Source organism: Leuresthes tenuis, unplaced genomic scaffold, assembly GCF_036924035.1.
Source record: "Leuresthes tenuis unplaced genomic scaffold, fLeuTen1.0.hap1 SCAF_12, whole genome shotgun sequence".
In the NCBI taxonomy this organism is placed as follows: domain Eukaryota; kingdom Metazoa; phylum Chordata; class Actinopteri; order Atheriniformes; family Atherinopsidae; genus Leuresthes; species Leuresthes tenuis.
The window spans coordinates 13,623,739-13,695,827 of record NW_027325366.1 but is presented as its reverse complement, the minus strand read 5'-3'; the positions used below and the strand labels follow the sequence as shown (position 1 = coordinate 13,695,827).

Here is a 72,089-nt window from a genome sequence, read left to right as displayed (position 1 = left end):
TTTTTCAGGCTTCAGACCATCCTGAAGTGGTAAAAATTTTCACACAGTACAGACATCACAGAAATATGAGTGTCATGATGTTGACTCAAAATGTATTTCATCAAGGGAAATACAGCCGCACCATCAGCCTGAACAGTAACTACCTGGTGCTGTTTAAGAATCCCAGAGACAGATTGCAGGTGAATATACTAGCCCGTCAAATCTTCCCCTCAGAGAAAGCTATTTTCCTGGAGAGCTTTGAGGACGCCACCAGAGAGCCGCACGGGTATTTAATCGTCGACCTGACCCACTCATGCCCAGAACAATACAGACTGAGAACGGGTTTACTTCCTAGTCAGTGGCCAGTTGTCTATGTTCCGAAAGCGTAGTAATTTATCATGTCAGCCCGTATAAAAAGGAATTCTCCGTTACTCAGAGGTCTGTACCACGCCACACCTCAGAAACGTAAGGACATTCTCGGCCATTGTTCACCCGACTTTCTTAAAGCTTTGTGTGAGATTGCTCTGAATATTTTAAAGGGTAACATTAAGCTATCCCCTCCCCAGTATCGGAGTTTGAAAAAGCAAAAGAAAGTTATCAGACTGCTGGCTGATAAGCGAACCGGTTTAAAACGTAAGCAGCTGGCTCTCAAAAGTCAAGGAGGTGGGTTTATTCTCCCCATCCTAACGGCTCTTGCACCCGTAATTGGGGATCTAGTGGCTGGAATCGTTAGAAGATAAGATGTCGCTCAGGACGGCACAAAAGATGTTTCTCATCTCACCTCATCAGTTCAAACACTTGAGTCAGTCAGAGAATTCTATCAGACAGACGGCAGAGGATGATTTGGATAATAAAATGAGAGCGATACTCGACAAGTCAGGAATGATACCTCACCCTAATCAAGCAAGGTCAGATGGAGGAGCCGCGGATGACTGTGACTCTTCAGCGAAACAGTCTTAATGATCCAATACCTGAATCAGATTCCCGTGAGACGGATCGTGTTCACGAGCCCGATCAGCTAGAATTGGATGCAACGGCGAGTGAGGTATTAAAAATCCTTCCAAAGCGCGATCGCAGAAATGGTGAATACATCTTGAGGAAATTATCTGAGAGAAATGGCTGGACCACCAGAGGAGAATTTGTTTATCAGGGGCAGGTTGTGAGAGGATCACATTTGATTGATTTACTTAAAAACCTTCTGCTCCCTTTTAAGAGAAAAGCCCAAACCAAAACAAGTTTTCTCAATGTCCTGAATGAACTGAACATACCTTTATCCTCTGTGAATAATCCGCAAGCCCGTGAACAATATCATCGTCTCAAAACAGAGCCGAGCGGAATGGAGAAAATACCATCTGTAAAACCGAAGAAGAAGATAACCCTCTCCCCACATTTTTTAAGATCTGGACATGGTGAGCGAGACGAGGGTGCAGATGAACATAGTCTGCATAAAAAGATAAAACCTCCGCGCTGGGTTACCTTTTCACCATAAATGTCTGTAAGAATTGAATAAAATGACACCGTCATTTGTTCTCAATAAAAATTTTTATTGATTCCAATTTTCAGAGTCTACAGAGTCATCACTTTCATGCATTCACAATTTATAGCACTCTTTGAACATCTGTAAAGAACAGGCTCCGTGATGAAATGAGGTAGCACTGTGCTTTCTGATGCATCTCTGATATTTTTTCACAAAGTTAGATACCATCACATCATTTTTAAGAACATCGTCACTGTAGGAGGATAATACTTGTTGCAGAGACATTCCGCACGCCCGGTGGCAGAGGTAATAAACGCACTGCTGACCGCACACGGTGGACAAGGTGTTCTGAAGTTGGCGATTATGGTACGTTATCTTCAGGGATCGGTCTTTCAGAAATGACACAATGTCTGAGGGGTAGTGAGAAAAATCTGGCGGTAGCCCGTAAGAGTCGAAAAAGTTGGCTTGACCGTTCTCCTCCAGAGTCAGAGCTAGCCAGTGCTACCCAGGCATGTGAGAAGGATGTGTGTTCACAATAAAGTAAGCCAGCTTTGTAAACGTTTGTGTGAGCAAGGGGAGTTGGTCACTAGCCCACACGCCACAAAATAGGTCTCCCAGTAGATGGTGCAACAGGCTCTCCAGTTGGTGGTTATTCATGCTTACTCTTTTAATAATAGTCCACCAGCACCTGTCTTCTTGAGTTGATCTCCAAAATGGAATCGTAACATGCGTAGACAATGAGGGTTGTGGTGTGAGGTAGCGGAACTCTAAACCTCGCCTCCAGTCTTAAATTCTCATTAGAAACAGGTGACAAGGCGTCGCTATCCTCACCAGGATTGAGATTAAAGATAAACAGCGAGTAACCGTTGTTAAATTCTTCACATGTGATACTCAGAGGGAGATCTTTTAAATGACGACCTGTCGCTGTGAACAAATTGTAAAATTCCCGGACTGAAATGCCTTGGTTGAACTGAGACTGGAACGCCTTGGCGGGAACTTGTTTACCATCCTGATAAAGAGCTAGATACTCTATATCCATGTGTTTAAAGTTGAAGGGTGACAAGTCCCTTCTTCCCGTGAATGCCTCGTGGGGCACCATACCTAAAACAATATATTTAGGCATCGCTCCCAAAAAGAGATTCTCCTGATTACATATCCTCGAATTTTCAGGGATGGAGTTGTTTTTACATTCACTCGTGACAGTGGGTAGAGAGCGTTTCCTCTCATTAAGGCCGATGTGTGGCCTAAACGAACAGCGGGGGAGACGGAAACTTTTTTGATAAAAAGAGAGGCTCCTAATATCATTAATCGGTAAGTCGAGTCTCTGGTTCCCATGAGATAGAAAGCCTCGCTGGCTCTGGTTAGTTTAACTCTCATATCCACAGAGTTCATCAGGAGCCTTTCGCAGAAAAAAATATCCCCATGGAGGGGGCCCAATAGGTGTACTTCTCTGGAATTAGCTGTACAGAGAGCCCTCTGGTTTAGCCCTCTGTTTGGCCCATTATTGGTTACTATAGAGTCTATGGCGTCGGCTGTGTCTTTACAATAAAGACCAGCGCTGAACTGACTCTTTAACGTGTCTTCAGAAAAGTTTAGCAGAGTCTCGATCATAGCTCTATATGGGTGGGTGGCACTAGACTGTGAAATTAATCTATCGCCCAGAGTAACATCGCATTGACTGAATAGTGTATTGAGAGGATAATTGATGAGACCCACAGGTGCGTCGTTCGCCAAGTTTGTGCCGTCTGCATTGGTGATCTTCACGCGTAGATGTAACAAGGTATCGTTGAGATCCAGATACTTTTCACCATCTCCCGGTATAAAAAACTAAATCGGACCATTCTCAGTAATAGTGGATAGAGGCATAATTTCCGTGTAGATCTTATTCTCGATAGAAAGCTGGGTCATAGGGACTGAAAATAAGTCCAGTTCTGCCAAGGAGCACTCAGGGGATTTGTGATGCAAAAGAGCCATGTTTCACTCTCTTTCTCTCTCTATTTATGATTCAGTGAAATATATCCCTGCTCCGTGCAGACTTCCAGACTGTAGCTCAGGAGGAAGAGCAGTCACCCACCAATGGTTCGACTCTGGCTTCCCCAGGATACATGTCGAAGCGTCCTTGGGCAAGACACTGAACCCCACGTTGCCTCCCCAGTGTATCATTGGGGGTATGAATGTGTGTATGAATGATTAGAAAAGCACGTAGTTATGAATCTTAAGACGTGCTGTATGAATGTGTGTGAGTGGGGTGAATGAGGCATGTAGTGAAGCGCTTTGAGTGGTCAGTTAGACTAGAAAAGCGCTATACAATTACAAGTCCATTTACCAAATCATGCTAGTGTGCTCTAAACACCCTGCAAAACCTGGTATTCCTGCCTTCTGCACAGTAGTATCTATTAAGCTTTCCTTTCCTTTCTAAATAACTATTTACCATTTACCTTTAGGCTTGATCCTTCCAACTGACTTCTTTCTTTTGAGCGGCCTCACTATTTGTGACCTCCTCACACGTTCACCCGGCGGCCGCTTTCTTGGTCTTCGTGACAGAACCATAATACCCGATCCTTCTTGTCCTCCCGTCTCTACAGGACCAGAGATCCTTCTCATGGTTTTGCCTATGACATCTGAGGCAATGTTTGTAGCTGCTTTTTTCAGATGAGGCTTAGCTATAGCAAAACCTTTTTTAACAAGGGGGGCTACGAAGCGAAATAATTTTGAAAATATAGAACCTATTCCGCGACCGTACATTACAGGTGCTCCATAAAAACCAGGCAGGGTACCTCCGACCTGGTTCTGGTAATAGTTTACGAAGCGGTGAGGATCATCCCTCATGTTTATCTGAACCATGTTGCTTTGTTTTGTTGTCCTCCTCCTGACACAGACACAGACACTGAGGTGACCTCTGACTGAACGTTTGCTTGATAGTGACTAATGAGTCTGTGATCAACCCGTTTATATATATATATATATATATTCCCTCTTACTCTCTCTGTGATATCAGAGTGAATGACCATCATTTCATTACGCGTTGTGATATCACGGGTCGGAAGTGTAGTCTCACAACGGAGTGTTTTGATCCGTTTTAATCTCTATGTGGATGTTTTCAATATGCCTCTTTGCTACAGGTAGATAGTTGACCGGGTTAAAATTATGCGTAATTATTATCGCCAAACTTACCCTCTACTCTAACTGTTCGCAAGAGCGGGGCATAAGCATCGCCGACTATCTGAGGAGCAACGACATCGCTGTAACAGTAAAGCTGGTAGAAACCTGCTTTTAAATCCATCGGGTAAGGGGCACTCCTTTTATCAAATACAATCCATTTGCCAGGCTCCACACCTAGCATGTAGCTCAGTGGTGGATAAAAACGCAGGTGGTACTGGGCACATGCCTGATACACGAGTCTATTTTCCACCGTGTCCACGACTAAATAAATATCAGAACCTATTTTTGTAAGGTTACCCTCAATCTCGGCTTTGAGCTGATTCAAATCCTTGAAATGTCCCCATCCTATATTCTGGCGGTAGAAGTTTTCCAGCCCGCTTTCCTCCATTCAAAAAAAGCCTGGTCCCTGGGGGCGTTATGCCATGTGTACGGATAAGAAATCTCCGTCAAGGCAACCTGCCACGAACCTTCCAAATCGATATGCTGGGCTAAATCCACACGGAAACTGGAACTGGTATTATTCTTAAAGACGTTGAGACTAGCGTTAAAGGGCAGGGTGATATAAAACCCCTCATCCTCTACCGTTCGGTTCATGGTGTAATGTAGTGGGCTAGGAGTAGCGATGGCCCCCTTTATACCTCGTGAAGGTCACTGGCTATGACCCAGCTGTTGAATTTCTCAGGCCAGTTTTTCCAACGGACAAAAACCTGTTTTACACCCCTGATGCTGCGTCGTTTTAATATCTTCTCCACTTGATACATCTTGTCTTTATTCAGTTTAACTTTTTGAAGCTCCTCCACGTAAAAGGAACCTTCAATAGCTTCTCCATCAAAATCTTTGAGTTTGTACACAGGGGGAGATCGTGCAAGCTGCTCAGTCACTGTAAACACTTCATCTGTAAAACTTTGTTCATATTTCTTGTCAAACACGCCTCGCAGTTTAGATATTCTTACAAGATCTCCTTTTTTAAACTTCATCCTTGAGTCCTTGCAGCGTCGATCGTGTGCAGAGCCGTACAGGTTCTGAAAAACTTTAAAGGTGTTTTCTAGAGTCACCTCTACAGGCTTCATTTTGATGCTCGTGTGGTAACTGTGGTTGTAACTTTCCACGAGATCCTGCAGGACGTCGAGGTATCGACGTGTGTTATTAGCAGTAAAATATCTCCACATCCTGGTTTTTAACGTGCGGTTAAACCTCTCAATCACAGATGCCTTTACCTCGCTCGGAGTAGCAAAATGCACAACTCTGTGGTTCTCTAATAATGCCTTAAATTTTTTGTTAAAGAATTATTTTCCCGCATCAGTTTGAAGTTTTTTAGGGGTCTCGCTTTCTCTAAAAACGGATTCAAAAGCCTTTACCACCTCTGCGGCGGTTTTTCTCTTCATAGTGCGAACGTAAGCCCTTTTTGAAAACACGTTATGCCATGTGTACCTCTCTTCAAGAGGTGTATAACTGCAGTTTTCACAACTTTGATAAAACCTGAGGGGACCCATCCATCAAATTCGTCCTCACCCTCTCCTCCCCCATCGTGAGTGTCTGCAGGGGACCCCTGGCCTGGTGGAAGCTGAGAGTCCTCCATTTCGTTAGATTTAGCTTCCTCCGTTGTTACGGCCACGGTGGATCCTATCGGGTAGAGCGTTAAGCAGCAGTCATCAGGCGCCGAATTTGAGAACTCGATCTCGAGAGAAGAGGAGGAGTTGGAGGAGAAGAAAGACTCAGACGAAGTCGCTGGTGAAGGAGGGTGATACGGCTCCAGGTAGTATCTGTCGCTGTCTGGTGATCCAAACTGAGGTGATGTGGATGTTGCAGAAGGGGTCCCTGTATGCATCAATAGCGACGGAGAAGCATTCTCCAGATCGCGGTCAGTGATCTCCTCGCACAATGTCTTCTGGACGCTAGTTCTCATCCTGTTCCTCGTGTTGATCAGTGTATGACCTGTGCAGGAGTGTGTCCTTATAAACCTGAAGGGGGTGTGGTTATTGAGGTTGAGGAGGAGGGTGCTCAGCGGAGGGAGGTCTACACAGCCAGGGTTTTCTTCACTACTAGAATCTCACCCCAGTTCTGGCAACTGCGGAACAGCATGGAAACTCAATCCGCTATATCATTCATCTTCTCCACCCAGGCTGCATGAGGTATTGCTAACAGCGTCCTAAACACACCACAGTCAGAGTTATAGCACTCAAGAACAAAAAGATCCCCCTCTTCATTGTCATTAGATTTCTGGTGGCTTGCACGGAAGAACCAACGGCCTGTAACGCCTATTTTTGGTTTGCCACACAGCAGTGAAAACCATCCTTGTTTTGGCCAGCTCAGCATCATCCAGAGGATTCTTCAGTCTCGGACTCTCCAGTCTCGGCCGTTTGGCTGCATACATTGCTGGGATTTCTTTGGGTTCTTCTTTCACTGTTAACACCTCCTCAGCCGAGCCCTTGCCTCCTTCTATATGACGCGGTATCGCTAGTTTCAACACTCCCCAGTCGTTGGAGGTTAGCATACCCACAGTGGTCAGAGGTCCCGGCTTCTCACCAACAGAGGTCACCTGTTTCATACATGAACACATAGCCCCATCTTCCCCGCAGTCCATAAGGCTCCAGTGACCATTCTTCCTGTAGAGACATGGGCAGCGGTTGCTGCGTTCTGCACAGAAACACCATCCTTTTCTTGGGAGCATTTGGTATCAAGGGCTGATCTTGAAATATCGTTACCGGAGTCTCACAAATGAGAGACCGCAGAGCACACGTCCTCTCCGGTGCCTGCGTAGATTTCTCCTCTACACTCACTCTGCTTCTTGTCCTGGGCATCTTGAATCAGCTATCTTTCACCCCAAAGTCGTTCTCTACACACTGACTGTCTCTACTCGAAACCCCTCCCCTGTCCACCCATTGGCCCTCAAACCTGGGGTCGAACAATACCCCCCCCCCCACACACACACATCTAATTATTTTCCCATCTTTACCTTACAGGGACCGGTCTTTGAAGTTGTTAAAATTTTGACCGCTTCTCCAACTTAACCTTTTCTATTAACCCTAACCCTTTCTCTTATTTAAACATTCAACTAATATATTTCTCACAACCTCCTGACTTTAGCTGTAATCATTCTTAACCCTAGCCATAAACACCCCCTTCCTTAGATGTCAAAGACCTCTTCAACAGATGGCTAATCTATGTCAAACAAAGGTCACACGTCAAAATAGCTTGATCGATCGATAAGAGGTCAAAAGTCATATCCCCAGATGTCAGCAAACGGATGTCAAACAAAGGTCACCTGTCATATTAATTTGATTGATCGATAAGAGGTCAGAGGTCACCTGTCAAAATGAGTTTGATCGAAGGTATCCTATTTTCTCTCTAGCGTGTCTGGGTGATACAAATGGTTAATGTGGATTGGAGAGTCTCTCAGTCCTGAGACGGAAAATTTACCATCACACATGTGTCACAGTTTATGTTTTGATAACCATGTTTTCAGGTCATTTGTTATGTTTTCTATCATGTTCTTGTCTTGTTTCTCCCCTGCCATCAGCTTCACTCATGTCACCTGACTCGCCGACTCGCGGCCCTGTATAACTGTTTTGCCGAGGGAGGCGACATGTTCAACAGATGATGGCTGTCTGGTCAGTTCCTGAAGGTGTTCCGGAGGGGACTTGTGCCTGGGTCACCCGCAAACCAGGCCGCATGGGAGTGCGTGAGAGCCATCCACCATAAGGCATTGGTGGAGGTATTCGTGCCGACTCGGCCGAAGTGTCTCGCACTCTCCGTGAGACTCTCACCTCTTCTTTTGCCTCCCCAGCTCTGTCTCCTGTGTTTTGCCTCCTCCACAGCCCGCTGACTCCGCCGCCACAGCACAGCCCGCTGACTCAGCCGCCACGGCATAGCCCGCTGACTCCGCCGCCATGGCACAGCCCGCCTTCGTCCAGACAGAGCCGGCCTTTCCGCCAGGCTCCTCCTCCAAGCCATAGTTCCTGTTGCCACGACCAAGCCTGCTCCGGTGGTCAGAGTCCCACCCACCCCAATTCGGGGATATCCGGAAGCCGTTCCTCAAGGAGGGGGCTGTGGGCGTCGCCGGGGGTGGGCCTTTCAGACTTGTCGTCTCTCCTTCGGTTGCACTCTAACCTCCCGTCAACCTCTACCTGCCCCTCTGAAGACACCCTACGTTTTGGGGAAGTGCTCTTCATGACCTCATCCATCACACCAGCCGCCATGTAACAGGTTCACCTTCTTTCTGTGACTTCGGTTGCATTGTTTTCTATCTCCTTCTTCACATCAACATAACATTCTCTTGTTTCACTTGTCTTATTTCTTTCATTCCACCCTCCAGGCTCATTGTGATTTGTATATATCTGTCAAACTGACAAATCTCACAGTGTTCCTACATGTTGCTGCTAAGCAATTTTAAAATCATTGGTAGTAAGTTCCTTTATCTCTGCTTGACACTCACTTACAGAGTCCTTCAGTTCCCCACAACTTAACCAGCGTCCTCTTCTCTATTGCTCGAGGGTTACCTCATCAGTGAAACTTTCTGTAACTTACAAATATGTTATATATATTTTTTTTTAATTATGGGTGCCAATGCCAAAGGCAGGGCACACATATTACTATTGTGAATACTTATTATTTTTCTGTTTCCGTCACGTATTTCGGCGCGCTACTCCTCCCGCTGCGAAGGTCCGACTAAAATAAAAAACACATCGCTGCGTGCACGCCGATGGGCAGAAGTGTGCTTGTATTTATCTCTCTCATTACTCGAAAGGAAAAGCGGAAAAATGGGAAAAAGCGGGCAAATTGTCAATGTGAAAATGCATTGAGAAGGCCTTAAAGAGCCCCAAACTGCCTCCCGTTGGAGGCCTCGTAACTCAGCCATACAGCGTCACACACACATAATTTAAAGTTGTTGTGTGACAGGAAAGACTCAGCATTAACTGTGGTTAATAGCTTATACAGCTTTGACACAACGGCAATTTACCTTTTAGGTGGCCAGAGGAGGATGTCTCATGCCGCGCACACTCTAACTGTCACTCTAAAAATCTTAAAAAAAAACATTTCTCGAACAAATGCCTCTCACGTCCAAAATATCTGCCTGATCTGGATAAATTATACATCAAAACGTAGGTATTTTAGTTGTCTTTCACCCAATGTTACTGTCATTGAGCTTGGCCTCACGGATTTCTCACAAATCACCTCAACATTCCATCCCATTATAAAACGGCCGAGCCCTGAAATCAGTCGCAAAACTCATTTTAAAACTGCCATAAAATAGGAGCCACGGGGAGTAGAAGAATAAAAATTACACCGCTGGCTTCCCCCGTCCCTTGTGGCGCTCACGGTGAAAGAATTATTCGAATCTGACTTCTACTTTTCGAACAGCCACCGTTTGTTCCAGACTTGTGCCTCAATATGAAAACCCCATGATTTTAAGGGGACAAAGTGAGGTGCAGATTTGACAGTTGACAGTTGGCAGTCACAGCTGTTGCCCATAGCAACTAATGCTGACCACACCCAAGATGGCTGCCCTGTTCTATCACAGCTGATGAAGCCAGAGCCAAGATGGCGGATGAGGGTAGAGCCAAGATGGCTGATGAGGGCAGAGTAAGCAGCAGCAGCAGGGCAGCAGAAGGGCAGGAGCAGGGCAGCAGCAGGGCAGCAGCAGGGCAGCAGCAGGGCAGCAGAAGGGCTGACTCATATGTTTTCCATTATGCTCAATACATCAGCTGTGATAACAGGTTCATGCCAGCTGCTCACGAGACAAATGCGCGCGACAGCGCGCATTGACTCATATGTTTTTTCATTATGCTCAACACATCAGCTGTGATAACAGGTTCATGCCAGCCGCTCACGAGCCAAATGAACTCATATGTTTTCCATTATTCTCAACACATAAACTGTGATAACACAAGCCACGTGTTTTGTAAAAGTCACATTCTGACTTATTCAACACTAGCACATAGCAAAATTCACAATATGAATCATTCAACACCACCACATAGCAAAATGAGCACTGAACACAAGCCATATTCTTTGTTAAAATCACAATTCATTCACATTCGGAATCATTCAACACCACCACATGAATTCAAATACAGGCTGTATTCAAACTGCTATAAAATCTGTATTATACACAGGACCTTGATCTAAATTACACGAGTGTCTTCAGCAGACCTTTCTCTTATTGAAAAGTTAAATTTTTTTTATTTTGACTTATAAATCCATTGAAACAGCTGTTTGTTCTCAGGGGGCGCGGCCTGTCCTCCTCTGTCTCTCTCTGGCTCAGGCCTTCCTTCTGTGTGGTTAACCTCACTCATGCTGTCTAAAGCAGGCAGGTTTCACCAGAACAACCCAAAATCTCATTTTTCATTTGAAGTATCTGGCAAATAGCAGCTCTCTCAGTCTTTCTGTGTCTGTGTGTGGACGGGCAGAAGACGGGCAGCAGCTTGGCACCCATCAAAATTTCTTCAGAAATTTTCTAGTTATTATTATTTCCGCAATCAGTAAGTCAAAGTCAAATTTATTTGTATTGCACATTTCATGTACAAAACAATTCAAAGTGCTTTACATTGTCACGATTTACGTTCTGTTTCATGTCTTGTCTCGTCATTTCCTGTTTTATTTTGAAGAATCACTGACCTTCCCCTCTCGTTTCAGGTATCTTGCCCTTCCTCCCGTGTCAGGCGTCTGATTGTCTTCCCTGATTCCCAAGTGTTTCCACCTGTTCCCTTTGGTCCCTCATGTGTTCAAATAGTCTGTGTTAGTCTTGTCTTGTGCCAGTATGTTGTCTCCATTCATGAGCTTCATTACCAGCCTTACTTTGACCCATAGATTCCACGAGCCTGCAGTGAGCGATTCTCCTGCAGTGCTATCTTGTTTGTAATTTGTTCTTAGTCATAGTTTATTTATTCTATACGGTAAGTTTGATAGCTTTATTTGTTCCTCTGTTTTCAAGGAGAGATTTTAGTTTAGTTAAAGTTTAATCGAGCCTCTGTTTTGTAAGAGTGCGTCCTTTGTTAAATCCGCCTCATTAGGAGAGCCTGTCTTTGTTTAGTTAAATTTTTCATAGCGTATCTGTTTCCCTCCTGAGTTGGAGCGGTTTATGTTTTGTAGATTTCATAGCTGTGCTCATCCTCCCCCATAGTTATGGAGGTGAGTGCTTAGGTCTTTCACAGCCTTTACTTTGCTCTGCTTGGAGATCCTCGCCCTGCCTTGCTGTGCTCTGTGTGTTTGTGTGTTTATAATAAGCATCTCTTTGAATCCAAACTGACCCTGCACCTGTGTCCTGTGTCCAAGGTTCATGACATACATAAAATAAAAGCATTACAGCTGGGAGCAGAAAAAGCATTAAAAATATACATCGATCCATTTTCTATACCGACAATCCGTTAATCGGGTAGCGGGTGGGCTGGAGCCTATCCCAGCAGTCATCGGGCGAAAGGCGGGGTATTAAAAATATGTAAAAGAATATAAATATAAATAAAATTAATTAAAACAAGCAGCAGTCCAGATAAGTTAAAAGATACCATGCAGATTTCATGCATAGACAGATGAGAAAAGAAATGTTTTTAACCTGGATTTAAAACTGTCTACATTTGGTGTCAGTTTAATCCCCACTGGTAGTTTGTTCCACTTGTTTTCAGCATAACAGCTAAATGCTGCTTCTCTGTGTTTAGTCTGGACTCCGGGCAAGACCAGCTGACCTGAGTCCTTGGATCTAAGAGCTCTGCTGGTTTTATATTCTCTGAATATATCACGTATTTTGGGCCTAAACCGTTCTGGGCTTTGTAAACCATCAGTAGGCTTTTAAAATCTATTCTGTGACTAACTGGAAGCCAGTGTAAACATTTTAATACTGGTGTGATTTGTTAAGATCTCTTAGTCCTGATTAAAACTCTAGCAGCACCGTTCTGGATGAGCCGCAGATGTTTAATGCTCATTTTGGGAAGTCCAGTTAAAAGATCAGTACAATAATCAAGTCTACTGGAGATGAATGCATAGATGAGCTTCTCCTGGTCTTTTGGGGAGAGAAAACCTTTAATTCTGTTGATGTTTGATCTTGGTGAGAGTTGTGATGTGGCTGCTAAAAGTCAGATCTGAGTCTATCAACACTTCAAGGTTACAAACTTGGTCAGTGATTGTAAGGGCCTGAGTCTCAAGGTATTTACCAATGCTGACTTTGCTACCAAACAGAATGATCTCAGTTTTTTCTTCATTTAATTGTAGGAAATTCTCTCTCATCCAGGTGTTTATTTCCTTCAGACACAGACACAGTACGTCTGCTGGGCTGCAGTCATCTGGTGACAGAGACACATAAAGTTGTGTATCATCTGCATAACTGTGATAATTGATGTTAAAGTTCTGCAAAATCTGACCCAAAGGGAGTATATACAAGTTAAACAGAAGAGGTCTAAGAATTGACCCCTGGGGGACTCCACAAGTCATGGCCACTCGCTCAGCTGCCAATTAGAGTTTTTTTTAACTCTAAACTAAAAGTAGGACCTGAACCAGTTAAGGACCACTCCAGAAAGTCCAACCCAGTTTTCCAGCCTGTGCAACAGGATTCTGTGATCTACAGTATCAAACACAGCACTGAGATCCAACAAAACCAGGACATAACCAGAATCAGTATTCAACCTAATGTCGTTTTTTTTTTATTATTTTTTTCCCTTGTCCTGTCCAGCATTATGGCAGCAGAAATGTAGTCTGAATACCTTTTATGCCACACAGATTTGCTTTGCCAAGGGAAGCTTTATAAATATAAACTGCCCATTTATTTATTTTTGTTTACAATATATAACATGTAATAGAGCCAAACCAGACCGGGGGACAAGGAAGAAGAAGAGCAAAGAAGATTAAACAGAACAAAAATGGAAACAAAAACCAGAAAACCAGCTGCTACACCTGTAAAAACAAAACAGACGACAATCCACGGCCTCTGTTGGGAATCCAGCCTTAGCACCCCTCCAGGAGCACCTGAAAGCAGACAAGCAGAGAAAAAACAAACACACAAACAAACAAAAACAAGCAAGAGTAGCGGCAATTGCATCCAACACAACTGTGGATAGATGATCTGAAACCACAGGATAACACATCAACCGCTTAGCGAGCATGCTACTGGGCTAATGAATGTGTGTGTGTGTGTGTGTGTGTGCGTGAACATGCAATACCCATTGCACAGGACCTACATGATAACCCTGCTTAATTATGAGTGTACAGAGCCACAATTCACAACCTACATACCCAAAGAGACCCGCCCACCAGATGCTACTCAGTGAAACCACCCCCCAAGACCTAATGTGTGTGTGTGTGTTTGATAGTAGTAATGTCTAAGGCAGACCTGGGCAAATTACGGCCCGCCTACCAACCATAAATTACAACATAAATTAAACAAATATCTATGTTGTGTGTGCAATACAACTGTGCTGCTTTTATTTTGAAAGCGCTACGTTTGTGCTACTTCCATGTGGACGTATGTGCGTGAGCTGTGAGTGAAGGTGAACAGCCAAGTGATGCAAGCCAGATTACCCCAAAATGTCAGCTCAAGCTAAGAAAAGAAAAGTTGATAACGAATGCCATGTTTTCAACAAGACATGGACTGCCAAGTATTTCTTTACAGAAATTAAAGGTAAAGCTGTCTGCTTAATTTGTGGTACATAGGTCGCTGTGTTTAAAGATTATAATTTGAATCACCACTACACCACCAAGCATGAGGATAAATACAGAATTCTGACTGAGAAAGAGCGCACAAGGGAGTCTGATGCGTTGCTAGCAAAACTGCAAACCCAGCAAGGACTTTTTACCAAACTTCACACCCCCAGAGATGCAGCCGCCAGGACAAGCTATGTAATTTCTCACAAAATCGCCAGAAAAAGTAAGGGGTTTTCTGACGGAGAGTTCATTAAGGAGTGTTTATTGGACTTTGTTGCACTGATATGCCCGGAGAAAAAGGCAGCGTTTGAGAACGTGTCACTCTTCCGACGCACTGTAACGAGGCGGGTTGAGGACATCGCTGGGAACTTGGAGCTTCAGCTGAAGAACAGAGCGGACGACTTTGACTATTTTTCTCTGGCTTTGGATGAGAGCTGCGATGTACGCGACACCGCCCAGCTCCTCATCTTCTTACGTGGGATAACTGCAGACTTTCAAGTCACGGAGGAGCTGGCAGCCATGCAGTCAATGAAAGGGACAACCACTGGTAATGACTTATTCACAGAGGTAAATGCATGTTTGGACATGTTAGGATTGAAATGGGATTGTCCAAATCTGACAGGGAAAAATGTTGGACTTTTAAAGAGAATGCAGGATAAAGTGACAGAAATTAACCCTGTGCAGAAATTGACATTTTTGCATTGTATTATACATCAGGAAGTGTTGTGCAAGACATTGTTAAAAATTAAACATGTTGTTGATGCTGTAACTAAAACAGTTAACTTCATTAGAGCGAGAGCATTAAATCACAGGCAATTTGTTGCACTTTTGGAGGAAAATCAGATTGGACGTGGTGACATAAGCTATCACTGCACCGTCAGGTGGCCCAGCCTAGGCAAAGTGCTGAAAAGTGTCTGGGACCTGAGAGACCAGATTCAGGAGTTCTGTGTGAAGAAAGGACATGGCATCCCAGAGCTTTCAGATGAAGACTGGGTGGCAGACCTTGGATTCGCTGTGGATGTGACTGCACTCATGAATTAACTAAACGTCAAACTGCAGTGCAAGGGCCTTTTTGTACATGAGATGTACAGTACAGTGAAGGCTTTCATGAGAAAGTTGCAGCTTCTCTCAAGCCAAGTGAAGGACAACATTCTGACCCACCTGCCAACACTAAAGGAAGCCACAAGATCAGCTGATCACCTACACAAGTACTCATCCATGTTAGAAGCACTGCATGGAGAGTTTTCGAGGCGATTTCAAGATTTCAAAACTCTTATAAACTTGTTCAGATACTATATTTTAGTGCATTTTACAATAGAATAAAGTTGAGCAGAATTAAGTTCAAGTTATCGTCGGTGTGGCCCTCTGACACAATTCAGGTTTCTCATGAGGCCCCTTGTATAAATTAATTGCCGACTCCTGGTCTAAGGTGTAATTAAAACAGGGGCGGGGAACTGCAGAGTGCAGCAAAGGGGACCACCTTCGTGGTCCCATCCACTACACCCCACAGAACACATACGACCCCAAAACCCTACATGTGTGAGTGTGTGCTGTGTACAGGAGCCAGAAGGGAGAGGGGTATGGGGATATAGACCGAGGGAGAGAACCTCCCACGGCGAGGGCAGCCAGAGACTGGCTGCAAAAGGCACCCCCGTTGCCTGGGCCTGATGTCTACGAGGCTCGGGGCCTACAGCGACCATATTCGGGGAGATACTGTACCCCCAGAAGGCACCCACTGACCCCACCCCACCTCACCCCATAGGACCTCTACAAAAACCCAAACAAACAAACAAACAAACCACGCAGTCGCAGCAGTCCAGGCCTGAGACCTACTATCACCCAGAGCCAGCAGCCACCACCCCAAGGACCCCAAGGGACCCCACGCCACACCACAAGACAGCCCCACCCGCATTCCCCCAAAACAGCAATGATCAACTCAGTCCCCACGACCCGAGAGACCACCAGACGCCCGAAGCCACACTGTCCCCCCCAGCACACACCCAACCGCCCAGAGTGACGGGACAGTAACCCACCACCACCACTATGTGATAAAGCTAATCAGCAGGGCCCAGAGAGAATGAAATTCAGCCAATTGATGTTTTGAGGTGGCAGACATTGTTTCCATGCTAATATAATCTAAAAGAAAATTTCTAAACTGGCTAATACACAGATAGTTCTTCGCTTTCCAGTTCATGAGAATAGTTTTCTTTGCGATACATAAAACTGTGAGGACCATGTGTGTTGAGTTAATTTCCACGTTGATGTTGTCTAAGTCACCCAGTATGCACAGTGTGGGGCATGCAGGAATGCTAAACTTAAGCCATGTTGATAGGTCCTCACAGACTTCAAGCCAGAACTTCTGGGCAATCGCACAATACCACAAAGTGTGTGCATCAGGTGTGTTGTCTGTGCAATGTGAGCAGATGTTTGAGCGTGTCAGACCCATCCTGAACATCCATTGTCCTGTACAATGTGTTCTATGAATAATTTTGTATTGTATGAGCTGCAAATTAGGATTTCGAGTCATTCTGAAGATGTTCAAACATTTGTGGCCAGAAGCTATGACTAGAACTGATGGATAAATCTGCCTCCCATTTTGAGGATGGTAGAGACATTGTGTCATCTGTCTGAGACAATAATTTATATGTTTTTGATAGTAGTTTTGGGGTGCAGAAGCTTAGAAATTCTGCTACCCTAATGGGGAGTTGTAAGTCTGGTTGGTGGAGGATATATTTCTTGGTTATTATAGACTTAAGTTGTTGATATTCTCGGAATTTATTGCTGCCTATCTCATGTTGTGATATGAGCTCATCAAATGAAATAAAACTTACATTTTGGATTATATGTTCCAGATGTTTGATTCCTTTGATCTTCCACAGAGTAAAGTTTAGCATTTTTTGTATTGCAGGGTGTCAGGATTGTTCAAGATGGGTGTAAGTTTACATGGGAGAAGTGAAGGCTTTGTTATTTTAAGAAATTCCCACCAGGCTGTCAGAGAGGTTGCTGATGTTAATGCTTTTGAAACATTTGTGATTTATTACGTTTTGACTAATAAGTGGCAGGTCAGACATATCCAGACTATCACACAATGCTTGTTCTATATTTATCCATGGTTCATGTAGTGGGTTAGGTTTAAATCATTTTGATATATATTGTAACCTATTGGCTAACAAATAGTTCTGAAAATTAGGTAAATCTAATCCACCACTGTCCTTGGTCTTCTGTAGGGTTTTTAAATTAGGATTTGTTTTTCCACAGAAATTTGGCAATGCATGAATCTAGTGACTTAAACCAAGTAGCAGATGGTTTTATGGGGATCATTGAGAAGAAATAGTTAACTTTTGGTAGTATAATCATTTTAATGGTTGCAACTCTTCCCATAAGTGACATGGGTAATGACTTCTAACGAGTGAAATCGTCCTCTACTGTCTTTAATAATTGCACATAATTTAGCTTTGTTAGCTCTGAGAGCCTGGAGGAAATGTTTATGCCTAAATATCTAATATTTCTTGACTGTAAAGTGATCGCAGGTATATTCTGGACCCGACATTTAATGGGCAAAACTGTGGTCGTAGACTAGTTGATAGTGTAATCAGAAAGTGCTGAGAATTTATTTATGAGTGTGATCGTGTGAGTGATAGATGTTTGTGAGTTCTGAAGGAAAAGTAATAGTAGTAATAGTAATCATCAGCATAAAGACTTATTTTATGCTCAATATTTTGGGGTTGGATGCCTTTGATATTTCTATCTTGTCTTACCAGCTGCTGAAGGTTCGATGAAAGTAGCAAAAAGTGAGGGGGAAAGTGGGCAACCCTGTTTTGTACCTCTCTGCAGACTGAAGCTTGGAGAAGTTTGATCATTTGTCCTGACACATGCATTTGGGGAGCTATATAATATCCTTATCCAGTTGATGAAGTGTGACCCAAACCCGAATTTGTTTAATGCAGCAAATAAAAATTTCCAGTTCACTGGAAGTTCAAATGCTTTTTCTGCATCGAGAGAGACGATTGTGGTTTCCAAGTTGTTGATGGTAGAAGTCTATGAGATTACTTAGCCTGTGTGTGTTACTGGATGAGTGTCTACCCTTTATAAAAACCTATCTGGTCAGGATGTATTATAAGGGGAGTTATTTTTTCTATTCTTTTGACGAGGGCTTTACAAATTATTTTGAGGTCTGCATTTATTAGAGATATTGGGCGGTAGCTGGATGGAAGGACAGGGTCTTTTCCTGGTTTCTGTAGAAGGATAATGTTAGCAGAGTTCATGTGTGGGGATAATCTGCCATTCTGCTTAACTTGTAATACCATTTTGTAAAATATAGGTGCCAAAACAGTCCAAAATTCTTTGTAGAACTCTGATGGAAAACCATCTGGTCCTGGGGCTTTGTTACTAGGCATATGTTGAAGGGCTTCACAGAGTTCCCCTATTGAGAGAGGTAAATCCAGAGCCATTGCCTGTTCGGTTTGTAATTTTGGAAGGTTGATATTACCAACAAACTGATCTATGTTACTGTCTGATGGATCATTTTGTAATGAATAAAAGGTTTTACAGAAGACCCTAAAAGCATTGTTGATTACATCAGGGTCATGGGTCACATTTCCTTTTGAGTTTTTCACAGAAGTGATTGTTGTTTTCTCTTTGTTTCTCTTTAGTTGATTAGCTAGGAACCTTCCAGATTTATTTCCATGCTCAAAGTTCTCCAAGCGAAGTCTTTGTATCTGAAACTGTGTTTGTGTTTGTGTTATTAATAATTTTGTTTAATTCAAGTTTAGCTTTTCTTAGTTCATTCAGTATGTGTTCCTCTTTAGAGGCACTGTAGACAACTTCTAATGATTTAATCCTGAGTTCTAAATCTGATATCCTTGAACCTTCCCTCTTTTTCTTATTTGAGTAAAAAGAGATTATTTTGCCTCTCATAACGGCTATTTCGGCTTCCCAGAGAGTACAAGCTGACATTCCTGGCAGGTCATTGTTTTCTAAATATACAGACCATTCCCTTTTGAAATAATTAATAAAATCAGGGTATTTTAGTAATGATATATTAAATCTCCAATTCCAAGCTGGTGGTGTAACTCTGTTATTCTTCAGTGTGATAGAAACTGGAGCGTGATCACTGGATTTTGGTGTCTGAAATATCACTCATTAAGGAACAGCTAAATAAGAAATAATCTATTCTTGAACAAAGTGAGTGGTGAGTGGTGTAGTGGTGAGAAGAAGGTGTATTCTCTAACAGTGGAGTGGTGGGAGTGCCAAGCATCACAAAGACCAAAATCATTAATTTACTGTTTAACAATATTTGTGGACTGCCAGTTCCGCTGACTTCTTGAAGTACTGACTCTGTCTACTCATGAGTCAGACACCATGTTAAAGTCCCCTCCTATGATGAGTGTGTTATATGAGTGATCAGAGAGTGAAGTGAAAAAGGAGTGAAAAAATGAGGGGTCATCAACATTTGGACCATATATATTTGCAATGCATAAATTCATATTTTGAATAGATAAATCAACAATTATAAATCTACCTTCTGGATCTATAACTGTGTTGTGTACGGTGAAATTTACTCTTCTGTTTATCAGAATGGCTACACCTCTTTGTCTGGAGTTGTAACAGGCTGAATACACATGAGGAAACTATGCTGTGGTGAGAACATCAGCTGCAGTCTTTGATAAATGAATATCCTGTACTAAGACAATGTATGCCTGTAAATCCTTCAACTTATTGGAGATCTTCAATCTCTTCTCCCTGGACCCAGCTACATGCACATTCCATGAAATAAACCTGAGCATGGACATGCTCAGACTAACGCAGTGAGTGCTGGATGCTTCCTAAAAGCATCCCGTGCGTGTGTGTGCATAGATGCTTGCATGAACATGCCATTGTTTGTGATTGTGTTCGTCAGTATGGGCTAGCTACCATATGTACGCCCAGTCAATGCTGTGTGGTATTTGATTGCGTGCTCTGCTCAAATCTTCATGTGCGCTGTGCTTGTTAACATTACTTATTAAGGTGGAAATGCAGCGGGTTGGGGAAGAAAGACAGAATAGAAAAACAGTGCAAAAGAGTGGAAGTGTGAGATAGAAAAAAGAAAAACAAAACAAAACAAGACAAACCCAAATAAACAAATATGACCTGCATACATCCTATGCTGGTGAGACTGGCTGTGAGCTATATATTTTGCTTTGACGGATAACTGTGAATTGGATAGACTATTTCAGAGTTACTTATATACCATCTGCAGTGAAATGATTTATACAAGGTAATGAATTCTGATCATCTGGAGTTTAGAAGAGCCAAGGAGTGGTTTCCTGGTCGCGGTACAGCTGCCAGTTGATGAATAATTTATCCACCGCGATGACAGCTCGGGAGCCTCCTTCCATGAACTTTCTCCGGATAGGGAACAGAACCCTGCGTCTTTCCAGGATTTCTTTGGGAAACTGGTCGTTGACGCTGAAGTCCGTTCCTCTCAGTTCCCTGCTGTGGCCCCTCGCCTCGACCTTCTGTTGATAGTGTTCAAACTTGGCCACAACCGGTCTTGGTCGGCAGGCATCAGGTCTCTTCCCTCCCAGCCTGGAGGTTTCAGTTGATTTTGGATAAAGTTTTTTACTGTGAGTTCAGGATCCTCGTCTGCCTGCTCCGGGATTCCAGAAAACACCACTTTCTCCCCTCATACTGCAAGCCTGGAGATCAATAATTGATTCTTTCATTCTCTTAGAGATCTGGCTCATTCCTTCAGTGAGTGATTTCACCGATCCTCTGAGGGATGCGTTTTCTTCAGCCAGCGTTTGCACCCGTTGCTGGCTGAACTCCAAGGACTCCCGTAATGACTCCGATAGATTCCAAACTACACCTTGTTCAGACCTCCCTGACTAACCATTGCCGAACTGGAGGGCTCTGCGATAGACCACGAGACCAGTATCACGGACCTGGAGTGGCATTGCGAGGTGCTGATGGAAAGCAACAAGGCTACGAAGCTTAAGCTACTTGGCCTCGAGAGCCGCTCGAGACGCTCAAACATTAAAATTACGGGTTTTCCAGAAAAGTTTGAAAAGGGAAATCCAACACAATTCACAGCTGAGTTTTTGCCACAACTCCTCAATCCCAAGAACTTCCCTAGCGGTCTTAAGATGGATCATGCACACAATCTTGACTGACTCGCCCTCGCACCTTGATCATGAAAATCCATAACTTTTCCGTGAAGTAGAAAACCCTTAAACTCGCCTATCTACAATCTCCTCTGTCCTTCAACGGAGCCCGGATCAGCATATACCCCGCCTTCCCTCCTGAGATATTGGAACAACGCCGAGCCTACGATGGAGTAAAAAATAAACTAAGGGAGGTGGGTATTCAGACATGGTCTCCTCCTCCCTGCGCACCTGATCTTCAACTTTGATGCAGAACGGAAAATATTCCAGAATCCCGCAGATAACGAAGAATTCATCGACAGGTTTGTTACACCAGCCACGACCGCCACTGCCCCTTAACAGAATGTTGCTCCAGATGTCTTCTTTTACCCCGCCATTATAAAGTGTTCAGCCCGATTTTGTTTGTATTAGCAGGTGATAAAATGAGGTTTGGTGTGGCTCCTCGGTGAGCTCATCATTAAGGTAACGTTACACCATGTTCATTTCACATACCAACAAAGTTAGTCTATACAGACAATTTTGTGTAGTGTTAAGCCGTTTCCCAAAGCTTATGAGGTATTCATGCTCTGCTTCGTTTGGGGAAGTAGATGGGGGGTGGGTTTAATGTTAAATGTTTCTGTTTTTTTTTTCTGTTTTAATTTGTTTTGTTTTGTTCTCTTGCTTCCCTGCTCTTATATTCAACACCACCGTCATCATCTCTGCCACTATGTTAAAGTATATTGATCACACAATGTTTTGTCATGGTTACTAGTTGCTCCCCTGTCTCTTCACAAGGCGGCAGCCTAACCTTACTTAGTTGGAATGTCAGAGGTTTAAGGACCAATTTAAAGAGAGCAAGGTGATAGATATAACGCCAGAGGAAGTTTTGGGGGCTATACGTTCTTTCCCCAATGGGAAAGCAGCTGGCCCAGACGGTTTTGATATTGAATTTTATAAAGCATACATAGGCACAGTTACTCCTATCATGTTAAGAATGTTCAATCACTCTATTGCTACTGGACGACTCCCTGACTCTTTATATTCAGCTAACATATCTCTGACATTGAAAAAAGACTCTCTTCGGATGTGAGCTTAAGGTGTTTACTAAAATATACTTGCCAATATACTTAATAAATGCATAGCAAGTGTAATCCACCACGACCAAACTGGATTTATCCCAGGAAGATTCTCCTTTTTTAATGTTAGACGATTGATGAATATAATGAATATAATGTACTCCAAATATGATAATGAACAATCGCCATCCTTGCCCTTGATGCAAGGAAAGCCTTCGATCAGGTAAAATGGAAGTACATTATAACAGTGATAAAAGAGTTTGGTTTTGGCGAAAACTTTGCTTCCTGGATCGAAATGTTATATGCTTGTCTATCTGCTTCGGTTACGACTAATTATAACAAATCACCTACTTTTCCAGCGCTCTTACCGTCAGGGCTGCCCTCTGAGCCTTTTACCTTTTACGACGGTGATACAGCCCCTTCCTGTCAGTATAAGAAATCATCCCTCCATTCCTGCCTTGATTTTGGGCAGAGTCAACTATCGCATCTTGCTCTAAGCGGATGACGTGACCTTGCTTCTTTACTGTCCCGAGGAATCCTCGTCCTCTTTGTTAAAACTCATCAGTAAATTTGGAGAACTATCCTATTGCCCCTTTGAATGGTGGATTAAATCTAAACTTTATTGAGAATCTCCGTTTTCATATTGCTACATTACCACACAACAATGTGAAAACATGAAAACTGTTGTTCTTCTGTAGATGAACCTTACATTTAGGCTACATAATGTTGGCGATAGGCCTATTTTAGTTCAAAAGAAGTTTTGGTTAAAAGACGTTTTCGCTGCACAGGATACTGCCTCCACACAGTATACTCTATTAACTCTAGACACCAACTTATACAATTTAAAGTAACTCATAGACTGCATTACTCCTGCACTTAACTGCACTCATTTTATCCATTTGTCTCTACAACTTGCCCAAAATGTAAGTCAGCAGTAGGCACTCTGGGACACCTTTTTTGGTCTTGCCCCAAACTGCACGTATTTTGGACAGATATATTTTCAAGTGCCTCTCTAAAATACATGACTGTGTTTTTCCACCAGATCCATTCACTGCTATACTGGGCAGGTCCCAAGGTCTTTCAGCTCTAACCTAAGACCCAACCCAACTAAGGATCATCCAGTATGCATGATCATTGCGAAAAAGGAACATTCTAACCCTTTGGAAAAATGAGGATGTCCCTTCTTTTAAGAGGGACATGGGGGCTATGTTTGCAGGTGTATTGCTGTCTTTATAGTATGTAGTCATTTCAGCCATAGAAGATTGTTAAACGTCTTGACATATTGGTAAATTAACTGTACTTATATAGCACTTTTCTAGTCTAGCTGACCACTCAAAGTGCTTTCATGCCACATTCACCCATTCACTCACACTAGAGAGTGCATTCTAAGCATTCACACACATTCATACCAATAGATGCATTGTGGGGTTCAGTATCTCACTCAAGAACATTTATATTTTTGGGAGTTGAACTGCCCTTCCTCCTGAGCAACAGGCCATTGTGGAAGGAAACATGTATTATTCACAGTGGATTTCTCATCATATCTGGCTGTAACAGAATAATAATTTAATATATTCCACTGGACTTCCTGACCTGCATCGTAACAAAATCAACTGTCTTTTTTGGGCAATCTCAATGTATCTGCTATCCTGACTAGAGCTTTTATCTCAAGTGCTAGAGTCTGAGGACCTATCCATGAATCTTTCTCTCATCTCTTCTAGTTGTGTTGTTTTTATGTTTGTCACTATGGTCTACATGTCTATATGTCAGTGCCTCATGTTTTCTTTTCAAGGAAAGCAAAAGTAAGTGATACTGAGGGGATTTCTGAGGTTTGAAGGCAACATAGTAGAGATTTAAAGAGTATAATGAGATGGATTTAACATGATATTCACATGCCATGTAACGTAGGATAAGCTTGAATACTTCACAGACTGCAAGCTAGCAAAACAGTGTCTTGATTAAAAGAAAAAATAACTTAGTCTGTCATATATCAACAGTCTCTCATAAACACATTCTGCTTTTGGATTTGTAATCCAACATCAGCAGCAGGGTCTCTGCTCTCTTTCAGGATGGTATTCCTCTGGCCGATAGGCTCATCTTTGGATGTGGAGATGAATGTGTTGTATAATGTTTGCCCACTATCTTACAGACCTTTCACTTGTCATGAGAGCAACAAATCAGAAATAAAACATCATTTTTAATATGGTGCCTATGCTGGGACAGAACCACAAGTTCACTCACAGCCCTGCTAGTGTTTAGGTGTGTTCTTGTATGTGCAGTGTTTGTGGTGGCACAAGTAGTCAAACAATTTGATGAAAAAAGTAGGAAAACTAATTTTACCTTAACAAAAATACTTTAATTCTTTTCCAAAAAAATTTTGTGAGAACAATATTATAGGATTGTAATGACCTTTGACGCAGGAGGACTCAAAATGCATAACTCAGGGAAGGTATGTAAAAAAAAAAGGCTTTATTCCAAAAAAACTAAAGATGCTCACAGGGAGGATAATCTAAGACATAAATCACAATGGAAATGATCTTAATGTAGTAATGCTTGATAGTTTGAACTCACTTGATGGACATGCAAGATGAACTGGCAATGAGACATGGGAGATTGTAAAGATATTCAGTGATTTAGCAGTAATTTGTAATGGTTTGTAAAGAGACACTGAAAAAACAATTGATCAAAAAAAGTAATCATATGTTTTAACTCTAATTATCAGGACTTACTGAAAAGCAGAAAGTCCTAATTTTAGTGGCTGGGTGTTTCAAAACAAATGACATGAACAATTTTTTAATAATTTAACCTCTTCTTCTTTGGAGCCCCGCTGTACTGAGTTTGGCTGTATTCACTAAAGAGGCTGCCTGGTAGTAAAATTACTTGAATTTAGGGTTTTTTCACTTTTTTTTGCAAATGGTTTGTTAAAATCTGCAGTTTATAGGTTTAAGAACAGGTTCAATAACATCATAAACTTGAGGTGATATGAGTTTTGATTGGGGGAAGTAACATGCTCACAATTCCATTGTCACAAAACACATCATTTTAGACTTTATGTATCATATTTATTTCCAAATATTTAACAGTATTGTAGTATCAAATGCACATGCTCATTTCATACTTCATTAAGTTAAGTGATACTGATATACTTTGATTTGTTATAATTACTAACTTCTCTCCACTAGGGTTTGTGCACATCCTGCTTGCAAGCAGTGAGAAAAACAGGCATATTTGAATAGCTGAGTTATCACTTGGCCAATTGCTGTTTTTCCATGACAATGAAAACAAATCCAGCTTACACTCATTTCTGCTTTCTCTCAGAATCTGTATGTGTGAGAGAAAGCCTCCCTCTGCCCCCACTCTATAAAGGCTTGATCTCTGCCTCTGTTGAATATGTTAATCTATCTGGTGGTCCCCCTGCTCTTTCTCTCTGTCCATGAGACCCCCACTGCCCCACGCATCCTTCCCAAGTAGGGGAAGGGAGATCTTCAATGCATCAACAGAAGCTTGGTGGGCCAGGACTTCATCCCCTGGTCGATTGTGTGTGGTGAACAGAAGAGGGGGAAGGAGAGTTGCAGGACGTAATCCTATTGACCATCTCTATCCCATATGGTAAACACACTGGCCTCTCCAGTAGTACAGTCAATGAAGTGGTGGGTACTGCTTGCCTCTCCACTTTTGCCTGGGCACTTTTCACTTATTCTCAGCCTCTAAACCTCATGTGAGATAACTGGTGGAGATAAGACCAGGATAGTTTTGTTGAGTTGTCATAGAGTTGAGAGTTGCATCTGATTATATCTTAATTACACATAATTACACATGTACATATCTATTTTCTATTTGTATATATGCTATCATAAATTTCTATGAAGTAAAGAAAACATGTTAATCTCCAATTTGAAGGTTTCGCTAGCCTGTTTTTTGCTTTGCATGAACCCCCCGCCGTTTTATTACCTAAATTGTTGAGGAAAAAAGAGTGTTTTTGACAGCATTAAAAACATATTCTTCATGGTTGGGTATTATTTGTAAAGAACAATAGGTAATAATAGCATTTAGTAAAAATTGTGTAAAATAATGAAGGGGCCGATAATGTGTATGTCTGTGTCAGTGCTGGTGGGAAGAAACTGGTCTTGTGTCAGCAGCAGCCTGAACGTTTGCTCAGTTCTTGTGGAGGTGTGGGTGCCCATGAAGGGGGGCTTTTTGTGCCAGTTAGAATCCATGTTAGCTATTCAGCCCCAGCCATGTCAATTGGCATATGGTTGATCCATTTCCAATGTGTTCATGTAACCAGAAAATACTGCCTTTTAGATGTCTGCTTTCTCCCTTAAGCGAGTGAGATTAAGAAGTAATGTTGCTCTCTCCCTCTTCAACATGGAGACAGTGGAAGTGACAGAGACAACGAGGCAATTAAGACGCTCGAGCCTGCAGAAGAATCAAAATCAGAACACAGTATTATTGCACTTAACCATAATATTATTGCATGATTCTGACAGACTGGCGCACAGAGTATATATGTATGCAGGGTGCAATTTGTGAAAAAAACAGAGGGGGGGGTAAGTTTGAGAAACATTTTATTCAGAAAAATTACCACACAACAGTATGAAAACATGAAAACTGTTGATTCTTATGTAGATAAACCTTACACTTAGGCTACATAACGTTGGCGATAGGCCTATTTTGAATGTGAACTTAACCAATGCATTAGCAAAAATATTTTCTCAAAATATTGTTTTTAAATTTGCGAAATCAAAATTAGCAAGTGAGTCTCGGCCTGGGAGCTCTCCTCAGCCAGGGAGATGCTGCTGTCCACCATCCGATCAGCAATGTCAGATCTTATTTCATCTTCTGTTATAAAATATGACGATATGCTGCTCTGGATTCTTTGAATTTTTTTCTCCATTTGATTTAAGCTTTTGTTATAGCACGGATGACGCAGACAGGAAGTTGGACTTGTGAAGCGCAAGAAAATCTGGTTGTTTTTAAAAAAAAATAAAACTGCTTTCTGCGAACGTGACGCCTCTTACTCGCTCCCGGGAGATCAAAATCACAGCACAATCAAAATGAACACGGACCCTTTGACCCTTTAGTTGTTAATGATTATGATCTAATGGTGAAAATACTTTGGGTGGGAGGGTATCGGGTACGTGGAGGATTTTGGCCTGTACATGCATTCACCAGTGTGTTAATGACGTCCTCATTCTTTAATATTCCTCCAACGAATCCACACCTTAGACAAGATGGCTGCAGGCACTTCCGTGGAGTCTGACGTCAGTCAAGTTTCATTCAATATATTCAAGGTGTCATTCAATATATTCAGAGTTTCATTCAATATATTCAGAGTTTCATTCCATATATTCAAGGTTCATTCAATATATTCAGAGTTTAATTCCATATATTCAAGGTTCATTCCATATATTCAAGATTCATTCAATATATTCAGAGTTTCATTCAAAATATTCAAGGTTCTTCAATATATTTAGAGTTTCATTCCATATATTCAAGGTTTATGCGATATGTTCAGAGTTTCATTCAATATATTCAGAGTTTCATTCAATATATTCAAGGTTCATTCAATATATTCAGAGTTTCATTCCATATATTCAAGGTTCATTCAATATATTCAGTTTCATTCCATATATTCAAGGTTCATTCAATATATTCAAGGTTCATTCAATATATTCAAAGTTTCATTCCATATATTCAAAGATTAATTTCCACAATAAAATCCTTATTGTATTTAGGTAGACAGAGGATGGGAAGATGGCGCACAGTACAGGGTTAGAGTGACCTACCTCAAAAGAGGTCAGTTCAAAACTGGCGAATGGAAACTGTTGAAAGCACTGTCTGTCAGACTGGGCTCAGACAAAGGAAGGACCCAAATGCACAACCCGTAGGCAGACCTCTGGTTAGCAGTCTTTATCAACAAACAAAAAAAATCACCTGACTGGGAAGACAAAAAATCACAGACTAAGCTGGATAAAACTGAGTGACAAATATGAAGAGAAAATTGACTCGAAACATCTGTGCGTGCGTAGCACTTGACGTGTGTGCGTACAATCTGATTTGTGGTACTACTTGATTTGTGTACGCGCACTACTTGATTTGTGAGTACTACCTGATTTGTGCATGTGTAACTTGCTCGAAGTTACGGACAAAACAAAAAAAAAGAATTCAAAAAGTCTCTGACACACACAAATCGTTAAATACGCACACACAAATCGCCTGATACACGCACACAAAGCTATAGATCAGCACAAAAGATTTTGAGACTGTTTTCACGCCTCCGGGAAGCTTCACAGATTCGTCCATGCATGGTGCATTTAAGTACTGGTGGAAAGCTGGGTCATCTGTATTTTCATCTGAGTTAAGCGTTATTTCCCTCGGTACTTATGATACGTACGTATGTATGGTACCCTCTAAACTTGTAACGAATTGAGAATAATTGTGGTTAGCAGGAGTTAAATGAGAAATAAGTGGAGGACGGCGCATCAAAGTACCAGACACATAAAACGTTATCTGAAATGATCTGAAATACTGGCTGTCTCATTATAATCGGATAGCAAAGCGAGCAGATTTAACTTGTACTTACTTCAGAGGGTAGACCACCGTGATGCCCCGCCATTACCCTCATCTTGCCTCCCGATTTGACTGTCAATTTTTCCCAACCAAAGAACAAGTCCACCATCAAGCGGTCGTTGCTTTAAAACATCTAATTACATTTGTAAGGCTCATAAATACGTATCTGTGCATATAAGGCATTTTAGAATATTACGAAGTAAATATGTTATAACCATGGGGTGCGGAGATATTCTCTTTTCCACAGATCCACAATTCGTTACAAGTTTATCGTGATACCACAGCAGGTTGCCATGGAGAAGTCCTTGATTGGGTCCCAGTCGGAGTCAACAATCACCAGGTGTCCAAGAAGAAGGGAGGGGGAGAAGTAGTTCAGAGCGTCTCACAGCAGTGATTTCAGGAGAGTTGTTTCAGCAGCAGCCTTGGCCAAGACCGTTGCCAGGAGAGCAGGAATGCAGATTAGATTATAATTGTTGGTTAGGGCGAGTAGTCGTTTTCAATGGACACGACTCACAATGTTTGTCCATTCTGGTCACAAAAACGATCCATACGACTTTGCAAAGCCACCAGCAAGATGTTTTCCACATTGCGGTTAATGAGCACAGTCTTAGAGCCAATAGCTCTGCCCACCGATTCAAACATGCCGGGCAGCTTGGGGCCTGTGATGCTGTCTCCGACTTCCAAATTTTGTCAATTGCGTTTCGAGACCAGCCAATCAATTCCATGATTTAGTTTGAAAGCAATGCAGAGAGAGGCAATGAAGTTGAGACAGGACCGGACAAGACAAGAGAAGCAGGAGAGATATGGGAGAGGGCAGAATCAAGAGAGAGTAGAAATGCGACCACCGTCGTTGAGAGACGGAAGAAGAAGCAGCAAATAGCAGCAAAACCAACAAAACCAACAAGTCAAACAAAAGTAATGAAACAGCACAACAACAGAATGAATAAAAACCCGAAGAATCAAATGAAATACTGAAGACAAGCAAGAAGCGGGAGGAAGTAAAGACTGTGAGAGCACAGAGACACACAGAGGAGCTGAGGTGACAATCTAGTAAGAAGTGAGAGAAAGACCGGCGTATATACAGACTCAGTGGGCCGACAACGAGCGACAGGAATGAACACTGATACCGTAAGTATAGGTGGCGGAGACAAGGAGGGGGTAAAAAGGAAACAGAGACAAGTTGTCAAAAGAAATCAGGAAACAGAACACACAAGGACACAGATAGAAACATGGGAGTACCCTCCCCCTCAGGCACCTGATGGCCCAGGAGCCTCCGGATGGCGCTGGCGGGACTGATGGCGCAGATGAGGTCGGGATCCAGCATGTTCTTAGAGGAGACCCACGGCCTCTCCTCAGGACTGTAGTCCTCCCAGGGTAGATGTATTTAAGCTGGACCATCGTCAATGAGCCTGGGAGAAGGTGGGCTTGGGGGGACCAGACGGGACACACAAACAGGCTTGACGAGATTGACATGAAACACGGGGTGAACATCAAGGGACGAAGGAATTTTTTCAATCTTGTCTTTAGTGCTCTGATTTTATCTATTGTTCTTATTTCTTTATTTTTTAAAGGCACTTTGAATCACCTTGTTGTTGAATTTTGCTATACAAATAAACTTGCCTTGTCTTGTAGGCGGCAGAACTCCTCAGAAGGACCTGTCGAGTCCACATGCGCCTACTACGCAGGACCAAAGCCCAAAAATCTCTGAACATCTTTATGACAAGTGGGAATAGACCAACTAGTTTTGGAAGGGTCCGCAGAGAGATGACAAACCCCAGAAAAGAGACTGTGGTCTGGACTGGTGAAACTTGCATCTCTCAGTTTTCACATACAGGTGGTTACCTAACAGCCTCTTAAGCACTTGTCTGACGTGTTGTACATAAGTCCTTTCATCAGTAGAGAAAATGAGAATATCTTTAAGGTAAACAAACACAGAGGTATATACATATCACAAGGAACATCATTCAAAAGTGCTTCAAAGACAGCAGGTGTGTTCGTCAAACAAAACAGTATCACCAGATGCTCATAGTCCACTTCGGTCATTGAATGCAGTTTTCCTTTCATCATCCTTTCTGATCTTGACTAGATGATATGCATTACGCAGGTCAAGCTTGGTAAATAGTTTAGCACTGGACAGAAGCTCAAAAGCAGATGACATTAAAGGCAAAGGATAGAGGTTCTTAATAGTTATTTAATTCAAACCTTGATAGTCAATACAGGGTCTTAGAGACTCATCCTTCTTCTCCACAAAGAAGAAATCAGCTCCTGCAGGGGAGGCAGAAAGTCAAATTAGTTTAGTTTTGAGTGACGAATCCACATAATCCTTCATAGCCTGCATCTCAGGCACAGTCAAATAGCACAGCCTCCACTTAGGAGACGCAGTGCCTAGAAGTAGGCCTATGATACAATCATATGGCCGATGAGGATGAAGTGATGTGGCACTATTAAAGACCTCCTTGAGGTTGTCATAACATCTAGGAACCTTGTGCAGAATTGAGGATCAGCATAAGGTTCTGCTGGAGCTATGGAGACAAGGAGGTAGATCCCTGGCAGAGATCCCGACAGCTGTTACCCCGTGCTGTTACATCTTACCACTGCTCCAGTCAAGGTGCAGGTTGTGTTGAAGCAGCCAAGGGTAATCCAGCACCATCGGGTGCTGCAGGGCAAAGTAGAAGAGGAAAATAAGGTCTTCGGAGTGATGATCCAGCACTTGAACTGGAATTGTTTGATATGTAATGTGGCAAACCAGAGGATTGTCCAGAGCTTTAGCCTCCACTGGTATATCCATAGGAATAGCTTGAAAGCGGAGAGTTCTCGCAAACATAGTGTCTATTAAGTTGTCGTCTGAATCTGAATCAGTAAACACATGTGTGGAAAGAGTCACAGCAGCAGAGAGCAGAGTAACCAGAGGTCGAGGACCTGATGACACAGGGCCAGAGCTGAGATGATTCACCAGTCTCTTAGTATGAGATTGTGGTGGAAATTTTAGTAAGGCACAGAGTCAGTTATTTTCTGAGGAGATAAGATTCTTTTAATCATATCTTCCAAGAGAGAACAGAGTACAGAGCTGTTCTGACCACTGGGGCAAAAACAATTCAGTTATAATACACATTGTTGCGTCATCGCTCCTTGGATATAGTTGAGCGTTCCTATCTACCTTTCCTTTCTAGCCAAGGTTATACTGACACAGCTCCAAGTACCATCTTCCCTACTTATTCTCCTTAAAATGCAGTTTTATCATATAACTAGCACACAATGCCCTCAGGAGGAAAGAGAAAAACAGGTTGATATCTTGCAGGAGGTCATCTACTGGTTATACACAGTAACACTCAATACAATGCATATAAGAATTAATTTTCCATTACAGAGATGCAGGGTGGTGCTGAACAGGACAGACGGTGAGGAAGTGTCCCAACTGGGAACAGTAGATGCAGAGACCAGCTGCATGGGTTCCTAGCAAACCATCTCGACCGGAGCATTGAGACTACGCCCCAATAAAACAGTAAACAGAACACACAGGGACAAAGATGGAAACATGGCACTGTCTACATTGAAAGACATGTTCATAGACAGTCGCTGTTCCTCCATGACCCAAATATTTGTTGTGATTTAAAATAACAGCATCCAACTGGCGCAGACAGAGCACTTGACTCACCCATGCTCAGCCATGTCTCCAGAGGAAATCCAAATCACAGGAGTTTAAAAAATCCCTTAGTATGGCAATTGAATTTGCCACAGATCTAGCATTTACCAGGCCGATCCTGGCTGGAGCTGCAGCTGGTGCTTTGGTAAAATGTAGAGCCTGACACAGTGCTCTTAGGTTCCATGAATTTGCCCTGCACCAGCTCAGCCAAGGAGGGCAGGGGCGGTGCGGATGGCACACCTCATCCACACCAACAACAGATCCAAGGTAGACACCCATCGGATCCAGGAGGCACCCAGGCACAAAGATACCAAAAGATCCAGTGCCATCCTAGCATGCACCAATCTCAAGTTCATTCATCAACCCACCTTAACTGAGCCAGTCAAGCGTGAAGGAAAGAGTCAGCATGCTCAATTAAGATAACACTTTACTCCTACCAATATAACACTACTTCAGAAGGCATTGCATCATCAACTGAATATGTTTGCATCAGACAAGATCATTTGAAGATATCATTGAAAACAGATGTGCAGCCAAGCTCGCCAAAGACTGCTTTTATGGCAAATACAAAGCAAAAAATCATTTAAAAAAAAGTTCAGGAGAAAATCTCCTCAAGCTTAGCGCCAATGTCATAACTTTGGGTTGTGTCTTTTGTAAGTATTTCATTTAATTTAGCTGCTTGTCTGCGCTCAATAGAGCTGCCTTCTTAAGGAGCTGCAGGAGCTCCAGTCTTCGCCAGATTGTCTTATAGTCTCTGTAGTAGTCAGGCCTACCAGTGTTCTCCAGTGTTAACAGAAAAGCTTCCCGTGTCTGACTGTGCCTCTACCTGTGTTCTCAATGTAACCTTGCTTCTCCCGAGACGTTTGGATACCTCCGCTACGTCTTCACTGTGTCTGGATTACAACCTGTATTCAACATTGCTTCCTTGCTTTGTACCTGACTGCTCCCCCCGCCGCCAATCTTGGACAAACCAGAGCCAGTGTCACTCTCTACCTCTCCAGCAAAACAAAAAAAACTAAAATATTTAGGCCTAATATTTAAGATTGTTTGCTTATAATTACATAAACCTGGTTGTTCTTTATTCAAAACACTTAGGGTTCATTAGTACTATTAAATAAATCATATTATTACTTTTTGCACATTTACAAATATGCATCGCATTAATTTTAATAGTTTATGTTAAAACTTCGTAATCCAAATGGATGGAGAGAGCAGGAGAAAAGATGGCAAGATACAATGAAGGACCAAGAAACAGGGATGAGAGAGGAGGAGAAAAGACACAGAAACATGGGAGAGAGAAGGAGAGAACAGGGAGGAGACATGGAAGGACAAGGGGATGAGCAAGAGGTACTGTAGATGGAGCCAGGAAAAGAAAAACCACTGCCACCACTGAAGAGTCCTGGGGGTATGACTGGCTGCACTTTGAGAAGGACAAGAAAGGCGTGGTGTGGTACTGCCTCTGCCGAGAGCACAATAAAAAACACACTGCACAACACATATTCATACATAATACGGATACATACATAACTGGCAGCACAAATGTTAAAAAATGTACAGCCAAAACACATATTAACTAAAAAGCTTACATCAAAGTTCCAGAAACTCAATATCAAAACTGAAACAAAAATGTGCAAATTATTTGATATTGCATACACTAAGCAGCCTTTTAGTCTGTACAAGACTTTAGTCGCTGTGGAGCACAAGCCTGGGGTGGAGCTGGGGGTCACCTACCACAACTCAAAGGCCTGCCGCATATTCATTGAGAATATTGATGGAAACATCAGATTTTCTCAAAGTGTTCACAGACACTCTGCCTTAATCATACCCTTGATCTTGTGCTGACTTAAGGCATTGAGAGTGAACAGTTAACAGTGTTCCCTCAAAATCCTGTCTTTTCTGACCATTTTATGATAACTTCTGAATTTACATTACTTGACCATACGGGTTCTGAGAAGAATTTTACATATGTCTATCAGACATAGGTGTCTATCAGAGAATGTTGTAACCAGTTGTAAAGAGTTAATTTCTTCATCCTTTTCTTCGCTGACATATGCAGATATGACATAGGATGGCTACCTAAATTTTAATCGAGCAATACTTGACTCTCTTGTTGACAGCACTTAATATTTCAATGCGTACAACACTGGACAATGTTGCTCCTCTGAAAAGGAAGCTGGAGAGACAGTGGTGTTCATCTAATTTAGAAGAGTATCAATTGATCTGGAAAGATAGTGTAACAATATAGAATACTGCCCTTCCTACAGCTAGAACTCCTTATTATTCATCATTGATAAAAGAGAATAAGAACAATCCCAGGTTTCTTTTTAGCACTGTAGCCAGGCTAACAAAGAGTCCGAGCTCTGTTGAGCCATGTATTCCTTTAACTCTGAGCAGTGATGATTTCATGAGATTCTTTATCAATAAAATGATTTCTATCAGAGAGAAGATTAATGGAATCCGTGCCACTATCATCACTGATGTATCATCAAGTGTAGCAGCTTCAGAAGTATCTTTAGAACCTGATTTGTATTTAGACGGCTTCTGCCCAGTTGATCTCTCTGAGCGAACAACAACAATAGTCTCTTCTAAACCATCAACTTGTATTTTAGACCCAATCCCAACCAGACTGTTTAAGGAGGTTTCCCCCTTAATTGACACTTCCATATTGGATTTGATCAATCTGTCTTTGTTGACAAGATATGTACCTCAGACTTTTAAGGTTGTTGTAATTAAACCTTTCCTTAGAAAAACCTACTCTTGATTCAGAAGTGTTGGCTAATTATCGACATTTATCCAATCTCCCTTTTTTGTCTAAAGTTCTTGAAAAAATAGTTGCAGCTCAACTTTGTGATCATTTACATAGAAATAATCTGATTGAAGAGTTTCAGTCAGGATTCAGAGTGCATCATAGCACAGAAACAGCACTGGTGAAAGTTACCAATGATCTCCTCTTAGCATCTGATAGCCGACTTGTGTCTGTGCTTGTCCTGTTGGATCTCAGTGCTGCATTTGATACGATCGATCACAAAATTCTGTTACAGAGACTTTAACATGTTTTTGGGATTAAAGGAACTGCATTAGGCTGGTTTAAATCATATTTATCTGATATATTCCAGTTTGTTCTTGTAAATGAAGAATCTTCCTCACACACCAGAGAAAGTCATGGAGTTCCTCAGGGTTCTGTGCTAGGACCGATTCTTTTTACTTTATACATGCTTCCATTGGGTAACATTATTAGACAGCATGGCATAAATTTCCATTGTTATGCTGATCATAATCAGCTGTACTTATCTATGAAACCAGATGAAACCAATAGGTTGGTCAAACTACAAGCATGTCTTAAAGACATAAAGACCTGGATGACTCAGAGCTGTCTGCTTCTAAATTCAGACAAAACTGAAGTTCTTCTCTTTGGACCTGAGCCAGGGAGAAATTATCTAGTTGTATTGTTACTCTAGATGGTATTTCATTGGCTTCTAGTTCTACAGTGAGGAACCATGGAGTTATTTTTTACAAGAATTTATCATTTGACGCACATATAAAACAGGTTTCTCGGACTGCCTTCTTTCACCTTCGTAATATTGCCAAAATCAGGAACATCCTGTCTCAGGGTGATGCAGAGAAACTAGTCCATCCATTTGTTACTTCAAGATTGGACTACTGTAATTCTTTGTTATTGGGCTGTCCCACATACTCTCTGAAAAGCCTCCAGCTGATCCAAAATAATGCAGCCAGAGTTCTGATGAGATCTAACAGGGGAGATCATGTTTCTCCAGTTTTAGCTTCTCTTCATTGGCTCCTTGTTAAATTCAGAATAAATTTAAGATTCTTCTCCTCACAGATAAAGCTCTTAATGACCGAACTTCATCATATCTTAAAGATCTCATTGAAAGATATTTTCCTAACAGAACACTTCGCTCCCAGACTTCAGGTTTACTTGTTGTTCACAGAGTTTCTAAAAGTAGAATGGGAGGAAGAGCCTTCAGTTATTAGGCCCCTCTCTTGTGAAATAAGCTGCCAGTAAATGTTCAGGAAGCAGACACCCTTTCCACTTTTAAGATTAGGCTTAAAACTTTTCTTTTTGATAAAGCTTATAGTTAGGGGTGCCTCAGGTGATCCTGAAACATCCCATAGTTAAGCTGCTATAGGCTTAGACTGCTGGGGGGGCCTCATCTGTCACACCTTTCCTCACTTTGCTCTCTTTTTCCCCTCATTTAATTTCTCAAATGATATTAGGTTCATGTCACAATATTGTGGTTATTAACTTGTGTTTCCCTGTTTCAACAGGTATCCTTTGAATGGTGTTATGGCATTTTTTCCCCCTTTTTTCTGTCTTCTCAAACCCCAGCTGGTCGAGGCGGATGGGCACCCTTCCTGAGTCTGGTTCTGCCAGAGGTCGTTCCTTTCCACAGTCGCCTCAGGCATGCTCAAGAAGGGAGATTGGACTGAAGACAAGATTCAGTGCAATCTGTTGGTTTCCTTAGCTAGGATATTGTTTTTGAATTGGCTCTATATGACTGAATTATTATTAACAATTAAACAGGATTATTTTTAAATTATTAATTGGATTATGATAAATAAATAAATTGAATTCCAATTTGCTTGAATTGCACTATATTATTTAAGTGCCTTGAGATGAAAATTGTTGTAATTTGGCGCTATATAAATAAACTAAATTGAATTTAATTGAATCAGAGACCAACCTCAAGCTCTTAAAAAATGTGAGCCTTTCTGCTGTTCCTTACTATTTGATGTAAGCACAGACAAAGCAACATCAGATAAAGAAGTCATAAGCATAAAACTTATTCAACATGGCTCCCCCTGAATCAGACTACTTGGGTAAGGATAATATAGAAAATAGTCTCTGTTTAATGTTTTTTTTCCACATGTAATTTTTCGTTTTTTTAATGCAATGGGGACATTCAGTAGAAAAGGGGAAAAGGATGTAATGATTCAACATAAGTTGGGGTGATTGTAATTGAGCTTCCAGTTAATCAAAAGTATGAAGAACTAATTCTTCATTTCTTTCTTTGTGTTCCATATTTTTCAAAGTATTGCAGAGCCAACAACATGTGATGCTGATAGGGGTTTGGAAGCCCAAATGCAAAAGTGTGCAGAAAATTACCTAGTAGTGAATGGCTGCTTTGACTGCAACAGCAGCTGATGGAGCAACCGTCAACTTTGGAAGGAAAAATGGTGTCCTCACCAAACTACAAGAGTGTGTGCCATGGATGCTCAAAGTGCATTGTGTTGTCCACAGACTGTAACTGTGCCTGAAGGATGCCTTCAAGGGCACATAATTTGAACAGGTAGGACTAGTTTTCCCATAAAATACTGCTAGGTACTAGGAACTACTAGGTACGTATATATGTGTAATAAAATGTCTCATAAATACCCTCGTTCCCTCAAAAAAATGGTAAGAGTATAAGGCCATCGGAGAGGAACTTGAGGAGCAAGTAGTTAAACCAGCTCGCTCCCATGGGACCAGGGGCCTCATGTACAAAAGGTGCGTACACACAAAAAAGTGGCGTACGCAATTTTTCACGTCAACGATCAGATGTATCAAGAGTGAAATGACAGTGGAAATGTGCGGTGCCTCACGCCAACTTCAGGGCTTGCGTACGTTCTTTTCTACAGCTGTTGATTCTTTGGCTACACTTGGAGGTGATGTTGGGAAACTGTTATAATAAATAAATGTGAATACAATTTGTCCTCAGACTGAGTGATGTGCACATTTGAGACACATGAACAATTAACACTGATGAACAATTAACACACCCACTACCCAATTTATATATATATATATATATATATATATATATATATATATATATATATATATATATATATATGGATATAAAATATATAATATATAGAATATATAAAAAGTGGTGCAATGTATACTATTAAAAACAAAACAATGGCTGCTTTAGCGGTATTGCAAATGGTGCAATTGGAAGAGAGCGTATGTTCAGAGATAGAGAGGATTTGCTGGCGCATGATGACAACTGGCTCATCAGCCATTTTGAGGGCAATCCTCCTGGAACTGTGCGCAGAGCTGCGGCCGGCATTGGAGCGCAACAGCGAGGAGCTATGCGCTTGCTTGTGCCCACAGGTGATGTGTACGCTGGGGTTCTAGCACCCGGGGGATTCCAGGTGACATCTGTCAACTGTTGCATACTCAAGGACAACTGAAAAGGAGGGGAGACCCAAGGAACCCATTTTGCTTTGATCTGTTTGGAGTGGTCTCACCACCTAATTTACAATCATGAGAAAAGGGGTGAAAAACATTCCACCAGTTAGAAGGCATCAAGTGCCTTCTAACTGAGCCAGAACCAGAGACGGGACCGCACGCTCCAAGGTTCCTCCAACTGATCAATCATCAACCACTTCACCGAAAAAAGGGAATCCACAAGTATCAGCTTGTGGATTCGTTTGCCAATGGCCGGAAGATAACTGGAAGACGTGGGCCTCAGTGAACCTGCTGAAAAGTAAGATTGCTCCATGTCAACTCCCTAAGAATCTTGGGCTGTGGTTTGATAATAAATAGGGCTGAGTTAAAATAACCAAGTTTTCATCCATGCAACATGCTATTCCTGTATTCGGCCAGAGGCCGCAATAGGAATATTAAGTCCCATATCTCTCTTATCCCATGGCTATTTAACCTTAAGATTGCTGTTTTTGTCAAGGTTAAATAAATGACCATATATAATCACGACCCGTGTTTTATGTTTCTTAAGTAATTCCAGCCAATTCAGAGAAAACTCTATCCTAGTTGAGAAATTTTGATACATTTCTCCCAACATGAATGGGGGTGGTGCCCTGAGGTGAAATTTAATAATTAATTCCATATCTAGAACTGCACAACTTCCTGTCATGTATGCCATGCGCTACTGTAGAGTAAACGTAACCTACTTTTGATGTCTTTAAGAGACTGATAGGGTAACAACAAAAACTTACAATAAAACCACACTTATCCAACAACATAGCACAAAACAAAACATATTCAACGACGCATAACTACAACAAAACATCCATTTACACATACGTTTTATTTTTTCTTTTTTAATTTTCCTACACCCCTGGCAGACGACTTGTGTATGAGTTCACCAGAAGGGACTACTCCCATGCTAACAGAGCAGGCTTATTACCAGTTTTGCATATGGTCTAGGGTCTTAGTCAAGACTTAGTCTTGGTGGTCCTCTGAAACCCTAAAAGGACTTCAACTGCAAAATATTCAACTGCAAAAATTTCAACCACAAAAAAATTCAACCTCAAAAATTCAACCGCAAAAAATTCAACTGCAACATCCGGGGAACTCAAGGCAGAGCAATGATTGTAGATTCAAGATCAGGAGCGTGCGTCAAGGAGAGTCACCCCAAACTTCGGCTTGTCGGCTGGCATGGTGACCGGAATTTAGCCATGTCCAGTAATGGGGCTTCGGTGAGTGTTTTAACTCTTCTTTATGCCATAAGTGTGGTTTGTGTCTGTAAGATTCAGTAATAGACAGCTGTCATTTGTACATTAGCAGACTGTATTGACATGAACTAAGCTGAAGTTAAACGAGAGCGTACAGCTGCCCAGAATACGCCTTTTCTTCGAGTTTTGAATTAATGTAATGATGCTGAGATCCTTCATTAAGCTATTAGGAGTGATTGGCGGAGTTTTGAAACCAGGAACGCGCTTGAAGAGCGCATATGAGCCGCAGCGTAGTGGGGAGGGAGGCAGCGGCTTTAGCGGAGCAGGTGCAGACGCATAACCCCGACAGTACATGCAGGAATAACCGGGGTACTGATGGAGTTCTCTAGGTCTGGTAACCACGTGCGTGAAGCCGTTAACTGGGTTATGAGAACTCCGACTATATCCTGGGTAAGGTGTCCCGTACAACCTACAGCATGGATCAATTATTAGAAGAATTTGATTGACCGCTAAGCTAATGCTTGATATGATTTTTGTGCTATTGCCAAACTTGGCGCAGAAGGATATTGCCCACCTAATTATCTTAAAATCATGTATATTATACTTGTACTACTGATTTGTAATATCCTTCCTAAGATTTTTTTTGTGCTGTATTTGTGATTACAGGGTAACGTTAGTCAGGGCGATATTGTTGAGTCAGCAAGGCGATTATTAGACTTAGTAACCTCTTCTGACAGACACCGGGGAGCAGATGACAAAAGTCGAGATATGAGGTTTTGTATTAAACTGTAATTCATGTACATATGGCTTACACATTCTATACATGGTGACGATTAATGTATATTTTTCAGATCCAATTCTGCAGAGGACGCCCTCTGGGAATTCAGCTCTTCAGCCAGGAAGACCCTTACTTCAAATGGAAATAACCAGGTAAAGAAAAATGTGCTATTGTAAATGCAAATTTATGTATACATACTTTGTAATGATGTCAATTTGTACAGTCAAAACTCCACCCGCTACCTACAGCAAGTAATGAGGGACATAGCATTATCAGTTTCTTACCAATATTGCAGACATGGAAATGTAAGTGTTCATTTTAGTGACCATTCAGTAAAATATATAAAGACCTTCACTTAATGCTAATGCGAAATTTATATAAGATAGGAAAAGTAAAAAATGATCATAGGTCTAAATAATTGCCTATAACACTTTACTGGAACCTGATGAGAGTATGCATTAGAATGCCAAGTTTTTCTATATTCATCTATCATGCTAGAGCCTTTTTGTCAACCTTTTAATGTAGTAAGAAAAAACTTAAAAACTTGTTTTCTGCAGGTCCTTCCCTGTCCCTTCCCAGGTCCCTTTTTTACCAAGGCCAGAGGAAAGAGGCGCTTTCCTGCAGCAAATCTTGTTCCTGCCAAGAGAGCTAAACCGCTTGAAGTGGCTTTCTATTTGCTGCCAAAGCCGTATAAAAAAACTCCAAAAGAGCAGGAGCAAATACTCCATATGAAGGCAGGGTTGGGCCGTAGAACTACTCATCTGGATGAGAGCACAACACATGAAGAGGTAGTAATATGCAATTAGTTATTTAGTCTAGCTTGTATTTTTATATGCTGTGAAGTTCATGAAAAACAGTTACATTAATTAGTTGTGGGCACACATTCCATAAGTTATTTTATAGATCCAAATATACTGTCATGTTCGCTCAAGTGAAATGTAGAAAACTATGGTTTACCTCTGGTGCTTTAAAGTTATAATCTGTTAATCACAATCTGTAACAATTGAGATAAACCTTTGTTTCCCCTATAACCACAAATACAGTCAAAACTGAGTTTTCAAAGATCACCCTGAAGGGCGTACACCTAACCCGTTTTCCGACATTTTCATATAGAGAGAAGCCCAAATATCCAACTCCAATGCATTTTTCTGATGACCAAATAGCACTCAGATCCGTGTATGAACACAATTCTAATGACAGCACCACAAATTGTATTCATAGAAAAAAAAAATTGCATGGACTTTGATGTTGCCATTTGATCAATTCAAGCTATCCCTTTTTCAGAGTGCTGAGGTGAAATATACTTGTATAATTTTTGCTTACAGTTATGTGATGCCCTCAAAGTTCTATTTCCAAAACTGGGGAATGTTACTGGTGCATGGCTGATTTATAAAGCATCAGGTAGGTCAACACAAGTCTGTGTGTTTGTGTTGCTCATTCGTATGAAAAGCTCATGTGCAGCAGCTAACTCCGCATTATGCAACGAGGACTGTTAATTTTATTAATTCATATTAATTACAGATGGTTCCCAAATAAAAACTTTCTCTTCAAACTCATCTCAAGTATATTTATTATTAAGTCTATCTATGTTGAATTCAAGGAAAAACATTTATTAGGCCACGTCTTACTGCAAGACAAAAACTGCAAAGTGTTAAATTGTAATTACTGTATTTGAAAAAGTCTAGTAAAATAGACAGATGGCTTCTTCGGTTCATACTGTAGTCACACAAAAAGTCTAGTTACTTTGACTTAAATGGAATATATATTATATATCCAATAGTTTGGAATCTAATTTCTATCTGCAATGTTTTCCACAGCTGGATGGGGAAGCCGAAAACTCTCTGTTGTGCCTCCTGAAGATAAGTGGCTATTCAGGCAGGTTCTTGAAGGCTATAGGTCGTTGCGCTAAAAATCTGTTTATAGCCCCAATTCAAGAAGAACTTAACACAAATCCCCTACCACTCAATGATGAAGCATTCAGGAGCATGCCAAAGGCCATTTGTGTCAGGTTACCAGGGGACTCAGGACACAGATGCAGGGTGGTATGGGTTCCAAGAGGGTTTTTATTATTTAAAGGCAGCACACAGAACACAGGAATGCAGGGCGATCTCCTGGCAGCGCAAAAGAAAAGGCTATGAAAAACCTAAGCGCTCTCCTCAGTAAATAAGCGGAGGAAGAGCGCAGCTATGAAAGTTACAAACATAAAACTCTCCAAACTGGGAGGAAAACAAAAAGCTATGAACGCTTAACAAAACAAAAACATGCTCTCAAAATGAAGCGAAATAAAACGCAGACGCACTCTTAACAAATGAGAGGCTCTATGAACTTTAACTATACGATAACTGAAGGCTCTCCTTCAACAGAGGCGACTATGATGTGTACGCTGGGGTTCTAGCACCCGGGGGTGTAGTGTACACTGGTAGGTGTAGTGTGAGCTGGTAGGTGTAGTGTGAGCTGGTAGGTGTAGTGTGGGCTTGTAGGTGTAGTGTGATGCTGTAGTGTCGCGAGATTGTGTGAGACTATCGGCCGATTCAAACAAGGCGCGCCTCAAATAGAGCAAACAATATAGTAAGATTATAATTACGCCAATAACTACTGTTTAAATAAATATATTATCGGGTGAAACAAAAACAAAACACTGGAGTACAGTGAAGAAAGCCTGGAGAGCCTCACGGATTTCATTGACGAGTGTTTTGACAGGATCGTCATGGGGAAAACTAACCAAACCCCATCTGCTAGCAGCAAGGCTTCAACCTCAAAGAGAAGTCGTAATGAAGAGTCACCCGGAGCAACGTCTCCAGCTGGTAATGATTCTACGGACATTTTGACATCAATAGATAAGAAACTATCTAGCTTCGACGCCCGTATGTCTCTGTTAGAAATTCTACACAGAGAGTTCCAGGCATTACGGGAGTCATTGGAGTTCAGCCAGCAACAGGTGCAGACGCTGGCTGCAGAAAACACAGCCCTCAGAGGATCGGTGAAATCACTCACCGAAGGAATGAGCCGTATCTCTGATGAGAACAAGAGGATAAAAGAATCAATTATTGATCTCCAGGCTTGTAGTATGAGGGACAATCTGGTGTTTTCTGGAATCCCGGAGCAGGCAGACGAGGATCCTGAACTCGCAGTGAAAAACTTCATCCAAAATCAACTGAAACTTCCAGTAGATGTAGTGAAAAACATTACTTTTCACCGAGTCCACCGCCTGGGAGGGACGAGACCTGATGCCCGCCAACCGAGACCGATTGTGGCCAAGTTCGAGCATTACCAACACAAGGTCCGGGTGAGGGGACGTGGCAGGGAGCTGAGAGGAACGGACTTCAGCGTCAACAACCAGTTTCCCAAAGAAATCCTGGAAAGACGCAAGGTTCTGTTCCCCATCCGGAGAAAGTTCATGGAAGGAGGCTCCCGAGCTGTCATCGCGGTGGATAAGTTATTCCTCAACGGGCAGCTGTACCGCGACCAGGAAACCACTCCTTGGCTCATCTAAACTCCAGGTGATCTGTATTCGTTAACTTGTATGAATCATTTCACTGTAGATGACATAAGTAAGATGAAATAATCTATCCAATTCACAGTTATCTATCAAGGCAAAATATATAGCTCACTGCCAGTCTCACCAGCATAGGATATATGCAGTTCATATTTGTTTATTTGGGTATGTTTTTTTGTTTTTGTTTTTTCTATCTCACACTTCCACTCTTTTGCACTGTTTTTCTATTCTGCCTTTCTTCCCCAACCCGCTGCGTTTCCACCTTAATAAGTAATGTTAACAAGCACGGGGCACATAGAGTTTTGAACAGAGCACATAATCAAGTTCCACATAGCATCGACAGCGCAAGTACATATTGTAGCAAGCTCATATTGACAACTGAAACACCAACACCAACACCAATGTTCATGGAAGCATATATGCACACATACGCACGGGATGCTTTTAGCAAGCAACCAGCACTCACTGCGTTAGTCTGAGCAAGTCCACGCTGAGGTTTATCTCATGGGATGTGCATGGAGCTGGGTCCAGGGAGAAGAGATTAAAAATCTCCAATAAATTGAAGGATTTACAGGCGGACATTGTTTTATTACAGGAGATTCATTTATCAAAGACTGTAGCTGATGTTCTCACCACAGCACAGTTTCCTCATGTGTACTCAGCCTGTTACAACTCCAGACAAAGAGGTGTAGCCATTCTGATAAATAGAAGAGTAAATTTCACCGTAAACAACACAGTTATAGATCCATAAGGTAGATTTCTAATAGTTAATTTATCTATTCAAAATATGAATTTATGCATTGCAAATATATATGGTCTAAATGTGGATGACCCCTCATTTTTTCACTCCTTTTTCACTTCACTCTCTGATCACTCAGATAACACACTCATCATAGGAGGGGACTTTAACATGGTATTAGACTCAGGAGTAGACAGACTCAGTACTTCAGGAAGTCAGCAGAACTGGCAGTCCACGAATATTGTTAAACAGTGTATGAAAGATTTTGGTCTTTGTGATGCTTGGCGCTCCCACCACCCCACTCTTAGAGAATACACCTTCTTCTCACCGGTACACCACTCATATTCAAGAATAGATTATTTCTTAGTTAGCAGTTCCTTGATGAGGGATATTTTAGACACCAAAATCCACCCCATCACTATCAGTGATCACGCTCCAGTTTCTATCACACTGAAGAATAACAGAGTTACACCACCAGCTAGGAATTGGAGATTTAATACATCATTACTAAAAGACCCTGATTTTATTAATTATTTCAAAAGGGAATGGTCTGTATATTTAGAAAATAATGACCTGCCAGGAATGTCAGCTTGTACTCTTTGGGAAGCCGGAAAAGCAGTTATGAGAGGCAAAATAATCTCTTTTTCATCAAATAAGAAAAAGAGGGAAAGTTCAAGGATATCAGATTTAGAACTCAGGATTAAATCATGAGAAATTGTCTACAGTACCTCCAAAGAGGAACACATACTGAATGAACTAAGAAAAGCTAAACTTGAATTAAACAAAATTATTGATAAACAAACACAGTTTCTGATACAAAGACTTCGCTTGGAGAACTTTGAGCATGGAAATAAATCTGGAAGGTTCCTAGCTAATCAACTAAAGAGAAACAAAGAGAAAACAACAATCAATTCTGTTAAAGACTCAAAAGGAAATGTCACCCATGACCCCGATGCTTTTAGGGACTTCTATAAAACCTTATATTCATCACAAAATGATCCATCAGACAGTAACATAGATCAGTTTCTTAGTAATATCAACCTTCCAAAATTACAAACCGAACAGGCAATGGCTCTGGATTCACCTCTTTCAATAGGAGAACTCCATGAAGCCCTTCAACATATGCCTAGTAACAAAGCCCCGGGACCAGATTGTTTTCCAGCAGAGTTCTACAAAGAATTTTGGACTGTTTTGGCACCTGCATTTCACAAAATGGTATTACAAGTTAAGCAGAATGGCAGAGTACCCCCACACATGAACTCTGCTAACATTATCTTGCTACAGAAACCAGGAAAAGACCCCATACTTCCATCCAGCTACCGCCCAATATCTCTAATAAATGCAGACCTCAAAATAATTTGTAAAGCCCTTGCCAAAAGAATGGAAAAAATAACTCCACTTATAATACATCCTGACCAGACAGGTTTTATAAAGGGTAGACACTCATCCGCTAACACTCGCAGGCTAATTAATCTCATAGACTATTCTACCGTCAACAACCTGGAAACCACAATAGTCTCTCTAGATGCAGAAAAAGCATTTGATCGAGTGAACTGGAATTTTTTATTTGCAGCATTAAACAAATTTGGGTTTGGGTCACACTTCATCAACTGGATAAGGATATTATATAGCTCCCCAAATGCGTATGTCAGGACAAATGATCAAACCTCTCCAAGCTTCAGTCTGCAGAGAGGTACAAGACTTTCTCCCTCACTTTTTTCTATTTTCATCGAACCTTTAGCAGCTGCTATCAGACAAGATAGAAATATTAAAGGCATCCAACCCCAAAATATTGAGCATAAAACAAGTCTTTATGCTGATGATGTTTTACTTTTCCTTCAGAACTCTCAAACGTCTCTCACTCACACGATCACACTCATAAATAAATTCTCAGCACTTTCTGACTACTCTATCAATTGGTCTAAGACCACAGTTCTGCCCATTAACTGCAGAGTCCAGAATATACCTGCGATCACTTTACAGTCAGGAAATATTAGATATTTAGGCATAAACATTTCCTCCAGGCTCTCAGAGCTAACAAAGCTAAATTATGTGCAATTATTAAAGACCGTAGAGGACGATCTCTCTCGTTGGAAGTCCTTCCCTATATCACTTATGGGGAGAGTTACAACCATTAAAATGATGATACTACCAAAAGTTAATTATTTGTTCTCAATGATCCCCATAAAACCATGTGCTACTTGGTTTAAGTCACTAGATTCATGCATCTCCAAATTTCTGTGGAAAAACAAACCACCACGTATTAGTTTAAAAACCCTACAGAAGACCAAGGACTGTGGTGGATTAGATTTACCTAATTTTCAGCACTATTTCTTGGCCAATAGGTTACAGTATATATCAAAATGGTTTAAACCTAGCCCAATAGATGAACCATGGATAAATATAGAACAAGCATTGTGTGATAATCTGGAAATCTCTGACCTGTCACTTATTAGTCAAAACGTAAAAAATTACAAATGTTTCAAAAGCATTAATATCAGCACTTCTCTGACAGCTTGGTGGGAATTTCTTAAAATAACAAAGTCTTCAATTGTCCCATGTAAGCTTACACCCATCTGGAACAATCCTGACATACTGCAAAACAAAAAAAATGCTAAACTTTACTCTGTGGAAGATCAAAGGAATCAAACATCTGGAACATATAATCCAAAATGGAAATTTTATTTCATTTGATGAGCTCATATCACAACACGAGATAGGCAGCAATAAATTCCTAGAATATCAACAACTTAAGTCTATAATAACAAAGAAATATATCCTCCACCAACCAGACTTACAACTCCCGACTAGGGTAGCAGAATTTCTAAGCATCTGCACCCTTAAACTACTATCAAAAACATATAAATTATTGTCTAAAATAGATGACACAATGTCTCTTCCATCCTCAAAATGGGAGGCAGATTTATCCATCAGTTCTAGTCATAGCTTCTGGCCACAAATATGTTTGAATACCTTCAGAATAACTCAGAATTCTAATTTACAGCTCATACAATACAAAATCCTTCGTAGAACACACTATACAGGACAAAGGATGTTCAGGATGGGTCTAACACACTCAAACATCTGCTCACATTGCACAGATAACACACCTGATGATTATGCACACACTTTGTGGTTCTGTGCGCCTGTCCAGAAGTTCTGGCTTGAAGTCTGTGAGGACCTATCAACATGGCTAAAGTGTAGCATCCCTGCATGCCCCACACTGTGCATACTGGGTGACTTAGACAACATCAACATGGAAATTAACTCAGCACACATGGTTCTCACAGTGTTATGTATCGCAAAGAAAACTATTCTCATGAACTGGAAAGCGAAGAACAATCTGTGTATTAACCAGTTTAGAAATTTTCTTTTAGACTATATTAGCATGGAAACAATGTCTGCCTCCTCAAAACATCAATTGGCTGAATTTCATTCTCTCTGGTCCCCTCTGATTAGCTTTATCACATAGTGGTGGTGGTGGGTTGCTGTCCCGTCACTCTGGGCGGTTGGGTGTGTGCTGGGGGGGGCTGTGTGGCTTCGGGCGTCTGGTGGTCTCTCGGGTCGTGGGGACCGGGTTGGTCATTGCTGGGGGGACTGTGTGTCGGGCTTGGAGGGTAGTTTTGAGGGCTTGCGGGTGGGGCCGTCTTGCGGTGTGGGGCGGGATCCCTTAGGGGCCTTGGGGTGGTGGCTGCTGGCTCTATGCCGGGTGGCCGGGCCGCTCTGGCGTGGGTGGTGGTGCTGGGCCTGGGCCCTGGTGGCTGGTCGCTGCCTTGCGCCTGGGGGAGGGGGGGGGGGGGGGGGGGGCTGCCTGTGCCTGGGGAGGCTGGGTTGCCCTGGACGCGCCACAGTATGGGTGGGTTGGTGCAGGTCCTGGTGCCGGGCTTGTTGCTCTGGGATCTCCAAGGTGTCCCCTGTTGGGGGGGGCCTGGGGGGGCCTGGGTGATGGTGGGTCTCAGGCCCGGGCTGCTGCGACTGGTGTGACCGGGTGGTTTGTTTGTTTCATTTTTGTTGTTGTTTGTTTGTTTTTTGTAGAGGTCCTCCGGGGTGGGGCGGGATGGGTACCTTCTGGGGGTACAGTAGCTCCCGGAATATGGTCGCTGCAGGCCCCGAGCCTGGTGGACATCAGCCCCTCCTGCCCTGGGTTGGCTCCCAGGTAGCGGGGATGCCTATTGCAGCCAGTCCCTGGCTGCCCTCTCCGGGAGAGAGTAGCTCCCCCGGTGTATATCCCCATACCCCTCTTCCTTCTGGCTCCTGTACACAGCACACACTCACACATGAAGGGTTTTGGGGGCGTGTGTGTTCGGTAGTGTTCGTGTAGTGATGGGGCCACATAGGTGGTCCCCTTTGGTTGCACTCTGCAGTTCCCCGCCCCTGTTTTAATTACACCTTAGACGTTACTACTTATCAAACACACTCACACACACACATTAGGTCTTGGGGGGTGGTTACACTGAGTGGCATCTGGTGGGCGGGGCTCTTTGGGTATGTAGGCTGCCCGGAGGGCCGCGCTCCCAGTTCTACAAGTTTGGCTGCCCCTCAATTTTAATCGCTCACTATTAGAAAATATTGAAGAGCCAGAAGGGTGAGGGGAGGGGTCTTCTTCCCACACCCCTGCTTCCTGGTTGCTGCTCGGGAAGGGAGGGGCCAAGAGGATTAATTAATTGTTCTGCTGGTTTGGGGTCTGTGGTGGCTGGGGGGCTGCTGGCCCCCTGGTGTGCCCGCTGCACTACACACCAGCGGAGTCGAGGGAGGGAGGACGTGTGGATGTCTGGGATGTGAAAGTGTGTGTGGTAATGATTGGGCCTGGATCTGGGACTTGCTGTCGCCTGGCCTGCCTGTGCTTCTCCCGATGGGGGGGCGGCGTTGCCTCTCCCCGCTGCTCGCGACTTCACCCACCTGTGGGCACGTCTTGACTCCCAGGGCACTTGGCCAGGGGCGCTGGGGCATGCGCTGACCCACTCTGTGGCTGTCTGGGGCGCTTGGCCCTCCTGGGTATTGGGTGTGGCCTCTGCCGGGGGGTTTGGGGGCGCTCGGGCTCCTGGAGCCGGGTCCAGTGCACGGCCCGTGTCTGCGCGGCTGGGGCCTGGCGGGGTCGGTGGTCTGTTGCCCCTGGCTCTCGGAGGGCCTCTGCCCTATGCTTATGGGGGCTCTGTCCGGGGGCTTCCTCTGCAGTCTTCTGGGTGGATGTGTGGTTGTCCCTGTGGTGGGCTTCCTTGGTTCTGTGCTCCGTGGGGGCTGCTGGTGGCCTGGGTCTTGTGGCCCTCTCGGCCTGCTTCCGATTGCTTGGGGGAGCTGTGGATTGTGGCCCTGTACGCTTATACACTCATAACTAAGCACGGTTATCATGTAGGTCCTGTGCCATGGGTGTTGCATGGTCTCACACACACACACACATTTATTAGCCCAGTAGCATGCTCGCTAAGCAGTTGATGTATTATCATGTCGTCTCAGGTCATCTATATCCACAGCTGTGTTGTATGCGATTACCGCTTCTTGTGCTTGTTTTTGTTTTTTTGTGTGTTTGTTTTTTCTCTGCTTGTCTGCTTTCAGGTGCTCCTGGTGGCGCTAAGGCTGGATTCCCCTCAGAGGCCATGGATTGTTGTCTGTTTTGTTTTTTACAGGTGTAGCAGCTGGTTGTCTTGTTTTTGTTTCTATTTTTGTTCTGTTTCCTCTTCTTTCCTCTTCTTCTTTCCTTGTCCCCCGGTCCGGTTCAGTTCTATTACATGTCATATATTGTAAACAGAAATAAATAAATGGGCATCAAGGGGAGCTTCACATTTATAAAACTTCCCTTGGCAAAGCAAATCTGTTTGGCATCAAAGGTATCAGACTACAATTCTTCTGCCATAATGCTGAACAGGACAAGGGAAAAAAAAAAAAAAAAAAAAAAGAAACAGAGGCGACTATGAATGGTAACAACGAAAAACCACTCCTTGCAAACGGAGGGAAAAAACAAAGCTGTGAAACTTACCGTGTTATTAAATAAACTAAGGCTATGGGTAAGAATAAATTACAAAACAAGAAAACACTGCTGGAGGATCGCTCACTGCAGGCTCGTGGAACTGTGGATCGAGGAACAAGACGAAGGGCTGGTAATGATGCTCATATATAGAGACAACATACTGGCACAAGACAAGGGAAACGCAGACTATTTGAACATGAGGGACCGAGGGGAACAGGTGGAAACACTTGGGAATCAGGGAAGACAATGAGACGCTTGACACAGGAGGAAGGGCAAGATACCTGAAACGAGAGGAGACAGTCCTTTCAAAATAAAACAGGAAATGATGAGACAAGACATGGAAGAGAACATAAATCGTGACAATTTGTCAGAAGTGTGGAGTAGCAGTTCCCCTTCCACTCCTGACAGAGCACATCAAGTCTTGTGATGTCATTGATATTGACGATAACCTGACTAATGTGGATAGTGGTGAGCCTGAAGAGAGAACTTGTAAAAATTCTTTGTTTAATATTTTGTTAGCATATTACATAGCATTCGTAAAATGAATCAAGCAACCTTTTCTTTTAAAATATAATTGGTCTTGCTTGTAACCTCCATTTCTCAACAGCAGATATGCAAGAGTGTCCTGTCTGCGCAGAAATGTTTGCCACCGATTTTATTGACGTACACGCTTCAGCCTGCGCGGAAAGGTTTTCTTTTATTTTTTCATATTTTTTCTTTTAATGGCAATTGTCTTACTCTGTGTGCAAGTGTAACACAAAAAGAGTCTGATGTGGCTAGAGCAGGAAATCAAGTGAGGCATGAAAGTACTGTCAGTGAGGAAGAGCAAGCAGCAATACCTGGACCATCTGGAACTTGTGCAACAGATAGAGATGGTAGGTGATAATGCTTAGGGTTAGCAGTGGCCTAGTAAAGTTAAAGAAGGTAACATTGTTACAGTGAAGTAAAAATGAGTATGTAATATGGCCTACTCTGGGTGTGAATTTCTTACAGAAAAAGCAGTTTCAGCAAAATCTTCGCAAAAAAACACCATCATTCACTCACATATTCATTTACGTAATTGTACATGTACATTTATGTTGCCACTATAAGACTGTTTATGCCAAAGTAAGGCTTAATGGCTTTTACTTTTTATTTGAATCTACTTTTTATTATTTTTCTTTGCTATCGTTACAGTCAAGCATGAATAATTAAACAACCACATTAATTTTTATTTTTCTTATTAGGGTGGATAACTATCAGTGACCCTTCCAAGGCCATATCTCATTGTGTGGAGAACTGTCTCCGTATTCATAAAATGGAGAGTCCCTTACTTCTCAGCATGGACATAGAAAGAAGTCTGGCTGAACAGGACATGGCCTTTATCTTCTTTTACAAGCAACCTAATGTGGAATGAGGAATGACCCCTGAATTGCAGACTTGAAGGTTGCTCCAATATCAATTTTCAGTTTTCAAATTAAAAAAAATTATTTCAAGTATTTCTTTTAAATTTATTCTGTCAAACCATACCTTGTGTTACAGGAGATACTGCTATTGGCCAGGGTGTAACTAGCTTTTTCTTCTCAACATGCATGGAAAAGCTGAAGTCTGGATTTTGCATCAATTTTGGTATGTATGTTAGATGTACGGCATCCTCGTTAATGTTGTTTGTTGTTTAATGTTTACTTTAAGTAGCATATTAAAGATTTCCACCATAACAGTCAAGATTCTTTTAAATAACAACTATAAACGTTTATCATCTTAGTTGGTTTGCTGTGTCCTGAAAGTTCAAAGGATTCTACCAAATGTATAATGCCTGTACTGTAGAGAACTGGAGTCTCCAGTCCATCACAATAACACGTTATTGTTATTTAATGTTTTTAATGTCTTGAACAGCAAACACCAATGTTACACGGCTTTTTGAAGGAGAGCCTGGACATTTAGTCCCCTCAGCCTCTCATTTTCTGGTTGAAAGTGACATGTTCATGGTGGCTGGGTGTATGGTAGGCCACTCTTTCCTTCATGGAGGACCATGCCTTTCTGGACTCAGCCCTGCTATTGTCCATGTTCTACTTGGTGGTAGTCTTGAAACTGCCACAATTACACTGAAGGATGGTCCAGACCTGGGGCCTCATGTACAAAGGGTATGTACGCACAAAAAAGTGGCGTACACACTTTTTCACGTCAACGATCAGATGTATCAAGAGTGAAATGACCGTGGAAATGTGCGGTGCCTCACGCAAATTGCAGGGCTGTCGTACACACTTTTCTACTGCTGTTGTTTCTTTGGCGACACTTAGAGGTGATGTTGGGAAACTGTTATAATAAATAAATGTGAACACAATTTGTCCTCAGACTGAGTGATGTGCACATGAACAATTAATACACGTGTCTGCAATTACACAAGTGGATATAAAAGCACGCGCAAAGTGTTGCAGTGCATACCTTTAAAAACAATGGCAGCTTTAGCGGTATTAGAAGAAGTGCAATTAGAAAATAGCATGTTTTAAGAGACTGAGAGGATTTACTGGCACATGATGACAACTGGTTCATCAGTCGTTTTGAGGGCAATCCTCCTGGAACTGTGCGCAGAGCTGCGGCCGGCGTTGGAGCGCAACACAGCGAGGAGCCATGCGCTGCTTGTGCCACAGGTGATGTGCACACTGGGGTTTAAGCAACCGGGGCATTCCAGAGGGAGCTGGCCAACCGATTGGGACTGTGCCAGTCGACCCTGAGCCGAGCCATGCCAGCTGAGTGGGAGGAATTATCTGCATCTCAGGAGGTATATCAAATTCCCACAATGCAATTGAACAGGCCAACATTGAAGTGCAATTTGAAGCGAGAGCCGGTTTTCCTAACGTAATCGGAGCTATCGACTACACACACAGTGCTATAAAAGCCCATCACATGATGAATTTGTATATCAACATGAAACATTTTCATTTCATCAATGTACAGATCGTATGTGATGCGCAAATGCTTTGTGGGGGTGGCCTGGTTCAACGCACGATTCATACATTCAGTAACAGAATTGTTGGGAACAGACTACAAGCTGGCACTGTGCGTGATGGGTGGCTTCTTGGTTTATTCGTGTAATTGTCCTAATATTATTCCCCGTGACGTGCATTGAGCGTGTGCGCCCCCAATTTCTATCCCGTCTTCACAGCATCATAGTTGGTTATCAAAGTTAGTAACTTGCTGTTTTTTGCTGGTTAAACAACATCTTAAGATCTTTCTAACAAGCCCCTGATCATCTCTGTGTGCAAATGTTAATAACCCCGTACGTAAAGTGTGAAGTGTCATAATTAGCTTCACCTTTTCCCCAGCGCACTTCTGCTCTGGTTACTGTATGAACATGTTTGTTGTGAGTTACACAAATGTAGGTATTTACCTTTAATCAGAGTCACCCACACTCCCACACCCAAACCCCTGACAGAGCAGTGTCACCCATAGTTTTTCACCTCTGCTTGTGTGCGCTTCTCAGACGCCTCAGCATTAAAGGCCTCGCTCCCGCTCTCCCACCCACTCCTCTCATGTTTGCTGCTTATATCGTAGGACAGCGTGCCAAAGAGCACATTTTTGCGGGCCTCCACTTCAGAGAGTAGCACCGCCATCTCGATTTCCGTTTTTCTTTTTCTGTCTTACTCATTCTTTTTTCTTTATTTTCTGATCGTGCAGAGAGAGGAATCGCAGGTGGAGTACTAATTTAAATATGATTTGCATATTTAAGTAGGGACGTGGACAGGGAGGAGTCGGGTACTCCGACATGTGCGCTCAGTTCCATGTTGATTGGGATGTACAAAAGAAATGTGCTTGGATTCATGCGTGCGCACACATTGATACATCCGGATATTTTTGTACGTTGGAGGGCATTTTGGTTTGAGCGTACGCCATGTTCCAGTTGGAAATCCACGCAAGTCTTTGTACATGAGGCCCCTGGACATTAGAGAAACAATCAGCCTCGTGTGTCTTATGGTCAATATCTTGATTCTATAAACGCTCAAATGCCAGTAATATGTATAATGTGTTATATTCAGTACTTTTTACAAGTGCACATAGTACCTGGTATTACTCAACTGTCTCTTGTCTTAAAGCTTGAAGGAGAATCCACACTGTCAGAGAAAGATGCGGGAAGTGTCCAGGAGTTGGCCTATGCCTGGGACCTCCCATCCCTTACTGAGAAGAACAGGAGATGGATTTTTGAGAAGCTTCTGATCAGTTTAAGAAATGTTTGCTTCCGAAAGTTACAAGTTTGTTTGTTTTTATCATCTGAGTGATATGCTGCTGAAACTAAGTTTCTGTCTGACAACATCAGTTATACATTTTTTCTGGTTCATTTACATGGAAACATGGTTGATGATGCCAAATGTATGACAAATTATTTTCCTGGAAACATAAAAGTTGGTGGATGGTCAATAATAAATGCAAATGGGATTTATCAGTAAGCAGAAGGACAGTATCATATAACTCCATTCAATAGTGGATATAAACATAACAAATTTATTTAAATATTATTTTCTTGAAAATAATCTTTTTCTAATCTTTTACTCTGAGATTGCTTTAAGATGAGTAACGTTATTGGATATACCATTTGTCATGTTACTATTAACAGGTGATCGGCCATGTCACAAGACAAATAAAACAGTTTCGACGAGGTCTTAAAGAAACCTCAATGTGGACAGTGCTGACCCAACGACCTGACACAGTGGCCTTGCTTCTCCCAAAAGAGGGAGCTGGGAATATCAGCCCCGAGGTAAATTTTTATTTTTCTGATCTTGTAATGTTTGTATTGTATGTCATTGTCAATTATTAATAATTACAGTTCATACCTGGTCAACATCTATTGTAGTCCATGTTCAATCTTGTTCTTGTTATTTATATATTCATACACAGTATTACCTTTTCCCTGAATCGTCAACCTTTCCAAAAGTACTGACTAGTAATGTATCATCAAAGTCCTACAAAAGTGATACAAGGATGGAACTCATGGAAAAGTCATAAATTAGTCATAATTATTTAAATTTCATGGAAAAGTTTTGAAAATTCACGGGGAACCATTGACAGAAAATGATTCAATGCTCTCTCATGTTATTTTCAATGCAAGTACTTCTTCAGCGAATCACTTGGCCCCATGATGACGATGATTATTCAGTTGACACCAAATGCCGCATGACAGGCTGTCTTCGACAGTTCATTGTGAATGGTAGGTTTACAAAATACATTTGAAAGTGCTATTAAAATATGATTTGTCCTCTTGGCTGTGTAAATGTTTGATGTTGACTTCACATTGTGGGTGGATTTTTTTAAATAGTTTTGCTGTTTTAAGCTCAATAGTCTAACTGATCTCATTATAAAAATGACTTTTATTTAAACAACTTATCTTAAGGGTTAGTCTTCCCTTCTATTGAGTGCAAGCTCTTAGTGCAAGACTCCCTAATGATAAGTAAAGCCAAATTTGATTTTTTTGGGTAATTGACCAATCTGGTCAAATTCTGGACCGGGTGGGAGATTCTACCAATGAGCCTCTCCGTAGAGGTAGTCATGGGAAGATACCCCACAGCCTCCACCTGTTCGAGATCTTGCACATCCCAGGGCATTACAATGATTATAAATCTTTTGAAAGTGACATTCAGGCCTGTATTTGCTCTTGCCAAACAGGATTTGGACTTGTGTGAGAGACAAGATTTGATCTTGTACTAAATGATGATGTAACTTTGTTTGTTGGCTGTTAAAAATGTTGACTGTTATGAAACAAATATGGATGTTTAAAGAGTTGGCTGAATTGTTGAACTTGCCCAGCCCTTACCAAATTGACCCACCTGATTAAGTGATATTGCTTGTTTTTTGTCATTAGAGGTTGAAAAAAATTCCATGTGTAATCTCTCTACTTAAAAACCATTTGAAAAGTTGTTAAAGTTAACTTGACTACTGATTTTATTTTGTCACTGTTACAGATGGATGACTTGTATGCCTTTTACAGTTTTATTAAAACATATGTAAATTTCATATACATACAACGGTGGTGTGCATAAAGTTTTTGTCACAACGTTCATTGTAAACAATGCACTCAAATAAATCATTAATCTAGGAGTTATGTGGACTTGACTGTACTGGTTTCACTGTTACAGCTCAAGAAGATGCAAGTATTTGCAGTGTTACAAAACAAATTTAAATTTTCAGCTTTCACATAAAAATATGATGTACAAACAACAAATAACAGCATAAAATATCTAGAATGAAATTAAATGTGACAATTCAAATATCTTTTGAGAGTCTGAAATAGTTTTAAACTTAATACTGTAGCTAAGTCATTCTGAATATTTTCTATCTTGTTTCCCTTTTAACAGCTCAAAACTCCTCTTTTTTCCATACAGCACACAAATGAAAACCACATGTGTTGGATTTGATTATGTGGTGGTTTGGGGGAGGATACAGCAGGTACAGTATGTGCTACATGTATCTTGTGTCAGTTAACCCATGATACAAGATATCACTTTGATTTTTTTTCTTTGTGGAGGTAAGGTTGCAGAGGTAATTATTTTTCTCTTGTTGACTCTCTTCAGTGGCTAGTGAAGCCCAGTCATTAAGTGTTTCTTCTCTAAATCAGTGCTCACATCAAAGCTTTGACAACATCCATTTGGTTTGTTTGAGTGTGGGTTTATGTCTCTGTGCAACTCTCAATTCAGTTCTTTTACAGAGAAAGAAATTGCTAACAGAACTGAACAGTAGCAATGTAAATATCACAGCTCTTGTAAGGACCGGGATGCAGCTCTTGGGTTAACTGCATCTCCTAAAGATGTCATTTGTTCATCAGTCAGTGGGCAATCTGCATCAGGGACAATGATGCTTGAGTGGTCATCATGGGGAAGTCCACTGTTTGACCCCTCGATATCTGGAATGCCCAGATCCTACAGATAGAACAATTTTGAATTTCATGCAGTATTATCTGGATAAACAGTAGGCACATTTTTAGATATGTCCTCTTGGCTTCTAATTTAATTGCTTACACATGTAAACCACACTACGTATTAAAATCACATTATATTTTGCACATACCTCTGTATTATCTGGCCCAGGAATTGGGTGACATGCATGACCCAGCACCCACAACTGGTTAGGTGTCATCTGGCTCTCAGTTCTTATCGAATGATTGTCTCAACCACTGCGAAAAGTATCGAGGTCATCTTGCAGGCGTGGGAGGACCACAAAGTGGCACCAGAAGAGGTGTGTAGCGTTGTCAATGCTGAGGAAGCACTCTTCTTCAAGGTAATGGAGAACATAGTAGTAGATGCTTGTTACGGCTACCCACAAGTCTCTCCACAGCCGCTCAATCCTAGAATATTATTAAATTGACAAAAAACATTTTAACGTAATATAAAAAATGTACTTCCACTTAACTTCCTCTATCCCAAAATAAACTAAAAGGACACATTACTGAGGTTTCTTTTGAGATAAGTGCACAAACATATATTCATTTTGGAAATATAGTCCAACCGATTCAAACTTTCTTTATTCTGTGTGTATACATAAAATATCTTTAAAAATTAGATCTTGTTATATACATACTACACACGTAGACAAAATTGTTGGTACCCCTCAGTTAAAGAAGGAAAAACCCACAATTCTCACTGAAATCACTTGAAACTTACAAAAGTAACAATAAATGAAAATTAATTGAAAATTGAATTATCAAAATCAGCCATTACTTTTGAATTGTTGATTAACATAATTATTAAAAAAAACAAACTAATGAACAAATTGAAGTTGTTGTTTGAATCAAGTTGTTGAAGAAATTATAGGCACTATATCTTACAGGCCAAACTCTCTATATAGTTTTTATTTCGTCTATAGTCTTTCTGACAGCATTTCTGACTTTTTTATAACGTGTCAATAAAATAGAAACGGCACTTTTCCCCCTCTTACAACCCAAGTGCATCATCATCACTGAAAATGAGATTATTCACCCTGATCAGAGCCAATAAATGCCAGTGACAAATACAGAATTGTTTCATATGGAACTGAATACTGACCCTTTATCATTGATGGGGGTGTTTTTTGAGGGGTTTTTTTCTTGTGAAAGAGCCTTTCAAAAGACATACATGAAGGACTTCCGGCTGCGCTGAAGCGAATGGCAGCCTAAAAAACCCGCTCCCAACCTGACAGATATTTATCCCCTTTTGAAGAATAATTAAGATTTATTTTAACATTCATGCAAATTTAGCGTGGAGGGGGATAAACAAAAAAAGACTAAAGGTAAACGAGGCTCAAGACAGGACAAAGGAGAGACTGTTGAAGAAACATACAGTGAGGATTAAAGCTATGAGAACAATGCGACCCCGTCATGCAGTCCATCTACAACGAGATTCGTGCACTCAGGTCGGATCTTAAAAGTGAAATGAATGAATTCCGACTTCCCTTTCGTAGCAACATGAAGAAGGAGTTGAACGAGTTTAGAGGAGAAATCAACAAGAAACTCCAGGAAGCTACAGGTGAGCTACAGGCTACTATAGAAAGAGTGGCGGAGGCAGAACAGCGCATACCTGACATTGAAGAATGGGACATGGCGGCGAAAGAGGCTCTCAACCAGGTGCTAGAGAACCAAGACGCCTTGCAGGCTAAGCTATCCGAACTAGAAGCACGCTCACGCCAAACGGAGTACCCGAGGAATCAGAGCTAATAAAACCAGAAGTCGGCCCACCGGTTGCAGGCATGGAAATCAGATTACAGCGCTTGCTCAAAAGCCTCTCAAAGATGCACCGCCAAGATCATTGATGATTTGCTTCCTTGAATTCAGAGTGAAAGAACAGGTATTGCACACTGCGTGGAGAAAGACAGATGTTCGCTATGAGGGAAAAAGGATTTATTTTGATCAAGATTACCCTCCCGAGATACAGAAGAAAAAAAGAGCATATGTGGGGATACTGAGAGCGCTCAAAGACAAAGGAATCCATTTCCAAACGCCATTTCCAGCTAAGTTTAAGGTGTTTCTTGACAGCGGCACCAAGGTCTATGAGAGGCGGACAAAGACCTGAAGAAGAGAGGATTCCCTATGAAAACTGGTAAACCCAGTGACTGTTAATGGAAATATCATCGTGTGACCTGGGACTAACCCCCCAGCTTGGACCTTCTCCTTTAGCACTGGTCTTCAAAAGAAAGGTGGTGTCATCGACGCGCGCTGCTGCAGCACAGCTTATTTACTCTTTGCTCTGTGACAGTGTGCTAACCTCACACGTAGTTTGCTACTGATAGTTTTGTGCAACATGGCAGGATATTTATCAGATTTTGACGATGTGGACGACAACTTTGAGTATGATGGACGTCCTTACTGGAGTGAATGAGCTGTGCTGCAGCGTCGGGTGTCGATGACGTCATCCCAGAAGACGAATGTGTAGAAAGCCCTCTATAAGCCCCCCGATAGCCGCTAATAACAACTATATTGCAGTTATGAACTAACAGTGCGATAGTATCCATTCATTTGTCTTAAAGTATTGGTGAAATAAAGACAGATAATGACTTATTTAGAGGCTGCATCGTCTAAGCCACCTTCACTCCGTTATATGGATCTCGAGGAATCTAAATATCTTCCAAAGGACGCCGACTTTCACCAAACTGCTCTCAGTGAGTAGATGAACGTATTTCATACCAGAAATAAGGCCAAGATTTAAAAATAAAAAATAGATTTAAAAGAGTTCCCCTTTAAGTTGAATCTTCTACTTAATAGTCAAATGCTATAATTTTTCTGTTTGCACTTAAATCAATCTAAATTGGAATTATATGGGCCTACCTAAGATGATAAGGCTTGGGTTTTCTATTTTTTTTTTTCAAAAGACATACGTACATGTATAAGACAGTTTTATCTTGTTTCCATGCTTTTCAATCATAAGTGTTCAACCGCCAACATTTTTACCCCTTAATTCTTGGTAGAGCCTCAGATATCATTCATTTCAGGATTTATTTAAAAATGTGTACAAAGTTAGGTGGAATTATATTGTGTATAGCCTTTATTTTACCTTTTAATAATGTTGTGTTTTGGTTTAACTGCTATGAAAGTTTCATGAAAGCATAATGAGCCATTTTTGACAAACTGTATTTGAATACCTAGTCTTTTTTTATAGGAGGACATTTTACTCATCTTCTGTCGTCAGATAAGTTATGTTTCATCCAACTAAACTTATAAACTTTATGTCCAGGTTAATCTGTATTGAAACTGTATTGGTTTTATACTATTTTTTGCCATTTCTGTTCATCTAATTTGATATATATATTTATACATATATTCTTGATTAAACTTTTCATTACCATTTAACACCTTTTAAGAATTTTTACAATAAAGTTAGCCAACTTTAAAGTTGCAGCCAACTTTGTTGCAAGCTTAATATAGCACATAATTCATGTGTCTCTGCTTTGTAGCTTTTTGAAACAGTTATTGTTAAAATAGCCTGAATGCACTTAGATTGGTTCCCATCATCTCTAAACTGATGATGGGAACGTTAAAGTAGACTGCAAGAAAGCTGCAGAGACAGTGGCGTTCCTCTAATTTAGAAGAGTCTCAATTAGAAAAGCCCTTCATAAAGCTAGAACTGCTTATTATTCATCACTGATAGAAGAGCATAAGAACAACTCCAGGTTTCTTTTCAGCACTGTTGCCAGGCTGACAAAGAGTCCGAGCTCTGTTGAGCCATGTATTCCTTTAACTCTCAGCAGTGATGATTTTATGAGATTCTTTATCAATAAAATTGTTTCTATCACAGAGAAGATTGATGGAATCCTTCCCACAATTATCACTGATGTATCATCAAGTCAAGCAGCTTTAGAAGTATCTTTAGAACCTGATTTGTATTTAGATGGCTTCTGCCCAGTTGATCTCTGCTCTTGATTCAGAAGTGTTGGCAAATAATCGGCCTATATCCAATCTCCCTTTTTTGTCTAAAGTTCTTGAAAAAATAGTTGCCGTTCAACTTTATGATCATTTACATAGAAATAATCTGTTTGAAGAGTTTCAATCAGGATTCAGAGTGCATCATAGCACAGAAACAGCACTGGTTAAAGTTACCAATGATCTCCTCTTAGCATCTGATAGTGGACTTGTGTCTGTGCTTGTCCTGTTGGATCTCAGTGCTGCGTTTGATACGATCGATCACAGCATTCTGTTACAGAGACTTGAACATGTTATCGGGATTAAAGGAACTGCATTAGGCTGGTTTTTATCTGATAGATTCCAGTTTGTTCTTGTAAATGAAGAATCTTCCTCACACATCGGAGTAAGTCATGGAGTTCCTCAGGGTTCTGTGCTTGGACTAATTCTTTTTACCTTATACATGCTTCCATTAGGTAACATTATTAGACAGCATGGCATAAATTTCCATTGTTATGCTGATGATACTCAGCTGTACTTATTTATGAAACCAGATGAAACAAATAGGTTGGTCAGACTACAAGCATGTCTTAAAGACATGAAGACCTGGATGACTCAGAGCTGTCTGCTTCTAAATTCAGACAAAACTGAAGTTGTTCTCTTTAGACCTGAGCACTTCAGGGAGAAATTGTCTAGTTATACAGTTACTCTAGATGGTATTTCCTTGGCTTCTAGTTCTACAGTGAGGAACCTTGGAGTTATTTTTTACCATAATTTATCATTTGTCACACATATAAAACTGGTTTCCAGGACTGCCTTCTTTCACCTTCATAATATTGCTAAAATCAGGAACATCTTGTCTCAGGGTGATGCAGAGAAACTAGTCCATCCATTTGTTACTTCAAGACTGGACTACTGTAATTCTTTGTTATTGGGCTGTCCCACGTATTCTCTGAAAAGCCTCCAGCTGATCCAAAATGCTGCAGCCAGAGTTCTGATGAGAACTAAGAGGAGAGATCATGCTTCTCCAGTTTTGGCTTCTCTTCATTGGCTCCCTGTTAAATTCGGAATAGAATTTAAGATTCTTCTCCTCACAGATTAAGCTCTTAATGACCGAGCTCCATTATATCATAAAGATCTCATTGTATGGTATTTTCCTAACAGAGCACTTCGCTCCCAAACTGCAGGTTTACTTGTTGTTCCCAAAGTAGAATGGGAGGCAGAGCATTCAGTTATCAGGTCCCTCTCTTGTAGAATAAGCTGCCAATAAATGTCTGGGAAGCAGACACCCTTTCCACTTTTAAGATTAGGCTTAAAACTTTCCTTGTTGATAAAGCTTATAGTTAGGGATGACTCAGGTAATCCTGAAACATCCCACAGTTAAGCTGCTATAGGCTTAGACTGCTGGGGGACCTCATCTGTCACACTTTTCCTCACTTTGCTCTCTTTTTCCCCTCGTTTAATTTCTCAAATGATATTAGGTACATGTCACTTTATTGTGGTTATTAATTTGTGTTTCCCTGTTCTAATAGGTATCCTTTGAATGGTGTTATGGTGTTTTTTATCCCTCTTTTCTGTCTTCTCAAACCCCAGCTAGTCGAGGCGGATGGCCACCCTTCCTGAGTCTGGTTCTGCCAGAGGTTTCTTCCTGTTAAAAGGGAGTCATTCCTTTCCACAGTCGCCACAGGCATGCTCAGGACTGGAGATTGGACTGAAGACAAGTTTTGGTGCAATTTGTTGATTTCCTTAGCTAGGATATTGTTTTAGGATATTGATGTTGAATTGGCTCTATATGAATGAATTGGATTATTTTGAAATTGATTAATTGGATTTCATTTGGATTATGATTACAATGAACTGAATTCCAATTGGCTGGAATTGGACTATATTATTTAAGTGCCTTGAGATGGAAATTGTTGTAATTTGGCGCTATACAAATAAAACTGAATTGAACAGAGGAGATCTGTTGAATCCAGATTAATAACTAACTCAGTCAAGCTACTTATTCAAACAAAACACACAAGTTTTCACAATCAATGAAAGGTGCTAAACTTTTTTTACATAATTAAAACTGCATTCACCACTGTTCGTAAATGTGATTTTAAAATTTCTTATAACTTGCCAAACCATTAGGATTGATAACGGTTTACATGAGATCAGGTCGTACACATATACTCTAGTCCCTGTTTCTAATGACAGCTATTGTGTCATTAAAAGGAGTCCATTGTTGCTCATTAATTAATTAGTTGTTTTTTTTCTTTTCATGCCAAACTGGAATTAACATATTCATGAGGGCAGACATCTTTCAGACAGCTTTGAGGGGATCTGGCCTGTCTGCTTTCTCACTGTGTTCTTGTTTCTGCAAATACATAACCCTGTTAATTGACTGTAGCCCTACCCTATTAACTTCCATGATCCTTTATGTCACACACAGATCAAAATGCAAAAGGGTGAGACAGAGAGAAACAATACACACACACTCTCATGTTCCTCTCTCATTTTTACAGTTGAGAGAGGATGGCCATCAGATTGCAGACAAAATATGTTGGGGTTACAAACTGATTACCATATTGTGTTACATCGGCATTCTCAGCATGTTTCGCTCAACTGGCTGTGGGGGGTGATTGGTCTGCAAAAATGTTTAGATAGGTGTCAAAGTGAAATCCATGCGAGTCGCAGGATACAGTTTTTCCCAGCAGGACATTGCATTGGATCATGATGAGAAATTTTGATCACTTGTCAGTGGTCATAATGTTATGGCTGATCTGTGTAAATACAACTTCAACATGAATTATCATCACTTATTCTTCAGGACATCTATTGTTTGTGTGGCACAGTTTTTGCATAATCTGTGAACAGTGCTGACAATGACAATCGCACATGAAAACAATACCTGCAAGTTGCTACTATGCTATATTACCAAGAATTTGACAATTTGAATTTGAATATCAAAAATTTCAATACAGTCAGTGAAATAACTTTAGTTATTTATTTAGTTTATAAAGTCGACCCCAAACATTCAAATATCAAATATAATCATCAACATTAAGTTTCACAAATTATATAAAGAGCATAAGTAACTGCCAAGCTGTCTTACAGCTGTAGGTGAATTCATCACCATTCTCTGTACCAATGTCGTCACCCCTTGACCCCATCCCAAAAATCTTTAAAGGTCCGTGGATAACTCTTGTAAATATTATCCATATGGTATTTGACACTGACTGCGTCAAAAACTATATGTAATGTTTCCAATATTTAAAAGTCCTTTTCATAAGATTTTAAAAACTGACCACTTAAACCCTGAGCAATTATTTCAAAGTTCCACCTGGAGGGTATCAAACTCAGTTATCAACAGCTATTTAAAAAAACAGCCAAATCTTATGCGCTACAGATATAAGAAACTTTTATACAGTTTAGAAAGTAGCATGTCTTCTTTAACTTTACCGGCGAGCAAACATTTGAGTAAAAACAAAGAAACATAAAACTTTGAGACTGCCTCTATAGTTCAACAATAGCATAGATAGAAAATTGTTAGAAATCATCATATGTTAGCTTATTGTGCAACATTGCCACATCATTTGCTTGTCCCAGTTCTTTGATAAGGCCCATAATAAAATAACAGTAGTACTTTTTATGCCTCATCACCTCAAACTGTGTCTTTGTTATTACTTGCTGCAGTAGATCTGCTTGTGTCTTTGATTTTCTTTCTAATGCATTTTTCTTCTGTGAAAACAAAGATTTTTAAATATTTTTTTTATGTAGGTTTGGCTGCTGTGCTGCAGAAATGATTTCTGCTGATAATTCTGGCACTTTAAAAAAAATTCTGTTATTATGCACAACCATGACAATGGGAAAGTTGTTTTCATGGGGAGTAGTGTTATGGGGCACCAAATGTGAAAATGTAGTTTAGAAGTTATAGCTTACAGGCTTTGAATATTTATCTCAATTTCCTCATATTATCACATTTTCCTCACATTTATGATGAAACTAAACCTAAACCTTCAGTAAAATACAAATGTATACCACTCAAATATAAAGTGTAAAACTAAATATTATATCTAAATCTAAATGTTAAATCTAAATATTATACAGCTATGCATGTATACACAGCCCCTGGGCAGAGCCCCTACAGCCATAAGGCAGAAGCCTCCTGGGAACCAGGGACTAGAGCCCACCGCCCCTGCCAGGCCCCTGCCACCCAGACACAAGTCGAGTGCTGGACCTGAGCCCCACGAGCCCGAGCACCACCAAAACTCCCCGGCAGAGGCCCCCTTCAACACCTGAGAGGGGCAGGCACCCCGGACGGCCAAACAGAGTGGGACAGCGCACACCACAGACACGGCCAAACACCCTTTGAGTCAAGATGTGCCCATGTGTTCTGCCCATATGCCCAACATTTTCTTGACTCATTCATGTCTCCCGATAGCTTCACAACCATCTATTTTCATTTTCTTCATTACTCCAGACATAATTACAATAATCACTAAGTCACTGTCAGCATGGGTGTACATAAGTAGTTTCAGAAGGATGTGTAAACACTGCTATCTCACACTAGATATTATGTAACAATATAACATGACAATGGCTCATAATAAGTAGCCTGCACGAACAACATATGGGGTCCATTTTATGGGGGAACAGTCTAATTTCTGCTGCGTTAACATGTAGGTATGGTCATAGTGGTAGATCTGGATCTTTCATCAGTAGTGCATTTAAGTTATCTCCTTAATCACTGAATTTTCTTTCAGACACTTGTGTAAGACACTTTGCAGCTATAACTTGTACATACATGTGACAGAACTAGGTCCAGTCATGGCAGTGAAGTCAAAAAGTGCATAATATTTAGGGTTTATTATAGTTAATATTTAAGCCAATACTGTTTTTTTTTTTATAAAATACAGTAACTTGTCTGTCTTTACTTTCTGATTAGTTATCAAAGCATTAATATTTATTTTGTGCAGTTATTGAAACAAAGGACTTTGCCACTTGCAGCCTTAATGCAGCAGTAACGGGTCAAATTTGAGTGGCATTGCTTCTTTCCTTTGTGATGGTAAATTTTATGTCTCAGGACTGACAGACCCTCCAATCCACATTAACCATTTGTATCACCCAGACACGCTACTTGTTTTAACCTCCTCTTTCTTAATCATCAAGACTGCATCCTACCTCCCCTGGAGGTGTGGTTACACACCTAAAGAACAAAGCCCCCCTCCTTAGGTATAAATGCTCTGTATTGCTTTTGTCTGTATCTTTTCATACCATTGCCGCTGAATGGTGTGGACTGATCTTTTTCCTTTCAACAAAGAATAAAAACTTAGCCGGCCGGCAGAAAAAGTAAATTTCTCTATTTCATTGCTCATCAGAGGTATTAGGAAGGAAGCGATTGAAAACTTCCATAACAATTTGGCGTTATCGGGCAGGAGCCCGTGAGCAGTCGTTCAGGACGAGGCACGGAAAGCGACAGGCCATCCTGGAGAAATAGATCATTTCCAGCCTCCAAACCTCAATTAATTTGTGAGACGGGAGGGCTAACCAGGAACACGTCCTGGGTCGCTGCCACCGGGGTTCCAAGAACAGAGTTCAGCGAAATTCGTCTGCTGAGTGTTGAAATATTGACTTAATACATTGTCTTTCAAATTTGGGTTTTAATTAGTCACATTTGAGTTTTTTCGTGGTCTCCACAGTTGGCCAGCTTTTTGCCACTTGTAGCGTTGAGACGAAGTGGCCATGCTTTTTATTACTTGTAGCAGTTTAAATAAGACGAAGTAATGTTACGGTGCTTGGATAAACAAGTAACGCGGCTTCCTTTTATTTTCTCTTTATTTCTATTCTTTCTCTTTTAAAACGAACACGTAATAATTCCTTTTGTTGCTTGTATCCTTTGGACAAAGAAAAAGAAGAAAAGAAAACACAAAAGGAAGGGGATTTTGCTGTTTGTGGCCAAAATACGAAACAGTTAGCATTTGTGACTTGGCATTTGAAAAAAGCACCCAGTACAGAGACGTCTGTACTGGATTTGTCGTACGGCTTCCCCATCCCCATTCGGCATGGGGAGATTTTCCTTTGAGGTGGTTGAGCATCCGGAGGGGCCCATCGTGGAAATCATGAAAAAGAAATTTGGGGATAAAAGTCTAAATTATTTAAATGTATGGACAAATGAGCTCAGATTCCCATTAGGGGGGGTCCCTTAGTTTAAAAGAAAACAAAAAAAAAAACAAAGAAAAACTGAAAAACTAGAAGAGAAACTGGAAGAAAAAAATAAATTTGCTCTCTAAAATCTGTCCCAGTAACCTGACAGGCAGGAACTGGATGCAAATTAAGCCTTTGTCTAATCCCAACCCCAGAAGGTCCCACAGCTGACCTGGCACCAAAGTCCTTTGTCTCCCACACCTCGAACATGACATATGCATATCAATGGCAACTGTAACTACTAACAACCTTCCCTGAGTTTGTTTCAGCAAAAAACATCTTTTCACAGCCTCAACAGACTTCATGGCCAAAGAGGACCTGCAGTGTACCTCCCATCTGTCACCAGAATCTGACGAATCGTACGAGGAAAGCTGGTTAAGCGAGAGGTTTGACAAACTAACACTGACACACATTTTTTGGACAGAACATAAATGCGCTGTGTCAGTCTCTCTCACACCAGCTCAACGTAACATGTACACCATGGACTATTCAGTCCCACACATCCCACTAGAAAAACACACGTCGGATAGCTGGGAAGATTTGAGCCCAGTTATGAAATTGTGTAAGCCTACAGCCGAAAGGCAACAAACATCTGATAGATCTATTATTTTTTCACCTTCACTACAATGCTACTCAAAAAGGGTGACATCTTTTGTGCACACACAAAGAACAGTCAACAGAAAGTATGATGTTAACCTTGTCAAAGATTGTGAAAATGTTGTCATCATTCCAAAATCAGACTTTAAACCTTGCAAGGCTCAATACTCACTTAAACAAAAAGCTCAACCAACTAATGCAAAATTCTTTTCAGTGGTCAACCTTTCAGACACCTTCAGTGTTCCAGGTCACCCAGGAAGCTAATTCTGGTTTGCTTTCAAATTCAATAGGAGGGGCTTTACATTCACATGTCTGTTCCAAGGATACTGTGAAAGTCCCACCATTTGCATTGAAGCTCTCAGACAGTCTTGAACCCTTTGTTCTCTCCCCAGACACTGCTTTGTTACAGTATGTTGATGACCTCATGATTTGCAGTCCGACCAATGAGCAATGTGAAGCCAACACAGTCAAATCCTTGAAACATCAGGCTAAAACTGGTCACAAAGCCAGCTTGTCTAAACTTCAATTTGTCTTCTTAGGTCATGTCATCACTTCCGAAAGGAAGACTCTTTCACCAAAAAGAGTTGATGCAATTCAGAACCTTCCAAAACCCATCATAATTTTCTTGCTATGTGCTCTTACTGTAGACAATTCATTTCTCACTATGCCATTCTTGAAGCTCCTCTCGCCTTCCTCATTCATGGCAAAGGTCCACATGCAAGACATAAGATCAAATGGACTCCTGAAGCGGAACAATCTTTCACTGAACTAAAACTTGCCTTACAAAGCACTCCAACTTTGGGCCTGCCTGACCCTACCAGACCGTTCAATCAAACAGTAGTTGAAAAAGATGGATGTTTGACTTCTGTTTTGTTGCAGGACCATGGAAATAAGATGCGCCATGTAGCTTATTTTTCTTCAAAACTGGACCCCGCGGCGGCAGATCTCCCAAGATATATTCAGATATGTGGCGGCAGCTGGAAAGGCAGTTATGGCCTCCAGAGATATTGTGGCCTATTCTGATGTAACTCTCCTGGTCCCACATGATGTGTCCATGATTTTACTTGAAACAAAAGACCTTTCACGATATGACACAATGCTTTTAGAAATGTCTAACATCACCGTCAAATGCTCTATGATAAAACCTGCCACCCTCCTCCCCACACCAGATGACAGAACATAACATAACTGTGTTGCTGTCCCACAACCGGTTTGCTTGCCAAGAAACGCCATTTACAAACCCGGATTTGGTTCTCTTTGCAGATGGATCAGCTTCACGTGACCCACAAATGGGTCACAACAGAGTTGGTTTTACTGTTGTCACTAATCATGAAACTCTTCTCTCCAGCTCACTCCCTTCTCACCATTCTGCACGGGCGGCAGAACTGATAGCAATGACAGAGGCATGCAGACTAGCTAACAACAAAGCAGTAACCATCTAATCTGATTCCGAATACGCTTTTGGGTTGTCCAGGATTTTGACACTCTGTGGAAACACAGACAATTCCTAAAATCTAACGGCAAACCCATTCTCCATCATGACAAAGTCACAGCTCTTCTTGATGCCATTTTACTCCAAAAAGTCAATCTCTGTTTGTAAATGCCTTGCTCACACTAACAACACAGGTCCTGTCTCTCAAGGAAATGTAAGAGCGGATGCTGCTGAAAAATAAGCTACACTCCAACCCACTATAATTGATCCCTGTCACTATTTCCACCTCTCTCACAACGGTGCAATCTTTTGCCACACCACAGGAAGATGTGTGGCGAGGAACCGATAATAAGCCTTGTCTACCTAAACATTTTTTCCCTCATTTCACGAAATTGACACATGGATTGGACCATGTGTCAAAAGGGGGGATAATGGATGCCATAACCCAGCACTGGTTCACCAAAGGATTTTCAGTTCATGCAGCAGAAGATCAGTCAACCGCGTATGGTTTGTGCAACACATAACAGGTAAAACCAAAGCAATCACACACGCCGCTCACCCATCACCAGACAGACCATTCGAACACTTAATGATGGATTTCATAGAACTGTCACCAGCAGAAGGAAAGAAACGCTGCTTAGTAATAGTTGACATGTGGTCAAAATAGATTGAAGTATTTCCAGCAAAACACCAGAGTAGCCAAGTGGTAGCAAAGGCTCTGCTAACAGAGATTACTCCCCATCTGGGAACTACAACTACACCAAAACTGAGCAGCGATAATGGCGCTCACTTTGTCAATTCTGCAATAACCCAAATTAGTGAATTTCTTACCATTAACCTCAGACAACATTGTGTATAACACCCTGCCAGTAGAGACGTTGTCGAACGAGAAAATGGCACTCTGAAATCAAAATTAATATTGGCAGAACTCCATTTCTGGGAGTAAAACCTGTAACCAGGCCACTCCCCTCCACTGGCCTATGCGAGGATAAAAGCTACAATATTGCAAAAACTTATTCTCTCTCTCTCTCTCTGCAGACTTCCAACCTGGGTGGTGAGAAACGACTTCAGAAAGGAGCACTGGAATTCCAAACGGTGACGAGGTCCATTCTGACAATGCATACCATTGCGAAGATAGCCAAGAGGGCAACGTGGGTTCACGCCATCCACTGCAGGAAGATCCCCGAGCCAACGGAGTAGTCCAGCTGCCAACCTGATCGACGCGAGGACGAACAGAGGCCAAGGAGGATGGACGAGGACAGACGTGACGGACGACACGAGGACGAGCAGAGGCCAAAGACGACGGACGGTGCAAGGACGCACAGACGCCAAAGAGGACGACCCGTGGAATTGGCCCTGTGGATTCAACAAACACCAACCAGACGTGTTCCACCAAACTCCACCATGCATCACTTGATTCTGATGCTGTCATGTTTGGCACAGCTGATGGAGGCTTACACCTACAAACCTGCCAGGACTGTCACTTTGACAGAAGGTCAAAGTACAACATTCACCTGCCTCATTTACCCTGAAATTTGGCGATCAGGACGGGTTCAGGCATATTATGCCAAGTATGACAAATACATATGCAGAGACCCCTGCGGCCCACATGATTGGCAGTTGATTGTTGCCACCACTGACAAAACCATTGCTCCAAACAGAAATCCCCCCTTCACAATAACAAAACTTCCAAATTCCAACAGAGCCCAGATCACCATCTCTGATGTCAAACCCATTGATGCAGGCACGTATTGGTGTGGAATTGAATATCCAAGCTCTGATCTGTACAGACAACTCACAGTCATAGTCAATGGGCCACCAGACCCACATGACGCCCTACTTAACATGCTGTCAGATGTTAACACGGTCATGTTGACCTCTAGAATTGAAGACGAAAATATTACCAACATCATCGAACATATGCAAGATGCCATTCAAACTCCTCCTGCAGTAAATGACTCATGGTTCTCTTGACTGAA

At 41.6% G+C, this 72,089-nt stretch overlaps 1 pseudogene; it reads left to right on the top strand.

The window, feature by feature from the left end:
* Nucleotides 1-11,743: 11,743 nt before the first annotated feature.
* On the top strand, nt 11,744-30,726 carry LOC140319903 (general transcription factor II-I repeat domain-containing protein 2-like; annotated as a pseudogene).
* Nucleotides 30,727-72,089: the final 41,363 nt, after the last annotated feature.